The sequence below is a fragment of the Borostomias antarcticus genome, assembly GCF_949987555.1.
Source record: "Borostomias antarcticus genome assembly, chromosome: 13".
In the NCBI taxonomy this organism is placed as follows: domain Eukaryota; kingdom Metazoa; phylum Chordata; class Actinopteri; order Stomiiformes; family Stomiidae; genus Borostomias; species Borostomias antarcticus.
This window is the reverse complement of record NC_140246.1, coordinates 6,960,414-7,021,193: the sequence shown is the minus strand read 5'-3', so window position 1 is coordinate 7,021,193 and position 60,780 is coordinate 6,960,414. Positions and strand designations below refer to the sequence as shown.

The window sequence follows — 60,780 nt, the reverse complement described above, 5'->3', positions numbered from 1 at the left end:
AAGATGTTCTATTTTAAATTATGTAAATGCAGATATAGAGGAGAGCCGATATTATATATTACAGGATTTAAAAATTCTACCTTATTGCATTCCAGAAAAAAAAGAATAATTCCAACCTGCAAAACGCTAGTGGAAGTATAGTCACATTGTAAAGGATGGTGTCAGGCTTCATGTTTACTAATGAAACATCACAGAAAAAAAGAACATAAACATATGAAACACAAAAAACTAGGCCATTAACTACTATGGTTCCATGGGAAAATATATGCTGCTGGAAATTAAACAAGCACATAATTTCGTATAACTTTTTATACTAATTTCTCAATCAGAGGACCTATGCGTTTTTGCTTGAGACACAATGTTCTGAGAAGTCAATGCAAACCGATTAGCCTTCCTTTTCTTTGCATTCAGGCAAGGTTTGATATCGTGACATGGTCTGCTCCTTTTTAAGTCAAATAGGTCCTCATTTGAAAGGCCATTTTTTTGCGTAGACTTTTTTTTTCTTAGCAAACTGGTCCTCTTAAACCCAAAGTCCATAGGCTAACGAAGTCCTGTACTTTCTTCTGAAAATGTTAAAGCATGTGCTACAATTGCTTTTCTCAACATCAAATACTGCTTCCGGAATAAAAATTGAGATACTTCACCAAGCTACCACAGAGGCACAATGTTGTTGTTATAGCGTTGCCAATACAAAACAGGAGAAGTCAAAGTGCAGTACAGGCCCCAGGTAAATGTGGTGGCTAGTTGACAAGTCACCTCTATGACTGTGGTTTGTTTTGTGACTTCTGGGCCTCAGAGCTCCAGAGGAAAGGCCAGGGCTCACTCTATTCTGTTGACCCCCTCATAAATGACGTCCGTATGGAAAAGCACCAAGCTGTAGCCATTGTGTCCTTTAGCTTGTTTAACAATATGTTGTTAACTGCTTATACTTTCAATAGCCTTGTTGTTGAAAATATTACGCTTAGGCTGCGGAGTCCAGTCTCCAGGGTGGAGCATAGATTTTTGACTCTTGCTTTAAAGATGACTATTTTTTAGATCAATTCAGTGTCTGAATATTTTTAGTGAACTGCATGTTTTGTTTTGTTTTGTTTTGTTTTGTACAATATTTGCTATCGACTGGGTTGGGGGGAGATCTACTGATACCGGGGGTTGTGTCTTGTGATCCCCTTGCCTTCAATCAGAGAAAAGTAAAATCAAGTAAAGCTGAAATTTTAGTGAGTAACCAGTTGGGTCAGTATATGGCTACTGTATATTGACGGAAGTGAAGTGAGTTTCTAAACACTGCCATTTTAAGGGAGGTTACAAATGTATACAAACCCTCTCTCCATGCACACTTCCACTAGGTTGTGGTTGTAGCTTTGGTTTATTGGGAACAATTGTCTTTGGCTGCAATGGTGCCCTGAATAGCAGTCTTTGCTTTGCATTGCCTTTACACAGTGACAATAGAGCTAGCCATGTTTTACTGCCAATTTTACTTTTTATGTGGCTACTGTTTTGCACTGGATGTCTTTTTGAACCAACTTTAGCTTGTTGACTTCTTTAAACCATTTTGGACTAAGTTAACTGGCTTGATTTCAGGGTACCTCATGTGAGTGTCTTTCCACAAGCTTCTATGGTTTTGTGGTATTTGCTTAAAGGTACATAAGAGCAACAACAACATATCTTATTTGAGTCTATAGCAGTTAAGCCAGTTTTATATGTTTTTGCGCAGGACAACACCAAGAGAAAATGGGATATAAAAATAATAACCGTAAAAGTTAATGGTCTGCCTAGGTGATATTAGTCTTTACTACGGGTCCACTAAAAGAGGAATACGTGAGAAGTTTTAATCCATGAAATCCATGAAGTCTCTTATCTTGGAGGAACCTCTTGCATATACTCGATGCTAGCTTCAGAAGGAGTTTCTAAATGTTTTCAATGTTATTGTGTAGTTGATAGCACTATAATGAAAAAGCTATTTGTCATTCCATAGGAGTCTCTGAGGACTGCTTTGTGTATCACTGTGACTGCCGTGTGTGCTTAGAGGTGTAGACTTATCAGTAGGTAGCAAACCAGTTTGTTCTGTAGTGATGTTGTAATGCCATTTCCCTTCTACATCTAGAGAGAGAGAGAGAGAGAGAGAGAGAGAGAGAGTGCATAGCATAGCCAGTTCTAATATCTGTGGACTGGCTGGCTGATTGATAGAGAAGGTGTGGGACTTATTTTTTAAGCGAGAGTGGAGTCGCTTCACACAGCATTTCGTTGAGCACTGTGCAATACTTGTATGTTCATCCCATAGTGTTATGTGGGTGGTGTTGCCCGAGAGAAAAAAATAATAATATATGAATATGATTTCCTGATCAAGTCAGATGTATTCCTCTCCAGTGAGATGATTAGGACACAGCACATGTAGATTCTGTGTAGGTTGGAGCTCTGGACATCTACGATCCTTCGTTTAGGCTTTCATTTTGGTTCATTTATTCTTGCACACTGTTCCAGCATCAGAATTTTCAGGAAGTATTGGAAAACACCATAATTTGACCTGCCACCAAATGATATTCAAATACTGTTGTACTTTTTTTCCCTCAAAATGTATAATGAAAAAAAGGTTTACTCATTTAAAAGGCATGGAAAAAAAAAACATGAACGTATCATTTTGACTCACATTATTATATATAAGCATACTTGTCATCATAATTTGTCAACATACTTGTCAACATCATTTTGTCATTATGTTCTGCAATCATTCATGTGTTTACTTCTGCTGAAAACTTTTTCTTTTAATATTTGAAATGAGAACTCTGAATGTATAGTGTGGGCTGTGTGTTGATGTTAATTACTTATTCTGTGAGAGTAGGTGTATTTGGCACTTTTTTAAATTGTTGAAAGAAAAGGTTAAGTTGTGTTCCTGTGTTTCTTTTTTTTCATTATTGTGACTTTATTTTACTGCCCTATTGGGTAGAACTACCCTTGATGACTATTACATTCAAAAACATGAACATACATGTAATCACAGATATACCCCATAGCATAGCATCGTTAACTGAGGGAATTTCTGTTGTTACTTTCATTGAACAGATAGAATACTTTATCGTATGACTTACAGAACAGCTTGTTGGACTGAAACAAGGATAAAAAGTAGTCTCTGTGTCAAAATGGCCTAGGAAACTCCATAGTGGCACTAATCAATAATAGAAGGATGTGATCAATATTGGAATAGAAAGACTAAAACAGAAATTGTAGAATAAAAGCCATTACCTGCACTGCAATGCAATGCTGCTCTTACTGGTTCCTACCAAAGCATGTTAACAACCCCAACACATATTATTGGGAAAGAAAAAAACAACAACTTCTATAACGTGCTGTGTGACCAGGGACATACGATTCTCTCAAACAACAACAAAAGCCACACTAACCTTTCAAGACAAAGCTGTGTAAAGTATTAGAATCTGATGCTGTAGAAAGATCCTAGTTGCCTTCGTGTATATCAACTGCCTGCTTGAGTATTTTGTGTGTGGAAATTTTCTCTGTAATCTTGTAGAACTGTTTGGGGTGTTTTTTCCTGCCATACTGCTCGCTGTGACCGCGAGCGGACAGTTATATTGCTGTGTATACCTTCATTTTTGACGAGGTGTTTTACAGTTTTGTTTCACTTTTGTGTAGTGATTCACTCTGTGGAGTTTTCTGACTGTTGTTATATAACTTCATATACACAAATGATCAATAAAAATGTTTTCTTTCCTGTTGATACAGAACCTTATCCAGTCCCTTTATTCTTAATTCACATTTAAAGCCAATTGGTAACACTTTATAATAAGGGTACATTAATAAGCATTAGTTAATGCATTATTAAGCATGAAGTTACAGTTAACTAATGTCTCTATTAACCATTTACTAATGTCATTTATGTTAACTAAGGTTAACTCACCTAACCATAACCCTAACGTTAACTAAGGTATTAATTAACATTAGCAACCTAACCTAACCCTAAATAAGCATTAGTTAACAGTTAACTAGTGTTTTTTGTGACCCTTATTGTAAAGTGTGACCAGCCAATTTGTGATGTACAGAACCATGTCAACCTATTCACCTTGGTTGACGAAGAAGGCTTGTTACGGCTCCCTTGGTGTTGCGTTTAGCGAGCCAGGTTTTGGAGCCGTGGGTCGTGGTTGGTTCGATACCCGCTTGGGGAAAGTAATCAGATGTCTACCATACAGTACGTCTTATGGAGAAGCAAGTGCAAGGTCTGGATAACATACAATGGATAAGGGCCTTAATTGTGTTGGTAACCAGGTGTCAGACAGTCTTTGCTGCCATCTACAGGATTGTACTGAAAATGCATGATATGAGTCAGTTGGGACAAAATGTCTGGAAGGTCACATAATCATAATCGATGCATTATATAACATTACATAACAGAATTCCGATGACATTTACGTTTGGCTGGTATGATTGATCACTATGCTTTCAACTGACCTTGTATGGACTACCCTACCCGAACCTCGTTTCATGCAACCTGAGTGTGCAAGGACTTTTATTTTGAAAGATGTGAGAGAATGACAAGCGAGACTTGACAGCTCACACAGCACAAGCTTTGGAACCGAATTCATTCACGGAAGCATCGTTCTCTTCTACATGCTCACTGCCTTGAAAGGTGCCAAAAAAGATGCTGTCATACATCATTGGTGTAAGTATAACAGTCTACTTTGAAACCAGCAAGTAATCTCTTTGGACCATCCCTTCGACGGTAACGTTAGATACCACAGCTCGAAATTAAAGTAGCATACGTTAGAAGTTAGCTAGCTTGCTCGGTGTTCACATTATCATTAGCTTCTAGCAAACATTTCAGACTTGACTAAGTGAATTTGCAGGCTGGCTGACGTTGTCTCGTGTCTGTGTCATTGCAAGTAGCGAAAGGGTGCCACTACTGTACTTCTTGCAAGCACACAATACGGAACAAATGACTCAAAGCAAAATGTAGAGCTACTGAAGATATTCCTTGGTTAGATGCACGTACTTGGCAAGAAATATAACCTATTGCCTTGTCCCTTGCATCAGTTCATCTGCAAACCCATGCCGAACGCACCAGCAGTACAATTGTCATGTCATCTGAATCTAGTCTGCTAGCTAATAAGTGCGTGCTATTTGATGTCGGGGTGTGGATAGTGGCGTGGCGCCACCATGACATCACTACTGTAGGGTCACTAGTATGAGCCAATGAGGGATCCCCGGCTTTGTATAGCTACTGTAGCTCCACCTAGTGCTACTTCATCTAGCTATCCACTCCCCTCCATGTCAGGGTAGTCACCCTAGACTGGAACAATTACATAGCAATGTTGTATGTGATGGCTTCACTTCTTATCTATGTTCAATGAAACCCTTAAGCTCTACTGGTAACGTACAGTGACTGACTGACCACTCTCTTTTCCACAAAAATAGCTCATTCGCAGCGGTTTGGAAGGCATTATCAACCTCATCCTGCGTATTTTTTCCCGTAAGAAGAGAGCTGCTATTACCTTAGAGGACCCCAACATCAAGTATCCCTTACGGCTAATAGACAAAGAGGTAATTACTCGTTTTGGAACCTGGACTGTGGGGCTAAATGTTTTATTGTGGATCACGTTTTAACGTCAGTCAAATGGGTCTTTCTCAATTAGCCCCTCATGGGTTCTGCTCTACTCAGAATCCTTTGTGTGTGTTGTTTCTTAATACAATACCCAAACTTGTCTCGATCCCATGGTCTTGTACAGTCTGTTGATACAGTTAAACATACTGGATTAGAGGTACTACGTTACTACGGTACTACGAACAAGGTGTTGCGTTCCTCTTACAGATCGTCAGCCACGACACAAGGAGATTCCATTTCGCTCTACCCAGCGCCGATCATGTCCTTGGGCTTCCCATTGGTAAGCAGGCTGCACTCTATAGTGAATAGCTCAAACAAACAAAAGATCATCCTCAGTATATTTTAGGTGCTATCTATCTTCACTATATTGCTTTCATGAGTTTGTGTTTTGATACCCAGGACAACACATATACCTGTCTGCGAGAGTGGACGGCCATCTGGTGGTCAGGCCGTACACACCAGTGTCGAGTGACGACGACAAAGGCAAAGTAGTCTTGGTGGTCAAGGTAGATAGAGATTGGAAATGATCTGAATTAAGTCTTGAAGAACGAGGGACCTTTAAATGTCTAGCTGCGTACCTAGGCCTGGAATGAGGATCTGATTAGTGCTGATAAGATACTGTAAGGACAAGTGATGTCAAGAATTCCAATGTACCTGTACCTGTTGTTACACATGGCAAATAAACGTTCTATTCATACATTTTTACCCACGTGTAAGTGTACTCTACTTAATTTCCAGATTTACTTCAAGAACGTTCACCCCAAGTTTCCAGAGGGTGGGAAGATGTCGCAGTACTTGGAGAGCCTGCGGATCGATGACACAATTGACTTCAGAGGACCCAGCGGTCTGTTGGTCTACAAGGGAAAAGGTGAGCATTTTTTGGCTCCATGCTGTAGTTGTGGTAATGATTGCTACTTTTGCACAATATTAGCAGGTCAGTAGGTCAGTCTTTGGCTGACAAGATTTACACAACTGTTTTATTATGACAGACTCCATGTCTAGAAATGAGACTTTGTGCAGTCCCAAAATGGACATGTAATGAAGTAGGTATTTACATGCTCTCTAGTGATTAGTGAAGATTGTTAAAATAATTTCAAATTCCATTTCTTTTCTTTTGTTTTGGTGTTAGCTCACTTTCATTACTTATTTCTACAGGAGTGTTTGCCATTCAAGCAGACAAAAAAGCACCCCCCACAATGAAAAAAGCCAAGCACGTGGGCATGATCGCAGGGGGAACAGGTAAGCTATATCCGTCTCTAAGCTTAATTTGTGCCCAAAGGTACATGGTACATACATGTTTTTTTTACTATAGGGATCACCCCCATGCTGCAGATCATCACAGCTTTGATGAAGGATCCCGAGGACCTGACAGTGTGCCACCTGCTCTTTGCCAACCAGGTGAGCTTCATGCCACACCTAAACAGAGTGCATCTGAGGTCAATGCAAGGGTCACAGTATTAATACACTTAGACTCAGGAAACGGGATTTTGACATGTATGCCCTGCAGCATGAGATCCTCTAATCTAGCTAACTGTATCCCCAAAGAGAGTTCATCCCAAAGAGAGTTCATGTGGGATGAGTGAGTCATGGGTCTGCTCCTAATAATACCCTCCTCTCTCCTGGGTCCCAACAGACTGTAAAAGACATCCTGCTGCGGCCTGAGTTGGAGGACATCCTGGTAGCCAATCCTGAACGATTCAAACTGTGGTTCACACTGGACAGGGCCCCGGAGGGTACGGAAAACCCCTAACAATTTTTAATACTTCAGTATGTTGACAAACAGAAAAATGTTACAATGCCAAATGGGAATCCACATTGGTGATGTGTAGAAATGTGTCATCCACTGGGTTTTTAAAAAGGATTGAAACATAAACCTAACCTAGGTTTTGCACCTTCATCATCCCTTCGGCTTGTTTAACTTCTGTCCTCTGTGTTTTAGACTGGGAGTACAGCCAGGGTTTCATAAGCGAGGACATGGTGAGAGATCACCTGCCGCCGCCTGCAGACGACACCCTCATCCTCATGTGCGGCCCCCCTCCTATGATTCAGTTTGCCGCCAACCCCAACCTTGAGAAAGTTGGCCACTCCAGCAGCCAGAGATTTGCCTTCTAAAGTCCTGATTTTCCTAGAAGACAGGTTTTTGAGGCAAATAAAGGGTGCCCAAAGGCTAAGTTATGAGTCCTGCTCAAAAGCATGTAAAGCACTGCTTGCCTCAACGTTGGATCCGTTTGTTTCACGTTACTAATCTACACAATCAGTGCAGACCTTTTTTTGCCGTCTTCACTTCATAGTGGTTCTACCATGAAGCAAGTGTATAGTGCTCAAAGCTTAATCTGTTAATTGTGGCCTCATTCAGATATTCTCATTGACTGAATGCAATCATGGCCTCTGCTTGAAACAGAATTACCTGAAACATCCAACCATTAAGACAGTTGTCAACAGATGTATTTGACTATAGCGGAGCACCCATGGCCAGGGAGGCAACTCTACATCTCAGTGGTCAACAGATGTTTGTGGTTCGTAACATTCTTGAGTGCCTTAATATTAGCATGTCTTTGGTTGATATATATTTTTATATGCAGTTGCCGTTATGTCGATTCATTGCTTCCATTTCTATCACGCAAACTTCCTTTTTAAGTTCTAAAGAGCACTTAATTTTTGGACGTGTCACAGAAACGTATCAAAACAAATGAAAAGGGTGATATCTTTTGTTGAATCTGTCACTGGCATCCATATTGACTGTCCTTGGCTTACCAGTCATTGTCAGCTGTTGATTGTTGTGACAAATAAAATAAAGCTGTTGAAGTTGCATTACTGTATATTGTGCTGGAAAAAGAGAATAATCAGAACTGACAGCTGAAAGCACTGAAAAGAAGTAACCCCTTTACAGTATTAATATTTTATTGACAATATAAAAAAGCATAAAACAGTACATAGTACATATAGTGTTCATCACTGATATGGTTAAGGCTTGCATAACAATATCACTACTGTGGTGGTAGACTGTTTGAACAGTTCTATAGAATATTGGATTACCAGGTGTAGCTTTCTGTGACAAAATGGGACAGGTTCAGGTAACAAGAAATGCATCTAGGACACATGGAAACGTAGATAATATTCATCTAGTAGCACCCTGAACAGATGGGAGATCTCCATCTGTTTATCCATGGTTATGTTTTGACCAACTGTGGCGTCATGGTGATGTGTCCCACAAGTGAGGTGAGGGGAGAGAGTTCTAAAAATAAGTTGTGCATAATGTAATACTCAAGGGGGTCTTCAGACAGATTGACCCTAATACAATAAATGCATAGGTGTATAATGCATAACGCTTTTCTCAGCAGTACAATTTAATGCAGTACATTTGGACAACTTAAATAATACTTAAATAAATACACACTTGGGAGATTGAGACAATGCTTGGGAATGCTAATTTCACAAATGAAATTATACTGGGCATGTGTCTCAAAGTGTGTGTGTGCTCAGCCATGGGGGTGATTTAATGTTGGCACAGTTTGTTCCGCTTCACAGCGCTCGGTTGGCATGGCGACGGCAGGCCAACTACTCCTTCACACGTTGGAGTCCTCGTCTGTCACGCTGGCCTCGGGGGAGATCTCCAGAAAAAACTCATCCTCCTTCAGCATGCTCTGCAAAAACACAGACGCGCACACCTTTAACCTGTGCCGTTTTCCCCCTCATTATTCTAACTTCTTGTCTAGCCTGAGGGAGCCTGAAGAGCTGCTTCTGTGGTTGTTGTTCTTTTGCTGTGGAGCACCACTGAGACAGAGCTCTTGTTTTTTAATGGTCTCACCGTCAGGTTGTTGATGCCCTCGGAGAACGCGCCTATCTGCCTCACTGTCCCCTCTGAATCCTCCATCTATCAAAACAAGAGAGAGAACACCATCTCCAAAACAGAATCCAAACAGAATGGTATTCATAATTCTGCTTACAGTATAACTGAAGATTATTTTGTGCTCATAGAAGTTCCATTGCAGAATAAGATGATGAAAGAAGATGATTTACTATCCCACCTGCATCCTGAATTTAGAGCAGCTGTCTGTGTTTGCACACAGAGGAGCAGGGGGGGGGGCAGCTGCGGAGTTCATATCTGGGTTCAAGGGCCTCGCTCAGGGCGCTACGGGACTACGGTTCTCAACTTCCCCCATAGACACAGTACCTGTTCCAGTTGGTCGAGGTCGCCCCCGTAGATCCTCAGGCCCCTCTGGAAGCTGCTGCTCTTGGGCATCTCCACGTCCATGGGGCACACGTACTCCTCGGTGTCCTCCTGGCGTTTCCTGCGGAGGGTCCCGAAGCTGCCGAACGACAGTCGTCTGGGCTGGGAGGCGGAGACGCAGGAGGAGAGAGTCAGTAATGGTGCCAAAATGTGTCCGGGTTGCCAAATAGTGTCTGGGTAAAAAGTCAGATTGCTTAATAGCATTTCGTCACCATTTTTGTTGTTGCTAGAAAACTTGCCTGCCCTGCACATTGTCCCAACCAACACCCAAAAGTTGGCAGCAGTTGTTAGAATGTTGGAAGTTAAAAATCCAGCTGCAAAATCCATCCAACCAATGCAGTCACCAACCAACATGGCGCACCAATCCAACATTGGTGTTGGTTGGCATTGGTTGGGGCAGTGAGCAGACACCTTACATGAAAAGTATGAGCATTATGATGCAAACCATATCTATACGTAGAGGACAGTACGAGAGGAAGACTTCAAGAGACAAATAATATCTGGATTGCACGAGAACACAGCCAGGACAGGCGCCAATTCAACCTTCAACTACCCCCTCAAGTACACAAGGCTTCAACTGGCCGTGCTTGAGAGGTCCTCGGCTAGACTCACGAGTCAGTCTCTAAACAATACGCTGACCCAAGTGTGGGTTTTTGACTCGGGCAGGACGAGAAGACTCGACGAGACCCAGTCCTCCAACAGTCTGCATCCTGCACCCCCCCCCCCCCCCCCCCATGACCTGAGAAGGGAGATACCATCAGGGGTCGCTACTGGTTAACGACTGCTCTTCTCCATGAGATGAATGTTGGTGTGGTTGCTGGGAATGGTTTTAACGACTAATATACTTTAGTCCTAAGGGTGTCTTTTACTAGCAGAGGTAATCAATAATAATTACAGTAGCCTTTGACATGCTTCACCTAACCTTTTACATGACCTTAAGTACGTACTGTATTTAAAATGGCTAACCCATTTATTGAAAAGTGAATGACAGGAGATAATGCTCAATATGCGTTTTATTTAGAATAATAGAAAATAATAGAAATATTGCTAGGCAGATTCATGCAATATATGGGATGTAATTATATCAAATCAACATATAATAATGGATACCTGGTTAGAGAGAGAGGATCTAAAAGATGTCCCATCTTCATAAAAACTCCCTTTACAACCCCGTACCTACAGAACCAAATGGACCTTGGAAGGGATTTTTGACGAAACGATGACCAGTTTTGACTGGTGAGCCAACGGCCTGATCCTGAGTGGACGTGACTTCCGCTTCTCGTGGTTGGAGGGTGGGGACGGAGTTACCATGACAGTACAGTAGTTTATTTTTGTGCTCTACTCACACGCTGCTCCGCGACATCAGCGTCTCATGGTGTCCGATTTAATGACTCAGAAGGGAGATTGCTTCTCTTTATGCCTTTAAACTCAGTTACAGAAGGGGATTGCCCCATTCGCTTGTTGCTGGTGGAGAGTATGCGTCGCCAGTTCCACAACGCAGGGGAGGCTCACAGCCTCTTCTCCTTGATCATTCGGTGCAGAGAAGGATTGCATACCTCTGATCTGATCGACAAAAAAGATCAAAAATGTTCTGAACTCAGTCACCACTTTACTAACAGACCGTTACTAATTAATCTAGCAACAGGTCTGGTAGCTCTGTAGACTTCATACACCGCAAGGCTCTACAGATCGACGACTTGGTGAACTGAGCAAAAATCTGTTCTTATAAAAATGAGAGAGAAGAGAGCGGAGACCTCGCCGTCCGTCACTCAAGAGAGTCAATTGTTTGTTCAGTCAAGCCTCATCCAATCCTTACAATTTGTCCATCGTTCTTCTAAGGCAGGTGTTGGGGGACTCTCCCTAATTGTTAAGAAGGTGGCCAGTTCGTTAGAGTCCCAGGATTCTTCCGTGTATCAAGATTTTATACCCTACTCTACTACTCTAATATTGCGCACCGGTGTGGTGTTGCAGCGCTCACACCCGCCTCATCGATCCGCCTATCAACGAAGCCTTGTGCATCATGACAGGGTGCCTGCGTCCCACTCCTGTGGACAACCTTCCCATCCTTGCAGGCATCCAGCCCGCTGGCGTCCGCCGCACAGGAACCACAGCACATCTCGCCTACCGGGTCGTGGAGCTTAACCACCTGCTCCACGACAGGCTCACTGCAACAACGGAGCCTCCCCGGCGTCTCAAGTTGAGACACCCTTTTGTGCCTGCCGCACGGGATCTCCTGCAGCAATGCAGAGATCTTAACATCAGCGAGGCAGGATGGGCGGACCACACCTGGTGTGCGAACACCTCCAGACTCCGTGATTTTATCCCGGCCGCTGGTCCTTCCCCCACCAGGATGGACCTATACAGACCGGCGTGGGTGAGGCTTAATCGTCTCTGGACCGGACACTCCCGCTCATCAATGCACAGATGGGGCTTGGCATCCCGCACGGCGTGCGAGTGTGGCGCCGAGGAACAAACCGCAGACCACGTCATCCAGGACTGTCCGATATATCAGGCACCCAACGGAATGCGTGGCCTGATGGTCGTGGATAACGAAATGGTGATGTGGCTCCTGGAGGTGTACCCGGATATATAGCTCGGGTGCCCCCTCACCCAGGCTCGGGGTGGTAAAAGGATTGCCCCTCGGAGAGTCCTGCATTCGCGGTCAGCTCTGAATAGTTCAAATCCGTTGAGTTGTACTACGGTGTCCAGAGTTGACTCATTCAACCAGGTCTCGGCATAGTAGATGAGGAAAAGTCCTTGTAATTCGCTACTAGCAGATGGAGTTTGTCCATTTTATTGCAGAGGGAGTGAACATTTGATAGGAAAATACCTGGTAGTGCTATTCGAGTTCCGTGCCGCCTTAGATGAACGAGAGCCCTTTTTCCTCTTTGTCTCCATCGCACTGAATGGACAATAGACAGAGTGTCTTTGACCAAAATGTCCAATATTTCCAGGGTAGGGATGAGAAAATCGGGTATTAAGTCCGCAGGAGTTGATTCCCCTTATGTTCATAAGTTCCTCTCTGGTGAAGGAACTGACGGTTTTATCGCAAAACACAAAATTACATGAAAAAACAACACGAAACAGAGCGGACCAAAACACTGGCTGCCATAGTGGCGCCTGCGGATCCCACCCTATTGGAGATGTAGGCAGTGGTTCTGATTGGTAGCGTCGGTTTTCGGGCGCTGTTCCGGCGAAGGTTTTTCATTGGAGATTTTCACTTTCGGAGGCGGGGATCTCATCATGAGACCATTCCCTCGACCTACCTTGACCTTGGCGGTGGCGGTGAGCAGGGCGTAGTCGGGGTTCTCCAGACACTCCTGCTTCAGCCGCTGGGCCTCGGCGCCGATGAGCAGCTGGAAGTGCGTGGCCAGGTGGCGCCTCAGCAGGGTCTTGCTGGGGGGGATGTTGAGCAGGAGGGCGAGGGTCTCCACGTTGAACCTGGGCTCCAGCACCTGAGAGAGCACAGACCGGCAGGACATACAGTGAGGGCGGGGGATACACAGTTTCTACCGTATCCCTTTGTTGCCAGGAAGCAGGAGTGATTTTGATTCAAATGTCCTGAATTGGTCTATCTTTTGGTATTAGCCTGGCTCCAGTCCCTGGATTGCACGCCCACTTTAAATTTTGCATAACGTGTTTCAGGGTCTGGAAAAGCTCTCGTCCAGAGTGATTTCACGGTTGGAATTCAAATCAGGCCAATCAGCGTCCTGTGTTTGTTAGTTTTTTTTTTTGCGTGCTGTGATTTGTACTCCCTCTCTCGGCAACGCCCATCTCGGAAAACGGCTGCAACGGGATCACTTTCAGATAAGACTGAGTAATGAAGTGAAACGAAATGGCAATTCAGTCTGAGTGTCAGGCTAATTTGTTTTATTCCAAACTGTATTTAATTCTCACCATGAGCCCCCCGTGAACGCCGCTGCCCCTCAGGTTGGGCGCGTACTCCGCCAGGTCGACAGAGCGCAGCCACTCCATCACTCTGTGGTTGGTCCACTGGGAGATCTCCGCTGGCGTGATGTTGTTCTGGCCAGAGACAGACGAGGAGGACCGTTTGAGAGAAGTCGACCGGACCGTAGCATGTAATCACAGTACAGGAATCTAGCGACTTTGGGAAATAACTGGGTGGACATGGAGGACAAGCGAGGGGGGCAGTACCACGTCGTGTTCCATCTATCGCATCGTTTCGTACCTCATCAGAGGGTCGTCGTCGGAGGCAGTTGGGCTCGTAGGAGTTGAGGCGGAGGACCTGGATGGCTCTCTTGATGCTGAGGTGGTGGAAAACACTACCCACCTTCAGAGACAGCAGGTCGTCCTGAGGGAGAGAAAAGCATTGAAATCGGAAGGACTGCTGGCAAACAATGATGACATGGTTTTGGAGAGGACAGCTAGCCTTCAGCTAGCCTCTATACAAACGACCTCCAGTCAAACCAAGCTGACAAGCACCACCAACGAAGGGTGATGAACTCACCACGGTCATGTAGTGCAGCATGCGTCCGTCGACTCGGCCTTCCTCAAACTGGCTCTTATACTGCGGCAGGCCGATGTCATCCAGCCACCCTGACAAAAAAAATGGACGGATGTTTTTGTATAAAAGAAAACTACGGAAGAGCATTAGGGCCAACAACTGAGTTTATTTTTTTTTTAAGCTTCTGAGTTTAAAGTCAGAATTTCTGAGAAAAAAAGTCAGAAATAACTTCTGAGATTTAAGTCAGAATTTCTATGAAAATCTCCGAAAAAAGTCCGAATTTCTGACTTTAAACTCAGAAGCTTAAAAAAATCAAAAAAATCAAAACACCACTGTTGGCCCCAATGCTCTTCCGTAGAAAACACCCAACAGAGGTTGTCCTATAGTCAAGGTTATACAGACAAGCATGTTCACTCACTTGTCACCCAGTTGTGGTCCAGCTTTCCCTGGAGGTCCTCGTCTGGTCCCAGGGACTGCAGAGCCAACTGCAGCTTCTTCCTGTGAAGGTGGTGTTTGATGCCCAACTCCTGGGGAGACAGTCGGACTCAATCACACATGCGATCGCACGCCAAGGTGAGCTGCTAACATTTACTAGTTATATATATATATACAGTATATAGCTTCACTATACTGTAGCTTCAAGGTATGCCGCCTACTTAGCATTGGGGTTGCAAAATCTGGTAATATTCAGAATATTATTAACAGGGATTTATGGGAATATAAATATTATTCGGGAATATTAACAGGGATTTATGGGAATTTGGGGGAATTAACAGGAGTAAACTGGAAAACAGAATTGATTCCTGTCAATTCCCATAAATTTCCAGTCTAATCCCATTATTCCCGTTAATTCCCACGGGAAGTGACGTGATGATGTGAGCGCAGAGCACTGGGATTTCTCTCCCAGGCTCCCTACCTTCTCCAGGTCGTGCTGGGAGGCCTGCAGCAGGGTGTGTCCAGAGCGGATCCAGCCCTGGGCGTGGCCCACGTGATGCCCCAGGCCCTGCTCCTGCAGCCACACGCACACTTGCTCCTTGCTCCACCGCGCGAAGGGGAGGTCCGCATCTCTGGGGGGATGGGGGAGGGGGTACGTCGTCAGACCGAGAGAGACGGGGAGCTCAGCGGGGGGGTTTAGGGTAAGAAAACGCCGAGATGGTCGGTTTCTATTCTCTCAACACACAGGTAGAAATAAACTGACGAGACATATATATTCACAAATAAAAAGTGAACTCGTCATCCGACCGTCCGGTGTGAGCTCCACCTACTTGGCGCCGTTCCGCATGTCATGTGACCATCCGAGGCGCGGCCCGGCCGTGGCCCTGACCCCGCCCCTCCTGAACTCAGTCTCCGCCTCGTCCAGGCTGAAGGAGGTGGAGTGGCTTCTCTTCAGCCTGCGGAGGGGGAAAAGTAACGGACATTAACATCTGCTAACAAGCCCATTCCAAAATCTGTTTCCTAATATTGAGTGAAGGTTGAGAAACGTTTGTCTCGCCTGCCAAAGAACTTCTTGAGGCCGCTGGTCTTCTTCTTGGTCTCTGGCGAGGCGGGCAGGGTGTGGGTGCCGTCTCCCTCCGGGGTCTTGCGTGGCGGGGGTCCCGCCAGGTCCAGGTGCTCTGTGCCCTTGCGCTCCGTCTCTGCTGTAAACAAACGCCAGTCAGCGTGGCGGCCAAAGGTCAAGGACTACCGAAATGGTCGACTAAACTCGAATGGCCGCCGGCACTTACGAACTACACCTCCCACTAATCGTCACCACCGGAGCACAACACACCCAGAAAAAAAACACAAAAAAAAAAACACTCGGAAGCATTGGGACTCAATCCGCACATGCAAAGGATTGGTTGAAGAAACGACCGACTCTTTGATAGCTCAAACTTTTTGTTTTGAGCTTGAACTTGTAGGACAACTGGGAGCGTTAAGCGGCTTCATTGCAGATGGTGTCAGTCATGGATAAGGGACAGCTGGATGTGGTTTAGTGGGGTAAGGATTGAGAGATGGGATGCTACACAATCACACAAGCAGGAGGGCGCTGAAACCCTGAAACACTCTGATGCACACGCAAGCAACCACCCACGAAAAAGCCACATGTTCACTTGTTCGATTCAAGTGAAACCAGAGAGAAAGACCAAGATAGGAAGATATCAAAAGATACCCACACAGGAGCGGGACCAGGACCATTCACCAGCTGACCTGAAATAGTCTGGGTATGAACAGACCATACAAAACACAGGCCTGAGTATTTGGCCCGTGCTGTGGGGGGGGGGGGGGGGTGGGTCAGGTCGTAGGAGCTAATGGTCCCGCTGCTGTGGTCAGTATCCCTGCACACATCCAGCTGTGTCATCCCGAGCTGCCATACTGCACGCCTGGGCCGTCTGCGCATGACGGGGGGCCCTGCTGCGTTCTACCGTACCTAACGTAGGTGCACTGGCACTCCGGCTGCGGTCTTCACATCATACAGTAGTACCAGTACCGTGGGAGACACGAGAGAGGGGGAGAGACAGAGAGAGAGAGAGATAAGAGAGGGTGGGGGAAGAGATAGAGGGGTGGTGGGGGGAGAGAGAGTGCACAGACAGAACTCAAAAAGATATGAGCCAGAGAGAGGAGGACAGACACATAAATACACATGAAACGGTGGTAGGGAGTGAAGACGAGAGACAGGAAACCATACTTGTGCGTTCAAATAGAAAAAACGGATTATATGGAGTATGACGTGGGACACAGAATGTTGTGAATGAGGAGAGCAGGGGATCAAGTGGGGGGCCGGGGCCGGGCCCGGGCGGGGGGCTCACCCAGGTTCGGGGCGCTGGCCGTTCTCTTGCCTCCGCGCATCTTGAAGAAGCCGCGGCCAAAAGAGGAGCGGGCTTTCTTGGTGCCGAAGCTCTCGTCACCAGTGTCGTTTGGCTTGGAGGCAGAGGGGGAAGGGGGACTCGCCTCCTCCTCCTTGGTTTTGATCTGTGAATAAAAAATGGAAACTTAAACGTATGAGCATATACTTAAAAATGTAGCTTGTTTTTCTTCAGCAACGCCATTGGTTGTTTCCCTCTCCATTTAAGCAAGTCCCATTTAATCAATTCTAAAACTGTCCTACTGCAGTTATAGTGTTGCACCACTAGGTGGCGGTAGGGCAGCACCACTATCTTTGCCCTGCACTCAAGACCCTGACACGCAGGGAGGCTAATCTACTCTGACAGCCATTCACCCAGACAGTGAGGGGCCACTCAGCCGAGCGGAGGGGCTCAGTGACTCAGCGCTTCCTGGCAGATAAGAGACAATGACGTGTCCCTGTGTCTGCGTGACTGGGCCGTGTGTGTGTGTGTGTGTGTGTGTTTAAACACGAGAGTTGGATGTGTTCAATAAGTCAACTCTCCCATGAGAACCCTCGTGTACATATGTCTTGCATGTGTTGTGGGGAAAGACATGCAGCAAAGAGCCCGGGCCGGCTTCGAACCGGCGCCGCTGCGGTACGGACTAACCCCTCACGCGGTACGCGTCGTAACCTGATGACCTGATGACCAGTGCGTGCCGAGTCAGGCCGTCCTTACCTGTTCAGTGCTGCTGGTTGTGTGGCTGGGGCTAACGTTACTCGACTCATCTGTGGGACTGTAATGAGAGGGACAGTCAAGCCCCGTTGGGAGTGAGTGAGGGAAAACGTAGAGTGAATGAGACATAAACATGGCAGTGCAGAGAAAGTGTGAATAAACAGTGCAAGTTCAAACACAAGCGTTACCTTTCACTAGCCTGGGGCCTCTCCTGCTCGTCCTCCGACAGCACTGCTACACATGCAACTCCCTGACAAGATTGAAATAACATTAAAACGTAGAAGGAACGTCAGTGAATATGGTTAAATGAACCAGGCACCAAAACATTGCTGAGGAGGAGGAGGAGCATTTTATGGGGAGGCTACACTGAACGCATTTCAGACAGAAGGTTGCGTCTGGGGTCCATCCTGTGTGTGAACTGTTATGACAGGGAGCGGCGTTTACCCCGTCAGACCGCCTTCCTGTCTCCGCCTTCTCCTGGACCGCGGCCCTGTCCATTTCCATGGCGACGTGAATCGAGGGGGACACGTCGTCCGGGATGTCGTCATAATCGTCTTCACTCAATTTATCTTGGGGGAGGAGGGGGAGGGACAGGGGGGGTTAGTTGTGAATGTGACACAAAACTAGGGACCCGTTTGTCGAACACTCGTGCTCAAACTTCTCATGTCCAAAGTCATCAACCCTTCTTACCCTTCACCATATCCTGGACCATCTTGTAGCGTGTGACCGACTCCTGCAGCTCCTCTATCCTCCGCTCCTATCAGTCGTAGGAAGGTATTGCGTCAGTTTGACAAAGAGACCTTGAGTCAATCAAACCATTCCTCTCAAACATCCATTGGATAACCATCTCCACTGTACCTTCTCATCATTGGCTGACATCAGGGACTCCAGCGCCCTCTTCGTCCTCAGCATCTCTGCATCTGGAAAACAGGAAGGCCCGCCCCCTCAGTGGAGAAACGCACTCTTCACATGCCTGAGCCGTGCGTCTGAAGTCTCTACACGAAGCCAGCCGCGCTCAACAATTATCATTACATTAGTCATTTAGCTGACGCTTTTATCCAAAGCGACTTGCAATAATTGCATTCAACGTCAAAGTACTACTAATTGCCAGAACTGCATCTCCTTTCTGAAACAAGTGACTAAGAGCATAATCTAGTGCTGAATGCAAGAGAAGAATAGCAATCTAAAATACAATAGGTGATTAAGAAGGAGGATCATTGTAGTACTTCTTGAAGAGATTAGTTTTGAGCCTGCGGCGAAAGATGGGCAGCTGTCCAGACGTCAGTGGGCAGGTCGTTCCACCACTGCGGGGGCCAGGACAAAGAAGAGCCGTGACCGTGTTGATCGACCGCAGGGGAGTGCGGCAGAATGTGACATATTTACAGACTCTTACGCAAAAAGTGCATTCCTCCACTGATAAGACAGTGAGCAGCAGGTTGAGAGATCCTGTCCAAACATGTGCAGCGTGAAGCCTGCAGACATGGGAGATCTGGGAGGTGGGAGGCACAGAAAGCCTGTATGCTCCTCAGAGGTTCTGCAGGTCTGCGGGTGATTACCTGATGTGTGGTATGGAGTGAACGCCGCCCTTCTGGGGGGGGAATTCCCCTACTTATTTTTCGACTAAGGAGTTATAGCTACATGCTTGGGGGGGAGTGAACATCTAGAGGCCGAGATGATGGAGTGATCCTGTTTAAACCCCGTCGAAATATCACGGAGGACTGCAAAACGGATGAGATTTCCAGACGACCGATTGGGAGCGTCGCCCGCGCCCCCGCCCTCCCCTCCTCCCCCACCTTTGTCTCCTCCGTCGGTTCTGTCTGGTCTCGGGAACCCCGCCCCGGTCTCGGCTCGCAGCCTCTGTAGCTCCGCCTCCCTCTCGTCCAGCTGCTCCTGCAGGCTCAGCAGCTCGTCCTGTGAGGGAGAGGAACAGATGCCGGGGACCGCGGCTACAAATCGGGCTGGGCACGAGGGCTTAACGTGCGGGGAAGGGGGGGGGATAACGGTGGGTTTCTAGCGTGAGAGTTGGATCCTCGGAGGCTAGAAACTCGACCGTTATGCCGAGCGTAGACGTGGACGGAGCACGTCCCGCAACATGGCGTGTTGGGCCGGATTGAGTCGGAGGGCCAGGGGAGGCTCTCCTCACACAACACACAACACATAACACACACACACACCCTCAGCTGGACATTCCACTGCGAACACAGCCCAGGTGGACTTTACTAGACCTCGTTAAGGGTCATCTACAACGTCCCCCCCCCCCCCCATCCTCCCACTTGTCTGTACACTTGATCTAGTCTGGAGGATTGTGTAAAACTGCAACCTTCCATAACTGAGCATGTGAAGCAAAGAGGATGTGCTTGTTGTGAAAACACACACTTGGCTTACTTGAAGCTTACTGGAGCGCGAGTCAGAGGGGCAGAGAGGGGCGACAGAGAGGGTTTGTTTAGCGTTCCACAGGGAGAGAGGCAGAGAGCAGAGGAGGCCTGGCTACAGGATTAACCTCAGGACACCCCCAGCTGGAGCTCGGTGCCCGGCTCTCAAGGCTGGACGGGCTAGCGTGGCGTGCGGAAAGATGGTGGTCAGCCAGGAGAGAGGGAGGAGGAGGAGGAGGAGGAGATGAGAGGAGAAAATGAGGGGGAAAAACAAGCCTGAAAGAAGTGAGTGAAAAGAGTGAAAGTTAACGGAGTGAAAGAAGTACAAAACGTCAACAACTACACTGCTGCGTTTCATGAATAATACAAAAGTGAGAAATCCGACCGGCCGTACTGTCATGGCCGATCAGACGTCAACGGATTGCCCTCGGCGGTCTTAGCGGAGCCGGGCTGCGCTGGACTCACTCTGGTGCACTTGAGTTTCTTCTCACACTGTAGTCTTTCATTCTCAATATCGGTCACTCTGAAGCGCAGGTCTGTCACTTCCTGGTACAGCCCCTGAGGGAGAAAAGGACTGCGTTACCCATATGCCCCGGGGGTCGGAAACCGTTCATCGGATAGTGTTATTGTACATTGTGGAGTTTCAGAGGTTCAGTTTCTTTTGTGGAAGGGGGGGCGGGGGGATTTTAAAACCAAGGATCATTTTCAGACAACTGTTCCAATGTGGAAAGTTCAAGGAAATGTTACAGTCAATTACAAGGGAACTACTTTCATCCCAATCAAGGATAATACCGTCTCCTGCACCTTGGAGCAATTACTACATAAACAGACAAGAGCTCAGGACAAAATATGTATTATCATTGACGGAGGAATGTGGTATGTGATTCATGACACAAACTTAAACAAACCTTCCAAAAAAAACACAGTTCGCCAGTGGAAATACATCGACCTCTGAGGGGGTGTAATTTATTGCTGAATGGGACTCAGCAGGGGACAAAAGAAGCATTAAATCTGTGTGAGACTTTGCATTTCCACTCTGCTCGGCTCCCCTCGGCTTACTGTGTCTGAAACCCACACGCTCTGAAGGCAATATCCTCTCAGGCTCGGCCCAGGCTCGCTGGTGAACCGACAGCGTGAGTGGAAATCCTGAGTCTCTCAGACTCTCTGGGGAGGGAGGAGGAGGAGGAGGAGGGGGGGGCGGGGAAGGGGCAAGGAGACTTTATGAGGGGAAATGGACTGCAGGAGTGGGGGTGTTTTTGGGCAGCTCTCTCTCTCCCTGTGGGCCGAAGCCGTCCAGGCACCGCATGACGGATGGTGGAGCAGGGACTCCGAAATGGGCCGAGACCAAACTCCGCATGGGATCTGGAGTCATTAAACCGTCTGTGTGGCTGCCAAGATCTGCATGCTATCTATGCGTGTGTGTGTTGCATCTCTATACCTCACTATCCCTCCGCTCTCTATCCACAGCAGTCAGCTTCAGTTTCAGGCTGGAGACCTCGGTCATCAGTTCCAGCTTCTGTGTCTCCAGGGCTGACTGATTCAGCAGCTCCTAAGCATAGAACACACAGTCTCAGACAGGACTCCATGACACACTTAGGCTGCACACAACTACAGGCTTAGGTACAGTAAATGTCTGTTTCCTTTGACATCAGTAAAAAAAATGAAATTGAAAATATTTGCTTTTTTCACAGTCCCAACTGTGATAAATGTCTCCAAAAATACAAAGGGTCACCACCAGGTCAATAATGTCCATCCTGTGACATCCTGCTGCAGACACACACCCCCCCTGCAGACACACACACACACACACACGCACGCACGCACATACACGCACGCACACCTGTTGTAGCAGTTCCTCTGTGGCGTCGAGCTTCTCTCGGTGTTCCTCCAGGCACATGTCCAGGTCCCTGATCTTCTCCCCCTGCACCTCCACCTGGTCAGTCAGCACGCTCACCTGGACGGGAGGAGAGACGACGGTCATCTAACACACGCCTGCGTCACCACCACGGACCACACGGTCATCGCACACACACACGTCACCGCGCACCGACCACACGTTTCTTCTTCGTGGTACGTAGTCTGTAGAAACTCTAGACTGTGATTCATGCCTAGATGGGTGCCAAGAAGCCTACAAACGAATATCCATATAAGTGCCATTTCCATTTACGGTTGTGTTACTGTTTCGTAACCTCAGTGCCTTCTGACCCCGACATCAAACGAGGGTTAAAAGCATAGCGTTACATAGAAGACCGTGTGTCTTGCAAGTGTTGTATATCATTCACACAAAATATTATTAGGATGGTCTGTACATCTGTTACTGTTCAAGCGCTCCCCCCCAAAATCCAAACACACATGGTTATTCGTCTCTAGGCATCAATAACAGGCAGAAAGCCAACGAGACAACAGTCGTACTACAGTGTAGTAGCTGTAGCTTGATTGTGACCTCGTGAGACGGTGTTTGCTCGCGCACACCTGGAGGACGAGACACTCCTTGTCGCTCTCCAGCCGCGAGAGTCGCTCCTGGTAGATCACGTCCCCCGCCACTGACCCGTGCCCGTTGGTCTGGAAACACAACACACAGTCACGCGACGAACATCATCACACAACTGACAACGTCACACGACAGACATCCTCACACAACAGACACCGTCACACGACAGACATCCTCACACAACAGACACCATCACAGTCACACAACAGTCACCATTGGACAACAGACACCATCATACAACAGGCACCATCACACAAGAGACACCATCACACAACATCACTATCAGACAACAGAAGCTGCCTCTCTTGTTTGAAGGAGGCTTTGAAGCAGGCACAGATCAGCCTGCTGATACTGTACAAGGAAGATGATCTGGGAGATATGCACAGAGGCATCATAACAACCTCCCTGACAATGGAATCACATGGTCGATTCCATGACATGTGGAGGCACAGGAGAGGAGCCACGTGAAGGTCATATGAGAGACATGTGAGTCTCGGGTTCTTACATGTGAGCGCTGTGTGTGTGTGTGTCTTTGTGTGTCTGTGTGAGAAGTGTAAATCGAATCAGAACTCAAGTCTTCTCCGATTTCACACGTGGAAAGAAAGGCGTTCGGAAGAATAGAAGATGAAGCGCGGGGATGAGGAGCGGGGGGGAAAAAGAAAAAAAACGAGGTCCACTATGAATCGTCTGTCGGTTCGGGGTCGGAATCCATTTCCAGCATGACACAATAAACATAATTCAGTAGAGGAAAGGTGTTGTGACAGGCAAGGATCGGGAGACAGAAGGCAGATCGCAGTGGAAACAATATGGTCTACTCCTTAAGCCTCCTACAGACTGAGATTTTTGCAATCATATAAGTTTATTGCAAGCCACAGTGTGTGACACAAATCTATAATCTCGGGTACGACCAGTATAAAATCAGGCTCAGCCTGGGAAGCCAATCCTTCAAATCAAATAAACCAAAGAGTATTAGCCGATATACCAGTAGCCCACTCAGTACGACACAAAAAAATACAACATGTGCATAATCCTCCTTGTAGCCATTGGCACACTGACCAAAGGGCAGACTAGGGATGGAGCGATAACTGGTATAATGATAAATTTAATTTTAAAAAATTCACGGTTTATCGCAATAAAATAACCATTAAAACCGAAAAGTTCGATTTCTGAACTTTGGTTGATGCTATTTACAGTGAATTTTTCAAAACTAGCAACAGTCTCCAAGATTCATTATTTTAAAAAAAAGTGCACAGTGCTGCTAATTATATTTGTGGTTTTCAATCTAAAACTGGGTGAAATTATGTCAGTGTATCAGTAGTTGAAAATAACATTTTCAGCACATTTTAGAATGGCGCAATAATACTGATAACCGTGATAATTTTGGTCACCATAATCGTGATATGAAATGTTCATACCATTACATATCTAGGGCGGACCCCTACCATGCGTCCCTGCAGCCAGCCCACCAGTCCCTCCGTGGTGGCATCGGGCACCTGGCAGCGGAGACCCTCCCTCTCGTCCGCGTCCATCAGCTCCAGCGCCCCCCGCAGGTCCTCCAGCAGGTGCAGCGCCCGTAGGCTGCCCAGGAAGGGCGAGGTGGGTGACTGGCAGTCGAACAGCCCGTTGGAGTAGTCCATGGCCTTGGAGCCTGGGGGGGTCAGGTGAGGAGGCAGGTAAGGTAGAGAGATCCTGATCTCACCAGTTCACATTCACTTCCTCTCTGCAGATCAGGCTGGACTTCCCCCTATCCCTAACGATTGCTGTGGGTGGGAGTTAGGGCTGGGACTTTTGCCCAAAAATCATATTCGAAGTTCGTTTATTTATTAATAATAATATTCGAATATATTCGAATTATTATTAATAATATTTTTTACCATTAAATTCTTACAGAAAGACCTACCTAGGTTTTAAAATAAAGTTGTGCACATTCTGTCCACTAGTGGGCATTGTATCATAGGCAATATCGATAAGCAATGATGTTTTCAGAATGATTTTTTATCAGATGTCTTAGTTATATCAAGATTAACTGCGAGGGGAGTCCCAGCCCAGCTGATAACCCTCCGTTGCGGGTTGGGGGGAAGCAACGGTCGGCTGGGATCCTGCCTCTCATAGTTAACCAGCAACTGGTCAGTGGACGGTACCAGGCAGCCTACGCTATGTCTGAATCAAAGAAGGTTATCAAACTAGCTGGCTAGGATCATTTAAGCATAACAATCCAACGGCTCCAACTCCCCCAAAAGAACCCCTCCACTGCACAAGCACCAACCCCAATAATAATAATAATAATAATAATAAGCACAAGCTACCGAGTGCAACGTTAGCCTTGCTAACGGAGATAATGCATTTGGAGGAGAGTTGCAGCTGGTGCTAAACGAGGCAAAGGAAGAATATTTTGTGGACTATTATCACATCCATTTCACAGTTGGGATTATACAGAAAGGTGAGGATCGAGCCTGTGTTGGATGACCAACTCAAATGCCTGGCTAGCTCAATATTGTTGTGAGCCGGAGCCCGTCGCTTTCACTGGATGACTCGTGAAGCATGCTTCATTTATCTCGCATACTAAACATGTTTTCGTGGAGTAGTACAGGTATGTACTAAATCGCATGTAGTAGGCGAGTTGCAGTATGTACTATATAGTATGTAATATGGACATTCGGACACGGCCCAAGCTCCTTGGTAAGGGCTGGGTAAGGGCGATCAACCTCCTTGTTTACATTTTTACTTGCTTACCGATTGGCTATTTGGATCCTGCCGTCACAGTCATACAACGACTATTTTTTAGTAACTAGTTAGTAGTTACTAGTTAAGACAACGCCTAAATTGCCGTGGTGCAACCGAAATTAGACACCAAACTAATATGCGACTAACTAGTAGCAACTAAGAGTTTAGTCAGTGTTTAGGCATGACTACATGCTTGGGTTTATGGTGCGTTCCAGGCAACCCGTAACTCGTGTTTTTCCGACGTCCTACACGTGAAAATGCTCTGGAATGGCAGTAGCCTACATCGATCTGTACGAGTTCACGGGTGGGAAGTTACGGGTTTGACTGCCATTCCAGAGCATTTTCACGTGTAGGAGGTCGGAAAAACACGAGTTACGGGTTGCCTGGAACGCGTGCTAACTAACGTCACCTCCTACAGGAGCCCAGGTGTCCAATAGCCTTGCTAATGAGCTCGCGATTGCAACTTCACCAGGCGTGAAAAACCCTCTGAATCTGAATCAAAAGCAACGTTTGCTAGCCAACACATTTACAAAAAATTATGCCTATAACAGGTTCGAATATTAAGGGCTGCCTAATATTCGTTCGAATACCAGTATTTCTGTCAATATTCGAATTATATTCGAATCCCGAAGTTCGGACTCCCAGCCCTAGTGGGAGTACTTGCCTTACTCCTTCAGCCAATCAGCGTAACAAAACAAAACTTTTCAAATCCAGTTGGAAGAAGGGCTAAAGCGTATTTTCCGCCGAGAAACTCTCCTAGTGCATACTCTTGTTCTTGTTGATATTGAGTCTATGTATGCAATTACTGCACTTATGGCTGTGTTTATTCCACTAATGTTAACGTTACTGCTTGTTGCTTTGGGAGGTGCCATCAGCCTACTTTTTTGCCAACGACCTGCATTTCACGCCATCAACTAGGGGAACCATACAGGGGCTAGGTTCTACTGGGGGAACCATACAGGGGCTAGGTTCTACAGGGGGAACCATACAGGGGCTAGGTTCTACTGGGGGGCAGAACAGCAGTCAGAACACAGTACCTGATTGGACCGGTCACAACGTAATCAGAATAATTGTTCAAGATAGGGGGAAATCCAGACTGATCTGCAGAGAGAAACTGAATGTGAACATGCACACCATAGCTTGCACTATGCCCTCATGCACGTGCACGCTTATATACATTACAATCCCCTCCAGATATACGGAGAACATTCCAGTGGGATTACTGGGAGAGGCACTATTAGCTGCGGTGATGTGGACTTCAGAATGCGGCCTCAAAATAAATATCATGCATTCTACAAGCAAAGATCAACAAACTGATACCTATTCGCCTTATTCACCTGGCAGCCATATTGGTCAGTCTGGGGTGCGGATGCGGAAGTGCCCGTTGACTTCAATGTTAAAAGTTCGCTGTAAAAACATCACTTCAAGAACCGAAAGTGTCAAAATAACAGGCTGAATACACTATCGGGGTTACAAACTCATCATTACCAGACTCTGATTGTTTTTCACTGCCGTTGTTTTCGCATTTGGAAAATACATGGGGGTGAATGAGCCATAGTTAGCCGTCAGCTGCATTCACTCCGATGCATTACCAAACGCGAAAAGAACGGCAGTGAAAAACAATCAGAGTCTGGTAATGATGAGTTTGTAACCCCGATAGTGTATTTAGCCTGTTATTTTGACTATTTTGGTCATTGAAGGCAACGGACACTTCTGCATCCGCACCCCTCATTACGTCAGACTGACCAATATGACAGCTGAGGTGAATACGGCGAATTAATCAATCATATTAGTTCAGTCAGCAAGGGAAGCAATAAGCACTGGCCAGTTTACTGGACTTGGGGATTTTATGTAGGGATTGATAGGCCAGTGGTTAGAGCAGGGACTGAAAAAAAAGCGCCTGCTAAGTGACTAAATTGAAACTGTAAAATTGTTAATGTTCCCCATATGAACAGTAATCACCATCTAGCAGCAACGCTCTCTAAATGTCAACCTTCATAGAGATGCTTGAGAGAAAAATAAATATATATCTGTATAAATATTTAAATACTCAAGCAGGCCTTTCCCACCAGCAGCAGAGCCTAGAGGGATGGTACGAGCACTGTGGTTTCTGTGGTAACCAGGGGTCTGCTGGAGGATGTCACGTGACCAGCCATCTTTCTTCCATTGGAAAAGGTCAACGCTATAATTACACAAGTCAGCGGAAAAGCAGGGAAGCCCTCACAACCGGCCCGCTCGGCTCAACTGCAAATGGCATAGCAATATGGCTAAACCTCTCCTAGCGAAGTCGGAGTCTGAGTGCTAAACCATAGGCTCGCGCGACTTGAATAATAATTACTTTCCACTGACGCTGAAACAATGGAAAATTCGCTGTTGGGTCTCATGGAGGAGGAATGCTGTGGGAGTAGTTGCAGTAATATAGTCAGCATCCTGTGAACCCTCCCCAGAGCTATCCCTGAGGGATTTATCCAGGAAGAGCATGAAACGTCACTATGCTGTAGATATAGGCTAGAGATAGTACCAGGAGCAGGCAGGCCCATATAGCCTTTCGCCCGACTGAATATGCAACAGATGTGAGCATTGATTCCTCTGAAAATATCGGAGGAGGATTTGCCCCCGCAATTCACTGTGACTGTTAGCATGTGTGGCCTGCGTTTGTGTGTCTTACCTGCTATGATCCCATCCATTTGCTCCAAGGCAGCTGCCAACATCTCGCTGGCGTCGGACATCATCTTCACTCCACTGTGAACCTGAAAGGAGAGCAGGCAAAGCGTTATAGGTTACGACACAGCAGGCAAGATGACACCCTTGTCTATCGTCTCTATTCTCAATTGACTAACTTAGAGCCAAAAAGGTCAAATGTGAGTAAATAGTTGAGTGTGTGAAGGTATGGAGTTGAGAGGATCATTTTGCAACCCCTCTGAAAGCCTTGAGAAATGACAAAAATACATCCTTAGCCAAGAAATTAAATACGAGTCCCACACACACTCATACGCAGTGGGGTCGAGACCACCCAATAGTCGGGAAACCCCCTCAACAAGGCCACACTGACTTTCAAAAAGAAAATATTGAGGGTGTTTAAGATTCAAGACTCCGGGGTCATATTACAACTTGACTAGTGATTATACTGTATTATAGTGAGACCTCCAGAAACTTGTGTAAGTCTCTGTGATGTCTGGATCACTGCAGCCTCTCACTTCCCAAACCCCTTCCTGATAACAGGGCTTCATGTTCTGCGTTCAGTAGGGGATCCTGGATTATCCGCCTGTTTGAAAGTGAACAGCACATTAGCAAAGTCCCGTGTGATCTCAAGAACGTCTCGTGTGATCATGTGTAATTACAGTACGGTTCACGGCAGAGTGAATGTGGTGAAGTGAAGGATTGCCTCTGTCTGTGTCATTAATACTGTGCTTTGATAAGGAAGTCTAACAGGAAATCCAAGACTCATTTGTCTGGTATTTTTGTTTGGGGCATTGCAGCGTTTTAAAGTTTTGTTAGTTACTAGATTTGCATTGTAAGTTACTAGATTCATTATAGAGAGGATAGGATGGATTTATAGTGTTTAAGTATCTATTACTTTCATATTGCCATACTTCATGACCATTTTATAAAAGCAATAGCTTTCTCTTCAGGCCTGTGTTATATGGTTGTTATATCACAGCTAAGGGGCTGTCGGCCGACGCCCCACAGCAGTGATATAATATCCATATACTGTACCACGGCCTGTCGTGAGCTATTGCTTAATAAGTATATCTACTTCACCTTGTTCAAGTATTAGGCCTATTGTCATTACGAACTGAATGAAGTTAATAAATCCAGGTCTCTGAAGAAATAAAATGCAGGGAAAACAGCAGCATTTCACTTCCTTCGTAAATGTATCCCCCTGTATGGTATCCTGGATAACGCATTTAGAACAGCAATGCCAAACAAACTGTCCCATTCAAAGGAAACATGACTGCATTTAGCACAGACGTCGCAGCAATGAACTTTAAATGGGGTCGTGACTTGAGGGCCATGACCGCGTCTGGGAACAAATCAATGCCCCCCCCGCCTCACCCTCCATTCCATGTCCCAGGTTGACACCAGCTCCACAAGGCAAATATTCAAAAAATAAATAAATAAATAAATAAAACTGGCCAACCTAGATTGTTCCCAGTTGTGAATGGGGAAACCATTGTCTTGAAATTGAATCAAATACATTTTCACAACATTCGGGGGCGAATTCACTAAAGGATTGCGCAGCTTTTCCTGACGCAAAGCCTGTGCAAATAAGTCAAAAATTATGTTTGCTATTCACAAAGCCCTCGCAAAGGGTGAAATACGGTGTTAACTGCGTTGCGTTCGTCATTGCGTTGCTCTGCGCCGGTGTTATTAGCTCATATTTAAATTAGGTAATATGGGCGGAGAATGTTCCCCTTTCTATGCAAATGAACATTATTGCAAAACCCGCCCAATTCACAAACATCGGCGCAAATTGCCTCACGCAGTTAAAGTGAAATTAATACCGTTTTCAGAAACGTGGTGGTATTTAAGCGCAAGGGGTGTGTCGCGGTCAGCCTGTCCGCTGATCATGGCAGCAGTGATTGTTGCGAGGCGAAGGCATCGCAATGCCAGGCATGTTGTTCGTGAGAGAATATTTAGAAGAAGGTCACTTTTTGATTTAACACTAGAACCACCGCGGTAACTGTTTGGACACCAGAGCGCGCAGCTCTTCAGCCAACTGGAGGATGAAGTCGCGTCTGGGGAGGCTCAGTTGACTATGCGTCTCTCCACCCGTCCCCAGCGAGTCCAAGCTCCCCAAATGAATAATACTTATTTATAATAGCCTACATAGCATGAAACTGTGCGTATAATAGTCTATACGCGAAACTGCGCATTCCCTATAGCTGTTCATTGAACGGCTGGGGGCCGATATAGGTATAAATAAATAAATAAAAACATAGCCTACACAATATTTGTTTTATTTGAATGGTCTTGAAAATATTTTGCTTTTGTATCATAGGTGACGGCAGGTATCATCTTCAGCCATGGATGATGACTCCCGTGCGTAATCCTTCCAACGTTGGAGAGGCGGCGTACAACTGGGCTCACATCAGGACGCGCGGTGTGATTGAGTGCACATTTGGAATCCTGAAAAGCCGTTTAGATGCCTAGATCGTACCGGTGGGGCAATGTTATACACTCCCCCAAAAGTATGCCAGATCATCGTGCTGCAACTTGCATAACATAAAATGACAATTTTTCCTTTGTTCGTCTTTTTAAATCATTCCACCTCCGTTTGCAGTCTTCCGCGTTTACACACACAAATGGCACTGACTGATTGGGAAATTAAAAACCAAATATGATTTTTTGCTGCAGTCGTGATATTTTTTGCCGAAAGCTGTGAGACATGTTTTTGAACCTCGTCCGTGAGGCCTTCAAATTCGCTGTCTGAAAATCGTATCTTTCTTTTTCTGTCTGCCATCGTCCAATGATATGCATACGAGTTGTATGCGCTGTATGCGCAGTATTTATAGTCATTTCCTATATCAGCAGCAAATTGCACTCAGCCGCAAACACCGAATGGGCGTGTTTGCGCTGGGATATTATTAGCGCAATATCTTTAGTGAATAGGTTTTTAAAACGGAGCACATAGCGGGCGCAACTGACGCGCAATATTATGGTGCAATTAGCGGGCGCAATTTGCTTTAGTGAATTCGCCCCTCAGTTCATCCGCTCCACCTCAATGCCTAGTCCTGTACAGACAGTGTGATTTGGTATGAATGACGCGATGGCAGAATAATGTATGTATGAATGGCCACAGCGGAAAATGTAGTGAGACACATGCAGGACATGACGAGAACGGACTTCAGTCAGAAGTGGCGTGGCAAGTCAAAACAAAGATTAGCTGGTTGACATGCACCACACAATAACAAGGGTGATTCACACTCCTCTTAGCCTCATACCCGTGGGGGCCATCTCCTGTGACCAGGCAGGCAGTCACAGGACAGGGTTTGGGGGAATAATGGGGCCATTCTCCCAGGGATCTCCCTCCACAACATGCCGCTAGCGCCTGGAATCCCAGACTGAACCAACCAAAGTCGGAAAGCGTTATTCCCAGCCTTCTGAGCGCGAGATCAAACTAGGGGCAGTCACACGCTTCCCGTTCTCTGTAACTGATCCCACAATTTCATTAAATCACTTCGGTCGTATGGATCAAGGTGATTCGATCAGCGTAGCGATGGACCGTACAGCGGATCATGGGAAAGGCACACAGAGCCTGACTGAGCCCTAAAAAATCTTGGAATGATTTTAGATTAAATCACACAGAGTCACACAATGACCTGATATGGATTCCTGAGCCAAGCCATTTGGAATGGCCGGTCCTGGAAGGTCAGGAGATCCCTTTCCTTGTTCAGGGCAGCTAGCCTCTGGGTTGGGAGTTGGGGTGATGCACTGAGGGGGCCAGAGAGGGCCAGAGAGTCACACCCGTCCAGCATGGTAGGAGCTTGGAACAGGCTAGGAGAGCATAGTTAAACCACTGGACTCTTATTGGGAGAGGGAGCCTGAATGTTCAACACACAGAGGCCTTTGTCTGCGCTGGTTCGGTCATGGGCCCTTTGGGCAACATTGGGTCAGGTTTCATCCAGAACACAGCCACGCTCTCACACTGCTAAGTACTTACTCTGCCCAATAAACACATCTCTAATTGAGCCAGCCCTGGAACCGCAACTGAGAAAGGAGTTACGTACATGGATGCCTGAAACAATTCCAGTATTATAAAGCTGACCGCAACACTACGTTGGATGGAATCCGTGGCCGTGCTCTTTGAAAGGAACACAAGTCATACCGTTGTTCAATGAAGTCACTGGGAATTCCGACTGTAAAAGTCAATTTCAAATTGAAAGTATCGTCAGTAGCTGCTGACTGAAGGCTACCTATTAGAAGGTGGAGCTGTTTCTCCCATGGTATTTCCACCTGACGGAAACCTGCCCCAGCCTCACACCAGGGAGTGGATATTTGGTCAGCTGCCTGCCTCACGGCCTGAGGGGGCAAACCCAAGACTGTGAGCTTTTCTAAACACAAACAGCCGTTTTTAGGATAATTTTAGTTCTCTCTTTGGGATAGTAAAATAGAAACCAGCTACAAGCTTAAGCGCATGTTAAAGAGTAGGCTAGCGTTATAGACTACACTATTAGGTACTTCAGTAGGCCTGATGCTTTCATCAAACAGAATTAGTTTCAGAATTGAAGCAGATGAGTTGTGAAGGCTTTTGATTACATCATTAGATATCACCAAACTTCATAGTTACCCCCTCAACCCCTGCTCCCCCTCATGACCCCCCCCCCCTGCTCTGTGTATTGTAACTTAGATCACTACTGTCCTCTTCTTTGAATCAAATGCTACTTGAAATCCCCTTGAAATCTAAGTCGCAAAAGTGGGGGAAAAAGAATCTTGGAAATTGGCACGGCATAAACTCAATTCCCTCTCAAAAGCCAATATAATAATAGCCTGAACTTTATGATGTCAGGAGGAGCAGAGTTTCCATGTCTTACATCACTCACTACTGGATGATTCATCCGAAGAGCAAATCACAGCCTCCACACTGGAAGCCTAGTGATTATCTATGCTGTTTTGTGAAGCAGCGTCTGGGCCCGTTCCTTTTTGTTGCGCTGTCTGGCAGTAGTGTAGAAGAATCCATCGGTCATCATTCCTGAGCTGGTTAATGCTCTCCATCGCTCTTTCTCCCTCCCGGTGAGATCTCTGCCTGGTGCCTGACTCTGGCATCTCCGTGACCTGCGTGACCTTATCTCCCTACTCCCTTGGGATTCTTTCAAAACTCCCCCAGATGTGCTCTGCTCTCACTAGTGCACACATACCACTGTGGCTCCACACACACAAATGCACACGCACACGCGCCTCAACTTCTTTAGCTTCGTGAGACCCTCCTGATCTAGCAAGCTCACTTTCAGTTACTCTCCGCAGATCAGTCTGGCCTTCCCCCCAATCTCGAGCGATTTTATTGGCTGGGCTTACTTACCTTGACAGACCAACTCCTTCAGCCATTCAGCGTACCAAAACGTTTGCCAAATCCAGTCGGAAGAACAGCAAAAACTTATTTTCCTCCGAGGAACTCCACTCTTGCATATTTCTGCAATAACTGCACTTATGGCTGTGTTTATTCTACTAACATTAACGTTGCTGCTTATTGCTTCGGGAGACTATTTTGCCAACAGCCTGTATTTAATTTTCCCTTTCACACATCAACTACGGGAACCAATCTGGGGCTACGTTCTACTGGGGAGCAAAACAGCAGTCAACAGTCCCTGATTGGCCCGGTCAAAACATAATATGAGAGAAATCGTTCGAGATAGCTGGAAGTCCAGACTGATCTGCAGAGAGAAACTGAAAGGGAACTTGTAAGATCAGGATGATTGCACCAGGCTACAACTTATTGTCCAGCAGCAAAACATATTACATACTCACTGACATCTATCACTGACTCAGTAAAGAGCACACTCCATTTGAACAGGAATGACTAACAGGTAGTGGTTTTTCATCAAAACTCCAGACTAACAGGTAGGGGTCCTGGATCAACAACAGTGGACAAAGGGAGAAAAGAGAGTTTCATCTCTTGCAAAGAAAATGTTTTGGCCTGTAGGCGCTTTCCACAAGACAGACAAATTCTCTGATGAATGCAATTTGGCATCAGGCTGGAGGTTAGCCTTTGGAGTGAGTGGGTAGAGACTATTCTGGTTTATTTACACAGTTTGACATCAACCAGATGTAGAGATATGGAGGGGGTGGGACATCTAACTCTAAAGCACTGCCTGGGTCTTATGAGGTGCGCGCACACACACACGCACCCACACACAAAGACGATACAAACACACGCACACACTCACACACAAAATGAGATCCTGCTGGCACTTCATTTGCCTGTGTTCCTATAGCTGTGTAGGCAGCCAAGTTCCAGCTGTGGCACAGATGTGTGTCCTTCAGAAGTGAACTGGCTCACACACTCGTCTCCCCCTTTAAGTTGGCAGGCTGTGTTTTCACAGGGGCTCAAGGCTGGGGGGCCGAGAGAGTCCAATATCCCATAGAGCAGATTGCAGAATGCTATTTCAGTCATACACACCTCACCCTAACAGCACAAGGTGTCCTGAGCTGATATACCGACGCCCATTCACACACGTGACCTTGTTGGCACACGTTTTTAGCTGGGCTGTTTTGAGAGGTACAGTAGACCTTGCCATCTTGGCCTATGTCTGGTCAAGTCGCAGTAGGCTACTTGGCTGAGACGTAACCCATGTCTAGAGGTCAAAGTTCACTCCTCTGTAGCTGTGGCCAAACCCCGGCAGGACACACAAACAGCTCTTTGTCCTGTGCATAGTCACGTGGTCAGCGCGGGGACACTGATCCCAAGGTACCACCATTTCCCCTACACGTGCAGGCTAAATCACAGCCAAAACACATTAGGGGTAAAAGGAACTTCTGAAGCACACGGTCCTGCTGTGCCACAAGTAGCCTAGAGAGCTGGGAAGAAACATTGTTTGGCTGTTACTAGAGAGCTGACTAGACTTGTGTTGTTTCCGTTCTAATGGGCCATCTCAAATGCGTCCACCGCCCACTCCCTTGTTTGCGAACCAAGGCAACTCATTAGGCCTTCATTATATGACAGCGCCTCTGTTCTCTGAACAAAACAATAAGACGTCATCCCGTGTAACAAAGACACTGTTCAAATTGTGTGGTACTGATATCATGAGTCTGGCAAGAGCATCCTCACTCAAAATGACCTTCGCCTTGTCCTGTCAGGAAGTAATTTCCTGACACGTGCTTGAGAAATGTCTTCCTTTTCCCAAGCTAGTCTGGAATGTTACTACACACAAAGCTCCTGTTTTTGTTAGGAACAAAACACACTTTGTTGGTGCGAGGAATTCACTCAATTTCCATTTTATACAGCTAGTGTACCCAAAAGTAAGAACAGGAATTCAACACAAAGAGGTTTCACATGTTATGTTAATGTAAAGTAGGCTACAGTACATGGGTAATTTTTTCTACTCCAGAAGCACAAAACCGCCGCACAACATATCATGTGTGACCAATAAGGGTTACGCCCAGAAGCTATTCCCCCTCTCAAAATACTCCTCCACAGTGTAGTAAGATTGCAGAGGTATGTATGGAATGTAAATGGCGAGGAAAAGTAGGGCTGGATGGTGCAACGCATATCAAGACAACACACAGTATGGTTAGTGGATCTCGCGAAGAAATACTTTTGACTAGAAAGGGTGCTCAGAGAGCACAGGGGATGGGTTCCAAGTTGGCTTATGCTATACCCCTCCATTGAGTTTCGTGAAAATCGTTCTGGTAGTTTTTGTGTAATCCTCAGATATTATTCTGTTTTACATGCATATAAACATAAGATATTGGTTGCTGCTTAGAAAGCAAATAAATAAAGTTGATATCCAAGATCATGATATCTAAAGCTGACTTGATTCCTCATTGTAAAAGAGAGCCAACGTTCTCTAAAGAAAAAAATTAAACATCTTCATCGCGGCTCGAACCCGCAACGAAAATCATGAGACTTAACGCCTTAACTGCTCGGCCACCAGGCAATGCATAAGCCTGGCAGAAGAAGTAAAGACTATAAAGGCTGCTCAGAGAGCACAGTTGATAAAAATGAATAGATAACAAAGCAGCACGGTGTGACTATCCCTGTAATTTTTCATATGATATCAGAGTAGGCTACATTTAGTAGAAAATAGTTTGTGGGATGTTCCAATCGCTCTGGTAGTTTTTGTATAATCCTGCCATGTGATTATACATAGCAGGATTATACAAAAATACTCAAATTAAAAAGAACACATAGCTAGTGAAACCCTCAAGGGGCAAAACCTCAGCCCAGATGTGCAGGTAGTTTATGATTTATATGTAGGCTAATACCACAGGATCCAGGCTAAGAAAATGTAACTTTTCCTAATACAGTGTTTATCTGATTTGTTTTTCATGAGTCATATATGATTTTGTTTTACATGCATAGAAACATAAGACAATATTGGGCGTAGACGGCAAAAAAAAAAAAGTATCAAAAGCCGAACCCGGGCCGACGCATTGCTAGACTGGTAGGCTTTATTACCGCTCGGCCACTGGCGGTATCCGACAGGAGAAGTAGATATAAAGGGAAGGAAGCCGGTCCAAGTATGGCAAATGTTCTCTTTTAATTCATGTATTTGCCCAGTGATTATGATCCACACCAAAATTGTAGCCTGTGTGTTCTAACTTGGCCCATGCTACACCCCTCCACAGAGTTTCATGAAAATCGCTCTGGTAGTTTTTGTATAATCCTGCTATGTGACCGAACGAACAAACAAAATAACAAACACAACTGAAAATATACCCTCCGCCAGCGGTCGCTGGGCGGAACCAAATATATGCCAGATGCATTTGTCGTCAGGGTAGCCATTCTGCACATGGCAACTCTCAAAAGGTGAGTGAGCAGATGAACAATTTGATGCGGACAGTAAGCGCAGTGAACAAATGAACAATTTGATGTTGACTGTGGGCCCAGCTTCCTGCAACACACTAAGCCCTCTATCGCTGGACTAGGCCTACATCACCTAATTTGGAGACAAGCTAGTTCTGCTTGAGAACAAACTCTGACACTAAACTGCCTGAGAAAATGATTAAAGTCAACAAAACTATTCACTTCTGCAGCCCTCACTTCAAGTTCAGGTTATTTAAGAAGGGGCAGTGCATATTCATCAACAATACGTCTGATCTAGCCAAGAGGCTAATTTTCATTCCCTGGCCAAGGTGTTATTGCTTCCTAAAATAGCAAACGATAAAAGTAAACGGTGAAACAAAAAGACCATAGTTTAAAAAAGGACACAGTTAAGCAGAAAAAAACACAAGAAGAAGCAAGCAGGATACAGTGAGGACGAATGTTTACATAATAGCACGATGTCAATCAAACATGTAGAGGTAAGTTCAGTTAAAAAGGACCAACAGGTAAAATGAACCAGATAAGGTTGGAGCGTCATAGCACATGCAATTTTCACAGCAAATCACAATAGCTGACCTTGCAGTGTTGCTACAAGACTAGTTGACCTAGTAAGAATAGTTTTGATTGGTTTGAGGTTGTTTGAGTGGGCGGGACCAAGTGTCATTTTCAAGACGACAGAGAAAGTGGGAGGTAAGTGAGCATGGCATATCAGATTTCACTTATCACTGATAAGGGTCATAAAGGAATTATAAGAAAACTTACCAACAAAGAAAGATATGTATGAGTAGTGTTTTTTAGCCTCTTTCTAATTAAAAAAAAGTTCATGAAAAATGGCCTTTGATTTTTATAAAAAGTCATTAATAGCTGGTCCATTTTAGCTGAAAAAACTCAGCTAAAATGGACCACTCTTTTCAGGTAAATTGGACCGCATAGACACACAATGAATGCAATGACCACTCACCATGAGAATGCTCACTTTGAGCATTGATCACATTATAGACCTATTATGCTCTAATCTGAGCAGCAGACTATTTCAGTTTTTACTATTTTTTACACAACTTGACATACATTTTTTAATGAAATATGTGTATTTAATGTATAACTTGTTGAAATGTTTATACTAATTAAAAGGTTTAATCATAAATAACCGTTGTTCTCTCTTTTATACTGGTCCATTTGAACTGACAGCTGGTCCATTTTAACTGAACAGGCGGTCCATTTTACCTGAACAGTGTGTTCTAGTTCAAGAGGTGACCTACTGATACTCTAACTCTCAAAATTCCCAAACTATTATATATTTATATCTAATATATCTTTATTTTTTAGCAAATACATATTCAAAAGACTCATGCCAATTTAGAAAAACATTAGATATCAAGCTATAGCTTATTTGATGGTCAGATTAGTCATTTACCAAAAAGTGGTCCATTTTAGCTGAACGTTCACCCGTAGTCGAAACGTGCTCGGAGGGCACAATATTTGTATTCATGTGAATTGGAGAAGCTGACAGGCGTTACAATGAATCCTCGCCTTCTAGTCACAGCAGAAGGATACAATTACGCATTCACATTGTTAATGTTATGCATGTGACTTTTGCCTGCAAGGTATATAGTCTACCTCCCATTAATCTGACTGAACCTCAGTCTCCGTCTGAGGTAAAGCCTTTGTTATGCTTTCTCCTTAGACCGGAAGCCAAGACACCCTCGGAGCTCAGACAAGGAGGGAGAGGGCTGCCAAGAAGACGGACAGTATCCCATGGAAGTCTAATTATACTACGGAGGAATCAAAATGAACACTCTTCATTATCTAGGCCTACTTTAACTAGGCTATATCATATCTGCTTTTCTACATTCCAAAATTGAAATTAAAGAATAACCTTGTTCAACTGAATAGCCTTCCTTTGATATTGATGTTGAAGGTTAGGCACAACGATCTGGGAGTTCAGGGATAGATGAAAAGAGAGCAGAGCATCAATAGGCCACTGCCCAGAAGGACACCTTTCAGTGATTACTGACAGCTGTGCAAGAGTCAGCAGGCCATTTATGAATGGGAATAATGGTCGTAAGGTTGGAAGACTTCGGCTCATGATAAAGGCTACTTGTAGTTGTTCAAATAGGCTAAAGCGCCACTTTATCCGACTGCAACAAACTAAATGCAGCTCCCGCTCACTAAACACGAGTCGTGCTCAGGTAGCCTACTATACTTTTCTGATCAAAGTCTAAAAAGAAGTGCTCGTGCTCTCGACCTGATAACATCCAAGTATGACTACACTTACCCAACTCTGTAGAATACCCTTAAAGAAGTAGAATCCTCCTTGAAGGACGACCTTCTCTTCTCGATAATTCCAAACGTTTCAGCGATCACTCTTTCCGTATGGAACACCTTTCCGATGGAGTTGCATAGCGAATTCCAAACTTTCAGAAGTTTAGAGGAACACTGGCGGTCTGCAGCGCGAAGGCTCACTGCGCATGCGTCTACCCAGGCCAATCACAGACCTCTTAGGATGCTGTGTGCTATTCAATCAAACAGAGATTTCACCTTTAGGCATGGAAGCCTAAAAAATATATGTAGGCTACAGAATTAGGCTATTTGAATCCACTATTGTATAAAATAGCATTTTTGCGATATATGTTTGTATTTGCCCTAGACACCGGTCCATCTATGGCAGTCATCATGAAACAAAATAAATGTAGTTGAGAGACTGTTTTGCAGTTGAAGTGTCAGTGTTATAAATAGGCCAGTTGTTAATTAGCACCAGCTGTCAGTAATTACCACTAAGCATTACTGTGTGTGTGTGTGTGTGTGTGTGTGTGGGGGGGGGGGGGGGGGGGGGGGTTATGGACTGCCTGATGGCTTCATCGCACAGGCTATTGTTCAACAGTAGGCTCGAACATTTAGTCCCAAAAATAGTCTTAACATTTTTGACGGACAGGCTTGGCCCCTCCTGTGCATTCAAGTCTCTCAATTGGTCAACTGGTCCAGATTAATTCTAGTTTCATTCTCGTCTTTCACTTAAATAATCTGAATAAATGCTAAATATGTTGTAAATTCCTCTCTGATTCTTCAGTGATGAACTTTAATTTAGCCTAGGCTACTATTCATCCATTCACCATTCCATATTCTCCCCAGCGCTGGCATAACGTAAACGAGGTGAGATATAGGTCTGGCGAGACTAGCCTTCCATTAGGTAACAGGTTGACACTGGTGTGACAGAATGGTATGAAGCAGATACGGGCATGAAAGGTAAAAAAAACCAAACATAATTAGCATTGATAATGTGATTTATTGTGTGCTCTGATCATATATGGAAACACAACTCGCAATGGTGCTTTGATATGAAGTTGAGAAAATGGAGCAATATCTATCAGTAGGTGGAGCTAGAGCTGTATTTGCACTCTTTCGTGGTTCAGCTGTTCGGGTTTTGCATGCGTCTGTTAATAGCCTACATCCATGGTTTTTCCCCTATGTTGAGATGCATCATTGGTCCAAACAACCAGTGTTGCAGACACTTCCACAATTAGCACAGCGATAGCTGCCATGGACCAGGTGGAGAGATGGAGAGAAGAAGAGAGAGAAGAGAGAAGGCTATACTTAGCCTAAGTGCTGGAATCTAGTACTTAAGCCTAATTTATACTTCATAAAACGGCTCATGGCTCATGTCTCATGGCTCTTGGTTGCCATGGAATGGAAGCTAAAGACAATGCCCAGGCATTCCTTTCCATGGCAACCAAAAGCAATGAGACATGAGCCGTTTTATGAAGTATAAATTAGGCTTTAGTGCACTTCCCCTGCCAAGGCATAACAGTAGGCTACAATAGCTGTAGTCCTACGTGCCCCGTATAGCAGAGCTTGCAAAAGCTCTTGGACCAAGTTCTGCCAAACCAACACAGCATTTAATGTGCCCCTTGCTGTGACAGTGAATTTTGTGTCCCAGCTGTTCACATCCAGACCACTTGCGGCAACAGTAGCAAAAAAAAACGTTTGTTGAATTTCTATCCTTAAAAGAAGGGCGGGGCTGTTTCTGAGCCATTTAACTTTAAACAGTTTTGTCTTGTGCGCCGTCTCACCATCCTTCACTCCATCACCATCTGTTATTTACCAGCGGGATGGCATCGTGCTGTCACCTAACACATATGTTCAGCTTGTCCGTGATCAGAATATACCTTCAGACACACACTACCAAAGTGAGGTTTGTTTCCTCCGATTTATTTGTGTGAAAAAACAAACAATATTTAGATGAAAGATACAACAACCATCAACAGCAAATGAAGATTGGAGACTTTGGTGTAAATTCTTCATTGTCTACATTTTCAATGAAAAATTGGCCGCCCATCATGATAGTTTTGTCAGGGAAGTCATGGTCTCTCTTGAAAAATAGGCCTAGTTGTTGTTGTTTTTTTTGTGTGTTTTTTTTATCTCAATGAGACTAACCTGGTTAAATAAAGCTTAAATAAATAGTGTACTATTGTATCTTATTTACTGTAGTATACACAGACTAGTATTGCTTCATGGTGAAGCTTAAATATGGTGTCTAGACTTTGAATCTGATACTCTGGTTGGTTGTGGTATGGAATGGTTTGAGTGTACAGTAAATTAAGCAGCTGGGTGTAGACATTGCATATGTGCACTCTGCATAGGAACAGTAGCTATGGCAAACCATTTCAGATGTTGAACCCTGTGATCCTACCGGGAGCCATCAATACCCAGCAGCCCAGCAGCATCAGTCCACAAGAACCGAGGGCAGCAACCCATTGATGTCAAGTTGTTCAGTTTAAAAGTGGTCTGGAGAATTGAGTTAGAATGGAATGGGGCTGATTTATTTGGGAGTGTGTGTGTGTGGGGGGGGGGGGGGCATTTGGCTTTAGCACCTGTTGAGTCTTTCACAGGATCAAGTCAAGTCGGGTCCTAGGCCATTGTGAATTTGTCAGTGATTGGTTCTGTAACCCTTTGCAGTTTGCATTAATGTAAAATCTCAGTAATGTCAGCTTGGGCTCGTTAAGACACTGGTGGAGCAGAGTACTGTATGCTTCTCTCTTGTTTTGTGTGTTGTGGTGCATGCATTAGTAGAGTAGACTGGCTGTGTGCACATCCAGCCTGTCTTCAGGCCAGGTACAGGATAAAAAAAACATAGAATCTTATAGGAAAAGGAGATCCGCACACTGGAGTAGAGCTCTCAGTACTTCCAGCTCAAACAGCTTGTCATAAAACATTAAATATCGTGATAATAAAGGATATCAAGGGGTTAGAAAAAAAAAACAAGAATACCTTGACAGTAATCTTGTACTTTGTTCAGTAATCCCACAGTAGACTGATTGATTGATTGAATGATTCCAGTTTATGTATATGTCATACTTCAAATGAAGGCCAGCCCATATGGACATTATGACACTTTCCTCTGAGTTTTCATACAAAGATTAAACATAACAGAAACATCCAAGATACAAACAAGGTATTTATAATATAACAACAACAACAACACAACGAAACAAAAAACATGACAGACACATCCGAAATACAAACAAGGTATTCATAATACAATAAAACACCATGTGGTACTGTACAGTTGGTCTAGTCAAACCATTATGGGCAACAGAACTAGCCCTGGTGAATAGGTATTTCTATGGTGGAAAGTGGGACAGCTAGTCTGCCTTTCTGTTGTTTCTCCATGCTGCTATTGTAAGGGGGGGGGGGGGGCTACCGGTGTTCTCAGAGTGCATAACAGAGTGCTCAGAGTGCTGTCCTTCTCTACCAGACTGCAGTTGCTGACTCTTTTGGTTGCCTGACCTTACACTTCTCCTGTCTCTCCTTCCTGTTCATTCCCTTCTTTCATGCGCCGTCCTTCCAGTGGGTCCTCCCTCCTAAGTTCTGTGTCTCTTTTCTGCTCCTGAGAGGATAAATAGTACAGCACGCTCACCCCCCAAGTCTTGAACTCTTGACAAGTGCAGATTCTAGAGCATACATTTAACAAAAAGCGGGAAAACCGCACTCTCAAAGAAGTTTTAAGGCCAGAGGGCTGAAACATGTCTGCTCATTGTCTTTTCTGCTCCTCCAATCATGGGCTGTGAAGGAGGAAGGGAACATCACAAATTCACAGCTTGTAATAAACATCACCTCATGATTTACAATGAGCAGTTAAAGACAAATCAATGGCAATTTTGAGATTCTCAAGAAACCCAGAATGGATTACAAAAGAGGTGTAATCCATTCGGAGTGTGACCATGTTGGCTCTACAAGAATTACCAAAGATATAAGGAAATATAGCCGCAAGTGGCAATGATTGGGGTCCAGGCACATTATTAGGTAACATGAATGCAGCACGTCACATCGGAAATAGCTCAAAACTGTCAATTTTGTGGAAAGTTAACCTTGCCTGTCAACTTAATGTGGGCCACAGGCCACATCTTTATAATGTTACAGAGACACAACGAGCAGGGGTAGAAAAACAGGCATTCACTACCACAGATTGTGGACTGATTTACATTTTGCAGTCAACTTACAGTTGGAACACATTTTGTAATGCATCCCTAGGTGGAGCCTTTCCGATATTTTAGGCTATGATAGAGCATTCTCTTCTATCATGTATAATTCCATCATTCTTGCATATTTTGTTTTTGTGGCAAAATGGCATGTACTAATGTGTACAGAGAAAAATAATAACATTGTGTGAGTGTGAGTGTGTATGACAGAGAGAGAGAGAGAGGGAGAGAGAGAGAGAACGAGAGAAACAAAGAGTATACAAAGATAGTTTTGGTCATTAGGCCATTTTTGTAGGTAGCCTAGTTCCCTATATGCTACAGTAGTTTTGTTGTAGAGCATTGTTGTTGTAACTTGGTATCTCGGATGTGATGCTGATGTTGCTGCAGCATTAACTATTGATGGGTATACAGTAAAGCATTTGTTAGCCCAATCCACCCAATATCACCACCAGCCGTCACCAAGTCTAATAATTTATACACAAATACAGAAGTGTCAGAACTTATGTTCTTGTGTATGTACAAGCATGAAAAACATAGGGACATGCCTAAAAGGTTTTGACAGGATGAATTATGAATTGAATGTAGCTGTTGAAAGTAGCACAGGATATGGCATGTCAAGAGTTCACAACAGATGGGCATAAACAGGAGGGTGTATCTAAGGGGATGTGGCAACCTGGGGATTTGAAATGTTAACTTCTGAATCCCCAGAGAAGGTAAAATTATCACTGCGTCACCGTGAACACAGGCTTTTCACACAGCACAACTTGGGGCAATGATATTATGTGCAAAACTGGGTTATTTCTCCTTTTAAAATTGTTATAACAGTCAAAATGTTGGAGATAAAATTTAGGAAAAAAAATCACACATTATCCCGATTTTGGGTTTATTGTCAAATATTGTAGTGAAATTTGTTAAAAACAATTAGATGAAACAAAAAATGTTGTGCATACAGTACAAATTACAGCAACCACCCCAAGTTCTCCCACACAACTTCCCTTCTCCGTTCTCTACATTGGCTCCCTGTAGCAGCTTGCATCCAGTTTAAAACTCTGGTACTAGGGTGGTACCAATTAAAGGAACAGCTCCCTCTTACCTCCAGGCCATGGTCAAGCCCTACAATCCCCCCGCCCCTCCCGACCGCTACACTCTGCTACCTCGGGACGACTGGTTGCCCCATCACTCCGAAGCCCCTGCGGTCGATCGACACGGTCACGGCTCTTGTCTATTCAGGCCCCGCAGTGGTGGAATGACATGCCCACTGATGTCAGGACAGCAGAGTCGCTGCCCATCTTTCACCGCAAGCTCAAAACTCACCTATTCAAGAAGTACTACCACAATCCTCCTTCTTAAGCACCTATTGCATTTTTAGTTTACTATTCTTGCACTTTGCCTTTAGCACTAGAGTATTCTCTTAGTCACTTGTTTTAGAAAGGAGATGCACTTGTGAGTTCTGGCTTTTCCTGCGTTAAATACAATTATTGTATGTTGTTTTTGATAAGCGTCAGCTAAATTACTGTAATGTAATTACAGTAGGGTTACAAATTGTAGGCATGTCCTTGAATCGATCATTGGTAATGTTAACGATCAATCAATCGATTAATTCTAATTAAAATACCAACATTTCCAAACAATACCAAAAGCATTTCAGTCGAGATCACTTTAGTCAAAATCGACCCATTTATTTTGCATGCAGCAAATACAGCATATGGAATTTTGGTGGTGTGCTCTGTTTGGGGGGCCCCCTGCCTTCCACAGCATGTGGAAAGCACGATAGTAGGGGGAGGCGAAATCTAGATGTCCCCCCCCCCTCTGGGCCAAGCCGGAAGAGGGAACGGCATCGATTTAGCCCCCTGCCTCTATGACGATCAGAGTGGGCCGCGATCGGGAAGTCACTTGGAGGTAACTCAGCCCACTAAGACCGTCAAAGAGAGCCACAGGGGGACTGCTGTACATTATAGTCCCTGGCCTCCACAGGCCAACACTTCGTGGAGTTCTGAAGGAGTACAGCCTAAAGCCTGGGCTTGATGACCCTTCGTAGATGTTTCGGCCCACAATCACCACGGAGAGCCACAGAGACTAAGCAAGTGAAGTTCCCCGGCTTCCACTAGCCAACGCATAGTGGAGTACCAGAAGAATCGGCCTAATGAACCAGCTGTCCCTGGTGGTATTGCATATTTAGAGGGACCACAAGGATTTTGTACTGGTGGGTGGTGTCCGACTGATTGTGGTGGGCCAGTCTGGGCCAAAAATGCCAGGGCCTACTTTTTCGAGCCCTGAAAAAGGCTAAGAACAGCTACAGAGACAGGTTAGGGGGTAAACTGGAGCATAACAGCTGCTGGAATTAAAGAAATCATTGGGCAGAGTGTCTCAGGTCCAGCAGTGGGGGGAGGTCAAGAACGTGCTAATGAGCTGAACCAGTTCTTCATTCGGTTTGACCTGGCTATCACCCCCCACACCTACACACACACACACATACATACACACAAATATTCCCTCCATGACGAGCTGTGGCAGATGGGGAGCACCTTCAGCCACAGGCTCATCCCACCTACTGTAGGTGCAATACAGAATGGTTCAGGCGCTTTTTCATTCTTAACCGGTTCAGGAACGCTATGTTGGCGGAAAATTAGAACGGAAACATTAAATATGCTGGTTCTGCTTCTGGTTCTGATCATTCATCTCCCTGAGGTCAGAAAAATCCACCTCAGTTTTTTCCCTTTTATTTTTTACCCCATTTCCTATGTAACACGGCAGACAGGGTGATAATTAATGAGATAAGGCAAGGCAGCGAGGTCCCTGGGGGGCTTGTTCCCCGTGGCCTCCCTCTAACAGGCCTGACCCTGCCTCCCTCGACCTTCCTTATTCACCCCGGTGTTGTCACTGTGATATACCGTTATATATCACCGCACTGCAAAGGATTATGGGTTTATCTCTTCACATTGTGTAATCTTCAATCTACGGCTGTTTTTGTGTGTGTTTTTTAACTGGAGCACTCCACTCACATTGTGGGCAGATGCAATCGCTGAATGAAGACTCCATCACACTCCCATGGATTTAATAATGTTGGTGAGCACGTAACGCAATAGCATAAGGAGTAAGGATGGTAGTGTCACTTTGACATCTCCAATGAGAATTGTTCTCATTAAAAAACCAGGCCAGGTCCAGCCTGGCTTATGTGCGTGGCTGGCTTGTTTCTGTTCAAGACTGGTAGGATGGAAGCTAGTCATGCTACTAAAATAGCTGTGAATTGAAATTACATGAAATAATGTCTGATAAATTAAGATAGGTCTTGTCGCCTGGACACATCAGTTCCAATGCTTCCAATGTTAATCCATCACAATAAGAGCAGGATAGCCAGTTAGCTCATGAGCTTACAACAACTAGCAGCAGCTTCCATAAAATTAATGGTAGCGGTCAGTGGCTAAAGCAGTTAAACTGATGATAACATAAAGTCATCCCCACAGGGTCTTGAACCCAAATCTCCCGGGTGGGAGCCCAATGCTTTCATCGCTACTCTACTTGTGCAGTGGAGATCGGCTGGTTGATTTTGGTGACCTTCTTCCAGTCCCTAGTGTGGGTTGGGGTTAGAATAAGGGTTGGGGTTGGGACAGGATCTGACCTATAAGGCAAGGGGTAAAGGTCGGAGTGAAAGGATGAACATGTGAAGGTTTGGGGTATAATCCCATAAAATCATCCACATCCGGTCTTGAACCCCGATCTCACGGGTAGGAGTCCAATTCTTACACCGCTACTCTACTTGTGCAGTGGAGATCGGCGGGTTGATTTTGGTGTCCTTCTTTATTTTGGTGTGCAGGGACTACTGCCCCTTGTGGTGCCAACAGAGAAATGCAGGTCAACATTGACCAGAGGGAGGGAGTGATAACTGGACAAACGCTATCCTAGATGCGCTGGCTTACAGCCACGCACAAAAAAGGGGAAGACACTTCAAATAACCCCCTGTGTGGGTTATAAAAAATTTAATCTATTATCCTCATCCCATAATTATCACTGGCACCTGATGAGGGAAAAGGCTCCGCAGGAGACCCTGGTGGAGGGCAGCGCTGACTGGAGACATGTGAAGAGAGATGCCATGAGCCTGGAGATGTGTGAGAACAACACTTAACTAAGAAGAGGAACCACAGATTAATTATTGAGGACCCTCAGAGGATTGACAATGTGTGTCCCCTTCAGCGAGTCTTGGATTTTTCATCAGGTTTGGATGCACTGCTATACACATGCACCAAGGCTTCTGTATGGAGGCTTAGTGCTTTAGAATGGGGGGAAAGGGACAAACAGAATACTAGAAAGCTCCCTTGGATGAGGACCGGTGTCTGTGTGTTTAGTGATCAATGAGAGACACTTGGGGGGGGGGGGGGGGGCTTTTCTGAGTGGAGAAAGTAAATCAATCCTCTATTGAGGTCTGGCTATTATGTCAGGTGGTGTCAATGCTGTGAGGACTGAGAAAAGAATACAGCCAATGTGTGTTCTTTTGATACTCATCTGAAGAATCTAGGGAGAAATGTCTATAACATCTAAGGAGTCTTACTGCTATGTATTTGATTTAATGTGTTTGTTTGTTTTCATGTGGACACTGTGTAGTCGATAGAGTGACAGCTGATGCTGCTGCTGCTGGGGCCGTTCGGGGTAGTGGGTGTCAAGAGGTCACACTTAGGCCACAGGGGGGGCCTCTCTGGGGTATCAATGGCACATCTCTATGGGACACTATAAACAGACACAACCCAGACTGACAACCAATGGTGATTAAGATACTGTATCATGTTATGGTAACAGGCGACACATCTGTATGGTCACTCCTCCACCAATCTAGCTTCACTAGGCCCTAAACGGGCAAGCCTAGGCGTGGGGGGTGGGTGGCACTATTTAACATCTCAACCAAACCTTGAGACTTTTATTTGGAAACGGTAGGAAACTCGTCCGGACCGATTCGCTGCTCCCAGCAGGCAGACACACTGATAACACCATGCGGGGAGGGAAGTCTAAGGCCTTGATTTCGCACCACAGCCGCAGCCAGCAGAGAAGCAGGGAGAGAGAGAGACTAAGGAAACATCCCAGTGTTCCATGTGATTGTATCTTTGTACAATAAATCTATCATCTGTCGTCACTTCCAATCCCGTGTTGGGGTGATTTCATCAATGACTATCACAACAAGAAGGCTATTAACATCGTGGTTCATAATTAGATGGTGCTGCAACTCTTATCAAGGCTTACAAAAAAAATACACAAAGCAGAGCAACAGAAGAAGAAAACCTCAAAAGCCAACACATCCTTTGACAACCAAAATCATAATTTGATCACAAAGGTCTTAAAACTGTTGTATCTTCTATCAGTGATCTTAACATCTCTGACCATTTCTGTGTTTTCTTTACAGTATTGCTACCCAAAGCTGTAATCAGCACTCAATACTTTAAGAAGAACTATCTGAACTCTGTAGCAGCTGATCATTTAAAATAATGATGAATGCAAATTGTGTAACAACCCCGGAAGTGGGGCCTTTACATGTTAAAGGAAAGGTTCTGAATTTAGCATTATAAGCCATGTTATGAGGTTATTTACGATTATATAAAACGGGCGATATCAAAGTTTCATCAAATGGTGCGCTCTCGAGATATAGCCCATCGCCACTAACACACTCAATTGATCCACAGGTGCATAGACAAAATCCCTCAAAAACACCATACATTCCTGTTTCAAAGACAAGAAACTCACCGAGTGGTCACTGGCGTCTGTCCCAACTCCTGATGTGAGACTAATTGGATCAGGAGCTCAGGTGTTAGGATGATGCGGCCAGATGTTGATGAATCCAACAACCTGCTTAAGTCTTCAAGCAAATGAAAAAGACTTGTCTTTGTAGTATATTTTGACCAGTATAATCACAAGTTATATAGTGAATTTCAAATGCACACACATACTGGAGGGATGGAAAGCTACAGACAGGCCTAGGTTGTCTTTAAGACAGGACACTGGGGATTTTCCAGTGTGTGTTGCTGTGGCAGACTGGCACCACCTATATTTTACTAAGTGCGTCTTATCTAAACTATATGACAGTAAGTGCCTTTTAGTAAAATCCATATATTCACTATTGCCACCTATATGACATTTAGTGGCTTTTAGTAAAATCTATATATTCACTAGGCGTCAAGTCTCTGACTATAGGATTAGGTGTCTCACAGCAGAGCGCTGATTTTCAAAGGGAACTCACAACCACACACCGTCACACAGACATGGCACATAGGATCTGTTTAACTGAGCCATTAAACTGTCTAACTTTAGACAAGGTAACGAAGAACAGGACAATTTTGGGTAACACCTCTTTTTGTATAACCAAGAGCGATACGCTGTGTCAAGTTAGTTCATACTAGGCCATTGACGAGTGAACTCATCACAACTGCAGTGTGATTTTTGATGCCAGAGATTCAATAAAAGTATTGAAACTGGCATCGACGGATCTGAGTCTTCTTCCTTACAACCAGAAACGAAATAGACTACATCTTATTTTAGATTGTGCCTATTTCCCAATTAGAGGCTGGACCTGCTTCAACATTACAGTTACAGTTTTTTTGTGATTGCTTACACACTAGTTGCGGAATTTGGCTCATTGTGTCAAAACAACACACAAGCCAAATAAGGCACAGCTTTTGGAGATAAACGTCTCTCTTCTATCTCAAAATGAAACTGCAATCAAAACCCAACAATCCTTTTTCAAAATGGCATTTGCAACAAAATGATACACACACACACCATTATAATTATTCTTTCAAAGCAGGAACAACACATTTATGTACTTTATACAACAATGCCATTTTTAGTAATTTGGATACCTTTTTATGCTCTCATACAGGCTTCTGTGAAATATTGTTTCAGTACATTTTGTGCTGGAACAATTCTGTGGATGGTTTCTGGATCCCGCCTTCTGTTAGAGTCTGACCACATCACCTCATCTACATCACAAGCAATGTCATTCCTGGCTAGGCAACGGGGGAAATATCTCCGCACTTCAATGTCTCCGCCTCTTCCATTGCTGGCAGAGGAGCCAAACAGGCATATGGTTGGTGGTCATGTACTTTCCAACGCCAAGCTGAAAATAATTCCTCAATGGTACTGAGAAATGGGGAGTAAGGGGGCAAGTATACTGTGAAGTTACTGTATGTATGGTGGTTGGTGAACCAAATCTGGACCAGAGCAGCCTGGCGCAAACTAACATTATCCCACATGACAACAAACCTGGGCATCTTCCTCCTCCTCTTCCTCTTGCTCTCACTGCCTCCATGTTTGCAAAGTTCTCACAAAAGAGGTGAGCTTACCAGAGGTCTATTTGTAGTGCTAAGGCTCAGACTGATTGGTGTTCAATTGGTGTTTTTGTGTGTTTACGTGTGTGTGTGTTTACGTGTGTGTGTGTGTGTGTGTGTGTGTGTGTGTGTGCCCGTGTGTGTGTGCATATGTGTGTGTGTTTGTTGCCATTTTCAGGTATGGTTTGCATTTAGAATAGAAGTGTCTACCCAATGATTGCAAGATATTTCATTCTTGAACAAAGTGTCTAATGTAAGAAACAGTATGTACAATGTTTTGCAAGAAGTGTGCTGCAGGAGTGCAAACAAAGGGCAAAGCAGAGCATGTGTTTGTACTTCAGTGCCTTTAAGTAAGTACTGTAGCCTTGCGTTGAAAACCAATGTTTCTCAGGCCTAGTGGCCCATAGGGCAGGAGCCTACTGTATCTCCTGTTTCTATAGCGTGAGGCAGCTTGATGTACAAGTACACCCCCTGGACATGACGCTAGTATGTCCCAATCCAACTCTTGATGCTGAGTGCCAAGCAGGGAGGCATCGGGTACCATTTTTTATAGTCTTTGGTATGACTCCGGTGGGGGATCGACCTCCCAGTCTCAGGGTGGATACTCTAACCGCAAGGCCACTGAGCTGGTTGCCTTTGTTTAAAAAGGTTATGTTTTTTATGCTTTTGTCTAGGCAATTACTTTCAGTGTGTAAGCGATCTCCAAAAATTGTAAGAGGGCTTAAATCCTCTGAGAAAAAACTCAATTTCAGAGCGAAGTACCGTATCACTCTAAATGCTGAAGCAATTTGAGCATAATTGGACGAATAGTAGAAGCTACATTACAGAAAAAAAGAGTGGGTAACTTGCATCACTGAGGAAATTCAGATCTTTCAATTCTCAGACAGAGAAGTGTGTGTGTGTGTGTGTGTGTGTGTGTGTGTGTGTGTGTGTGTGTGTGTGTGTGTGTGTGTGTGTGTGTCTGTGTCTGTGTGCGTGTGTGCGTGTGTGTGCGCGCCTAAACTAGACTGTTACCAATGAACTAATTCATTATTCTGTTAAGTAAGTGCTATTCACTAATATTTCTAATATCTCATTTGATGCTCACTCTTGTCTGGTCTTTTTTTAGCCTGACGTTCAGACTAGCACAGTCACTTAGTAGGAGCGGGGTAATTTGGACCATGTCCTTACTGGAGCATCACTCTGATTTGTCTGCAGGTAGCCAGGAGAGAAACCTAGCAACGGAAAAATCCAGACATAACCTGCTGCTGCTGCTCCCAGACACTCAGCGCGGTCTGCCTTTAGCACTGCCCTGGCTTGTCCTTTCACCGGGTCTTTCTTTGTCTATTAAGTATCATTCATCAACAAGCCAAAACAAATTCTTAGTATGTGTGAAAACCTACGTGGCTAAACAAATCTGATTCTAAGTCTGATTCTGATTTCTGTGTGTGTGTGCATGTGTGTGCGTGCGTACGTGTGTGTGTGTGTGTGCGTGAGTGAGTGATATGATAACATTGTTATGCACTGAAAATGGAAGTCCTTAGCATTTATGATGTAAAATAATTAATCCCTTCAAATACCAATCTTCAGAACAGGCCAGTATTTTCCCAGAAGGTGGTGTAGCCTCCTGCTGAAGGAACACAGATGAACTGGTTTCGTTCCAGTAACCTTCAACATCAATACACTTATACCAGTATCATAAAGAAGCAGAGGCTGAGATTGTGTACACTAATACCTCATTGATTTTCTGCTTGTGTGGCACAAAGCAGGCTTATTAAGTAGATGTTTTGGTGGTTTCATATCAGTTAGGTTATTTCTATACTGAACTAATTCCCCATGACAGTGTGTGGGCTACAGAGAGGGTTGGCACTGGCAAGACACTGTGTTTCTTCAAGCGATACACTGCATGGGAAATTATATGTAATTCATAATCAATTCAATGCTATTACATTTTATTTATTTGGAAAGGAGCAGGTGATGGTTTCCCATATAGCTTTCAAATCATTAGCTAGCTAAATATACTCATCAAAACCTAATTTAATTAGGTAATGTTAGGTATTTTTCGAGTCCTACTGTAGTTGTTTTTCAACCTGTACAGAGAGCTTGGAGACAGGTATTTAGGAGTTTGGAGATTGCTGTTGCTATCCAGTTACGTAGGCTAGCTTTAAGTGTTAAGGAAATTGCCTTTTTATGACTTTTTGTGGAAATGGGAAACTTATTTAATCAAAATGAGTGTTTTTTTTTATAATGCTGCTGAGTCCATTTAATACTGATTAGAAAACTCATTATCTGTGTGTAAGCTTCACTCTGGAAAACTGTGTTATAATTTAATCTTTGCTTTGTGAGAGGATGAATACAAATCTGGTGAACAGTTGTCTCAGTTTGTCCCACAGTCTCAAGTTACTTTGTACTTTATACTGTGTACTTTGTGCCAGACATCATTGTGCTCTGTTGGCACAATTAAAAATGCTGGCTAGGAGACAGGACAAAAAAAATCATCTGTTAAAGAGGGTTGAGACTTGAAGTCTATTTTACAATGCCTAGTAAACAAGTAAAGGAATACAACAAGGAAAATAATACAACGATGGAGACATACTGTAAACTCTACTGTGTAAAAAAAAAACATTGGAAAATAGAAAATCACAACATACAAAAAGCATGCATTATGACAAACTGGATAAAAACAGTTATTTAGATCTATAGGCCTTCAGAGACCATTTTCTTAAAATGGCCCACAGGAAGTTTCAGCTTGTCCTCAAGGTCGGAGCTCAAACACTGAAAACCAGTGGTGTAGTGGAGGGTATACAGAGGTATACAGAGTATATCCACTTATCTATCCATGGAACCACAGTATCCCCATTTCTCTAAACACCACTAATGTAAAAACTGTAACATTTCTGCTACAATATACTCACTTCTTTAGTCAGAGTACTGTATACCCACTTCTTTAGTCACCACTACACCCCTGCTGAAAGCTGTTCCCATACTGTAATTGGACAATAACACCTCCTCCCCAGAGGTGTGATTCAAGTTCATGGGATTCCACTGTGTTTAGAAAAGGAAAGCCACCAGTAAAAGTAGAAATGATGAGATGTTAATACTGATGCAAAGTGGGAAGACGTGGGCTCGAGTGCTTGTGGCTATTTTGACACAGCAGCGTTAATCATGAGCCTTGTTGATTTGATGATTCACTGTAGTTATCATCTCAACTATGTGTCATACTTTTGTACTTTCAGGCAATTTGTTGAACAGCACACATGATAAATACATATAGACACATAAAATCACAACAAAAACAACAGTAATCCTATATAGCAGCCATCAGAAATACCACCACAGTTCAGTTCATCCAAAGTGCATATCTGCATGAATTACAATAGTGTCATAGTCAATAGTATCCTGTAAATAAAATCCCCTAATCCATGTATTCCTCATCCCCTAGTCTACGTATATACTTACAGCTTGTATCCCCGGATTCCCCCTAGTTTACGTATCCCCTGATTATCTTTCTGAGATCAAAATAAATCAACAGACAAACACAAAAGTAAGAATGAAAAACAGACATACTAGAACACAATTGTTAGAAATTGATGAAAAACAAAATGTGTACACAGATATGTGAACGTTTAATAAAAAAAAAAAACGTTCATTACAAACAAGTATAAGGGTGAGTGATATGACAGGGAGTCTCTGTTTGGTCTGAGCTGTTTATGCCTTATCTAATTAGCTCCAGTTTAAATGATATCAGTGGATGATATGATATTCCCTCTTTGCTTTGTGGACAGATGACAAAACGCATCTGCCCACCCTCGCGCTGCTTTGATGACTGATGAGATCTGACATGTTGGTATGATAAATGTGATTATGTTTAAACTGATGTGGGATATCACATTACTCATTGATGATTCTCCTTCAGACAAAACATTTGGAGGTCTTTAAAGTGGGTGTACGTGTCTGTCTGTGACTGTGTGTGTGTGTGTGTGTGTGTGTGTGTGTGTGTGTTTCTCCTTCAGACCGAACAATTGGAGGTCTTTTTTCAAATGTGTGTGTGTGTGTGTGTGAGAGAGAGAGAGAGAGAGAGACAGAGAGAGAGAGAGAGAGAGAGCGGGCACACACACGTGCATGTGTGCGTACATTGTGCATCTCCAGGAGTTATACAGAGAATTGCAGACATACACAACAAACTGAGCTCCAACCTCTGCTTGACCACAGTGAATTCTGCAAATACCCCAAGAACACAATCTGTACAGTCCTAACATTCAGTACTGAATCCAGAGCCATGGAAATTGCAGTAGCTAAAATAGGGTGGACATCTATAGAAATTGAGAGGAGGTATGAAGTGCTTCTGTGAGGTAAATTACCATCTAATTCAATCAACTGCGTGCTTGGTCCAGTAATATTGTATGGCGGTAAAACAAGATGATCCATCTCAAGGGGTTTATCCTGTTTCAATACATTTATATATAGGGGTGCAATATCTACAAATTATTTGAGATCCATGATGTGTACAGTACAAATAGGAACGAGTGGGCAATGCTGCAAATCCTCTTAGCTGCGTTGGCAGACCAATGTGTAAAAACATGTATTTGCCTTTGTTTTGTCGATATAAGACCATTATGCAACACCGTAAATTGATGCAGAGCTAAAAATAGACACCTGTTTGTGCTCCGCCTCTGAGATCATTGGATTGGCAGACTTAGTCATTTCATTTGAGACAACCTCATTTGAGGCTGCTGTTTCTGCCTCGGTGTCACTGAACGTTACACTACTCTATTCCACCTAGAGAGACATAAACTAATACAGCACTAATACTGAACATTAAAAAAAATGAACGAATGGTACATAGATAAGAGGAAGGGTGTTTTTGTCCGTGCTTAACATTCTTAAGGTGACAATCAGATATTTGCCTTCAGAGAAGGTCACAAATTCAGTGTGATATAATGGGGCTATAGAGTAAGAGAAAAAAGCATACCAGACATGTGAATTGGATCTTGAATGGGTTACTGTGGCATGCAGCAGATCAAGTAAGTATCATACTGTAGATGCTCCTCACTCTATCAAACTGTTGACCCAGGCAATACTTGACCACTGACCCAAATCATGGTAAGAGCGCATGGAGCAGTCTTCAACTAGACACACCTCCCACAGACCCCACATCACCACACCTGTCCTCCAGAGCCCAACCCAGAGGCCAGGAGCACCTGAGCACAGGCTGAGGCCGCCGCCCGGAACACATTCACGCCGACAGAGAGAGAAACGCCACTGAAGGACGTAGAACGTTCATGTTCAAAGACCTATTACAAATGGGATGACTTACCTACAGTAAGCCACAAAGGACGCAGACAGAATGATCGGATTCATTGCTTGTACACAATGATCTGTCTCGCAGCCATGGTTTGGTGGGTTCTAGTAAAACAGTGCAACTGTTTTATGCAAGTACAGTCCTAATTCCTGATATTTTTCATACATAGGGCTTCTACTCCCTTTCTTCCTCAGACAGCTCAAGATATGGCGCCTATGATGTTTTCATTCAAGTACATCATGTCCCCACAAAAGGTCATGGCCACTTGAGTTCTCCTCAAACTCAAAACAACGGGGAAACAGTAAAGTTTTTTTGGTACTCTAGCTCAAATAAAATCATCAAACAAAAACACTTAATCCCACATTGGAGGGGATGTCGCCAGGGAGGTCGCTAAAACAAACTCTGGAAAGGTTGATGCTCAGAGAATGATTACCCTCAGGCCTGCAGCGTCCCTTGAAAAAGAACAGAGGTGTACAGAGGATCAGGCACTCGCACTTCTGCAGCATTCAGATCTCCAGCTGATTGATAAAATGCAGATCAGGGATTGAGTCACTTGAGACTCATCAAATAATCAAGGCCACATTTAACTTGAATGAGAGCCTTAAGCTCTCCGTTAGGGGCCCTAATTCCTCCATACATTTCTCAGAAAGTCGAGTAAAAGTTAGGCCAACAATGACCCTTGAAGTGTCCCTCAACAACACAATTTTAAAAATGACAAACCTGATTAAATCCTAAACCTCAAGCATTAAGTAATTGCTAAAAGTAATAATACATGGTATTTACTGTATACATCACTTTTCAATAACTCAACGTAACTTAACAACAGTAAATGAACAGAATAAACAACAGCAACAGAACAGAGATGATGAAACAACAACAACAACAATAACAACAACAACAACAACAACAACAACAAAATGTTGGATTATACTAGTTTTATCAGCAGGCATTTGCACCAAAGCTAATAAAATCTGCCAGACATCCTACCAAAAAGTGTCAGCAGTGTCTCAGTGTAGCCTTTAAAAGGTGCTCTGTGTCCAGAGAGGTTATCTTGTTCAGGGACCGGAGCCCAATGAATACAGCCCTCCCACTAATACATGAGAGAGAGAGGAGAGAGCACTGTTTGTAATACAAAAAAAGGTCAGGTCAGCTCACATTATATAAATGCTTCACAAAATCCACCAAAATTCACACTAGATCAGGGCCCCTCTTAAAGGTCGGGTATCATCCTGTCTGGCTGGGCTGCTTGGGAAATGTTTATTCAAGACCGATATTTCTGTGTGTGATTATTAAAGAAAGTGATCTGTTCTAATGTCTTTGATGGAATAGAAATCCTGTGCAATCTCTTCTGCGATTACTGCGCTGTGGTCATTCACATTGAAGAATTTTGACATAAAAATGCATTCTTACTAATATTTTGTCTACTTACAGTTCAAGTATCTCCAATACATACACTACTGATATATGTCTGGTCAGTTATTGAAGAGTCAATGGCCAGAGAGGAAAGTAGATGTCGGAACTGAATTGTTGATCAAATTCAACATTTATTCAGTATAACAGCATACGGATCCGGGTCAGTCACAGAGAAACGCTTTGGCATTCAACGTTCCCTGATCAGACATGGTATTCAGTTTGACCCACCTTTATAGATGGTGGTCTGTACCTATACATAGTTTCAGTCCAATAGCTAGAGTTCTCTCCAACTATGACCTTATACATACTGTACATCAGTGGGCAGTGAGCTTCTTATGGATGTACACTTGATCTCCTCCTCTCTCTCCTACACTTATTCAATTGTAATGTACGTATGTGTTGTGTTGATTCATAAATCAAGTCAAGGGCGTAGGAGCTTGACATTGGCAGGGGGGAAACATTTGCCACAGAAAGTAGGAATTATTTTACTTTACCATTATTCTGTGTTTTGTTGTTGTTGTTGTTTTTGTGTAGCCTGCTATTAACAGGAGCACTCAATATTGAGTCAGCCATGAAATGAAATGATCAATGAAATCTCTGGGTTATATAACCCACTTCTCCTTTTTCATATTGAAGAAAAGTACTTCCACTGTCGCTGCTTGTACTGTACTTCAATCATACATGCCCTGAACCCCTTGACATGAAAGCAGTTTCACTCAAAGCCAAGAGACTTACTACAAGCAAGCAATACCAAAATATACTGTATATGTGAAAGCTCTGATGTATATCAAGCTCACAAAGGCCAATACAGGTTCAATCAATCAATCAATCAATCAATCAATCAATCAATCAATCTTTATTTATATAGCACGTCATACACAAAGTGCAACTCCAAGTGCTGAACATAAAAAAGCAAAAAACAGACACAATACAAAAATAAAAGGCAGGTTAATAGGTTAGTACTCATCAAACTCCCTTACCTGTTGGCCTGCTCCTCTCTCTCCCTCTCTTTGTCTGCCTCTCTCAACCATTTGATGTTCCTGCATAACGTTAATGTAAATTACAACACTAGCTTTTCATAGCACCATAAACTCTAAAAATAATGTTCAGTCTCAGTCCTGGATGAAGGCTAACCATTACAAAGGCTATATATAAGGTTTTGTAACAGACTGAACCATTTTTATTAGTTCAAACCACTTATTTGCAGACGCACAAATGCTCATACAATGACGTTTACCCCAGAGGAAAACATGTAATCACTAAGCCTTTTTAAGACCTCACCTCATTCCTCTGCTCTTGTCTCCATACTGCTGCTGCTGCTGCCTTCCTACTCCTAAAATTATAATAGGTGCAGTGATGCATGTCGAAGGTAAAGCATTTAGTTGGTCGAAAGAGATGGGTCCATTCCACTGAAGTCACAGAGCTGAATACTTGATATAAACAAGCCGTTTCCATTGCTATAATTAGCCGTCTTTGCTTGACAGCCAGCCTTGGCCTTTATAGCCTATGTACTGTAATAGGCTAAAACTCAGCCAAACGTTCTGATTCAATCATATCCATTGTTTGAAAGTTTGCTATTTTACCCGCATGGCTAATTACTGTACCTCATCCAACAGAGAACAGGTGAAAGACATCACCTACTCAGGTATTCAGGTGACCCCCCACTCCCGTCATAAAATATGTATGTGTGCTTTTGCAATGACGGCACACAGTCAGAACCACAGCATCCCGCATCTCTGAGTCTCACACGTCTGTGTGAGTCATCGTTATCATTATCCAGGTTTCAGTCCCGTCTCTCAGGCTTCACAGGGGTGCTGACTCATACTTGGAAATGAGGAGCACAAGTCGAGTCGCCACAAAGGAATTCTGTGAGGCTGCTGGCCGCGGGATGACCCCGTGTGTCTTGATATTTCAATGCCCCCGTAACAAAGACAGGGTGTCAGACGGTGGCCGAGTCCCACTAACACTTCCACATCCTGAAAACTCTGTCTGTGTGTGTGTGTGTCTGTGTGTGTGTGATAATTTGCTCTTTGCAGTTGTTTGAAAGTAAGTAGTAGTAATTAGTGTGGGCAGTTCAGTACCAAGACAAATGTATATGTCCATAATACAGTGTAATACTGCACTGCCATTCCATGCAGAAGTCTTCAACGAGCACACATCTCCAAACAACATGCACTGTACAGTTAATGCATATAGCATGGATACAGTAGACCCAATATACAGTGTGCAATATAAGACTTGACAAAGTCATACTTCATATAACATGTGGCTAATAAGAGCCACAGTATGTAATATTCAAACCAGGTCCTTCTATAATGGTAGATAAACATGTTGAGCCAGCTCAAACCATCCTTTGGCACGGACAAGAACCCTGTGCAAACACCAAAACACACACACTGATCAATAAGGCCGGGACACCTCGGCTTCACTAATAAAGTCTCCCGCCAGACACTGCAGCTCTCTCACTCGGCCTCTTTGTCTCTCGCTTTATCTCTTTGTGTTTGAAGAGAAAGAGTCAGATATTATCATTCAGGGATTTATATAACCTGGACTATTGTTTTGAATTGCCAGTCTCAAACCCCGGCACCTCTGTCTGTTTCTATTTTTAAAGAGAGTGCTTTCTATTGCTCTCCTCCACTCTGTCTGCCTCTCTGTTTGATGATGTTGATTTTCTTTGATGGATTGAGGGCAACTATGCAACTACCCCCCCTCCCCCTCTATCTCTCTCCCAATATTTATCGATCTCTCTCTCTTCCTATACAGTATCTACTGTATCACTCTCTCCCTCTCTCCCTCTATATTTCTCTTTCTCTCTCGCTCTCTCCCTCTCTCTCTCTCTCAATTCAATTCCAATTCCAATTGCTTTATTGGCATGGGGAACATATGCATTGACAAAACAAACATCACAAAAATAATCAAAAGTCTCTCTCCATCCATCCATCCATGGCAGACATAGAGATATCCTGACTGTAAAGCATTGCCCTGTTGCTTTGATCTCACACTCCTCAGATGCCTCTAAAGTTCAGGACACACTCCTCTGTGTCTGACAAACTGTGGGGCAGCTTTTACCTTGATGTGGCATGCACACACACACACACACACACACACACACACACACACACACACACACACACACACACACACACACACACACACACACACACACACAGTAAGGGGTTTGAGGATAGAGGTGGTTGGACCCGGAATGCAGACAGCAGGTAAGCAGAGCAGGTACAAATCTAGAAATGACAAATGGCAGGGAAATACAATAATCCTGTATCTAGATCCTGTCAGACAAAGACTTCAACTGTAAATGTAAAATGTAGAGGTAAGATCTATGCCCATTCCCCCTCTGCTCTCTGTAAAGCACATTGTTGCCTCTGTGTATGAAGTGTGC

The 60,780-nt window shown here is 44.4% G+C and overlaps 2 protein-coding genes across 6 annotated transcripts; one reads left to right on the top strand and one right to left on the bottom strand.

The window, feature by feature from the left end:
* The first annotated feature begins 4,536 nt into the window (after nucleotides 1–4,536).
* cyb5r3 (cytochrome b5 reductase 3) lies at nucleotides 4,537–8,399 on the top strand. Its single transcript, XM_084447872.1, has 9 exons — nucleotides 4,537–4,666; nucleotides 5,419–5,544; nucleotides 5,813–5,885; nucleotides 6,005–6,111; nucleotides 6,344–6,473; nucleotides 6,761–6,844; nucleotides 6,918–7,003; nucleotides 7,239–7,338; nucleotides 7,545–8,399. The coding sequence occupies exons 1-9, from the start codon at nucleotides 4,646–4,648 to the stop codon at nucleotides 7,715–7,717; spliced, it is 900 nt and encodes a 299-aa protein (XP_084303998.1). The 5' UTR covers nucleotides 4,537–4,645; the 3' UTR covers nucleotides 7,718–8,399.
* A 96-nt stretch (nucleotides 8,400–8,495) lies between these two features.
* Nucleotides 8,496–39,334, bottom strand: LOC311316903 (liprin-beta-1-like). Of its 5 annotated transcripts, XM_084447852.1 has the most exons (27): nucleotides 29,187–29,391; nucleotides 28,622–28,689; nucleotides 28,093–28,174; nucleotides 24,143–24,348; nucleotides 22,682–22,771; nucleotides 22,050–22,163; nucleotides 21,648–21,758; nucleotides 20,675–20,767; nucleotides 19,631–19,748; nucleotides 18,696–18,757; nucleotides 18,528–18,594; nucleotides 18,282–18,406; nucleotides 18,026–18,087; nucleotides 17,841–17,898; nucleotides 17,088–17,250; nucleotides 16,709–16,741; nucleotides 15,794–15,938; nucleotides 15,567–15,692; nucleotides 15,218–15,368; nucleotides 14,720–14,828; nucleotides 14,305–14,393; nucleotides 14,026–14,148; nucleotides 13,734–13,859; nucleotides 13,103–13,291; nucleotides 9,780–9,938; nucleotides 9,414–9,479; nucleotides 8,496–9,249 (listed from the first exon to the last, which is right to left on the bottom strand). In XM_084447852.1, the coding sequence occupies exons 2-27, from the start codon at nucleotides 28,652–28,654 to the stop codon at nucleotides 9,172–9,174; spliced, it is 2,778 nt and encodes a 925-aa protein (XP_084303978.1). In that variant the 5' UTR covers nucleotides 28,655–28,689; nucleotides 29,187–29,391; the 3' UTR covers nucleotides 8,496–9,171. The 5 variants fall into 5 exon arrangements, with proteins under 5 accessions (XP_084303978.1, XP_084303982.1, XP_084303979.1 ...); XM_084447856.1 differs by lacking the exons at nucleotides 28,622–28,689; nucleotides 29,187–29,391 and adding an exon at nucleotides 39,182–39,334; XM_084447853.1 differs by lacking the exons at nucleotides 28,622–28,689; nucleotides 29,187–29,391 and having other exon boundaries at nucleotides 15,794–15,935.
* Between the last annotated feature and the right edge of the window lie 21,446 nt (nucleotides 39,335–60,780).

Excerpts from the sequence above, each read along its gene's own strand:
- cyb5r3 (XM_084447872.1), top strand. The coding sequence starts at position 4,646 with ATGCTGTCATACATCATTGGT. Across the intron at positions 5,886-6,004 it reads TGTCCTTGGGCTTCCCATTG|GACAACACATATACCTGTCT; the intron begins GTAAGCAGGCTG and ends TTTGATACCCAG. Across the intron at positions 6,845-6,917 it reads CATGATCGCAGGGGGAACAG|GGATCACCCCCATGCTGCAG; the intron begins GTAAGCTATATC and ends TTTTTACTATAG.
- LOC311316903 (XM_084447852.1), bottom strand. The coding sequence starts at position 28,654 with ATGAAGCCCTGTTATCAGGAAGGGGTTTGGGAA. Across the intron at positions 24,349-28,092 it reads AATGGATGGGATCATAGCAG|GCTCCAAGGCCATGGACTAC; the intron begins GTAAGACACACA and ends TGACCCCCCCAG. Across the intron at positions 17,899-18,025 it reads AGGCCCCAGGCTAGTGAAAG|TCCCACAGATGAGTCGAGTA; the intron begins GTAACGCTTGTG and ends CTCTCATTACAG.